Source organism: Oryzias latipes, chromosome 15, assembly GCF_053564925.1.
Source record: "Oryzias latipes strain Hd-rR chromosome 15, Olatipes_Hd-rR_3.1".
NCBI classification, from domain to species: domain Eukaryota; kingdom Metazoa; phylum Chordata; class Actinopteri; order Beloniformes; family Adrianichthyidae; genus Oryzias; species Oryzias latipes.
In genome coordinates, this window is record NC_136251.1 from 3,624,458 (window position 1) to 3,696,546 (window position 72,089).

At 43.7% G+C, this 72,089-nt stretch overlaps 3 protein-coding genes across 14 annotated transcripts in view; 2 read left to right on the forward strand and 1 right to left on the reverse strand.

The window, feature by feature from the left end:
* The first annotated feature begins 15,306 nt into the window (after positions 1–15,306).
* Positions 15,307–20,603, forward strand: LOC110016479 (retrovirus-related Pol polyprotein from transposon 297). Its single transcript, XM_078931512.1, has 2 exons — positions 15,307–17,905; positions 20,161–20,603. The coding sequence occupies exons 1-2, from the start codon at positions 15,314–15,316 to the stop codon at positions 20,233–20,235; spliced, it is 2,667 nt and encodes an 888-aa protein (XP_078787638.1). The 5' UTR covers positions 15,307–15,313; the 3' UTR covers positions 20,236–20,603.
* Positions 17,912–20,603, forward strand: LOC111948807 (uncharacterized). Its single transcript, XM_023963575.1, has 2 exons — positions 17,912–19,710; positions 19,790–20,603. The coding sequence occupies exon 1, from the start codon at positions 18,257–18,259 to the stop codon at positions 19,427–19,429; it is 1,173 nt and encodes a 390-aa protein (XP_023819343.1). The 5' UTR covers positions 17,912–18,256; the 3' UTR covers positions 19,430–19,710; positions 19,790–20,603.
* A 51,376-nt stretch (positions 20,604–71,979) lies between these two features.
* cfap46 (cilia and flagella associated protein 46) overlaps positions 71,980–72,089 on the reverse strand; it is a 128,884-nt gene continuing 128,774 nt past the window's right edge. For all 12 annotated transcript variants that reach the window (XM_078932078.1, XM_078932073.1, XM_078932079.1 and 9 more), the window contains one exon: positions 71,980–72,089. This exon is cut by the window's right edge and continues 107 nt beyond it. The gene's annotated coding sequence lies outside the window, so the exon portion shown is untranslated.

Genomic DNA, 72,089 nt, shown 5'->3' on the forward strand with positions numbered 1-72,089 from the left:
CCATTTGGCTGTGCTCTGGACGCTGCAGGGGGAGTGAAAAATCCTGGACGTTCTAGTGTTAAAGTAGTTAGAGTATAAGTACAATGTAAATACCACGTATTTAAATTTTGTTTTTTTATCAGACACTGGTTTGTTTTATAAAAACGGTACGTTTTTATAGAACTTTTATAGAATTTAAATATGCAGTATAATTTTATAGACACAATGAACCTCATTGAATCAATGTAAATACCACTTAAGTACATTGTAAGTACTGTACTGTAAAAGAAAGCGTTACCAGTAAGTTAAGTAAGTTGTGTCTGAATTCCTGCCCTAGCCCCTATATACTAAAAACTATATAGTACAGCCCTTTGTAGTGCCCTGAATCTTTTTTTTTTTTTTTTTTTTTTTTTCTCTTTTAACTTGTCCTGTCCAACAGCTAGGCAGACAGATGAGAGCTGAGGGCCTCTTGGGTTGGACATATTTTACTTTAACAAGAGGGGTTATTAATCTTCAGACAAACCAGAGGTATGTCTGAATAAACCCCTTTTGTAATTGAGGCCAAACTTTATTAATTTCAATCATGTCTGAAAATCTTTGGTGTTGGACCGGACGGAAAAGGAAAGAGGGGAAGAAGAGAGAGGGATGTTAGAGAGGGGGGGGGGTAGGAGGGTGATAATAGGAGGGGAAGGGGGATAAGACCATGAAGCAGCATAAAGCAACAAGTTTACTGGTTGTTAATCATTATGGTAAGGTTCAAATGTAGAAAACAAAAAACAAACAAAAAAAACAAAAAAAGGGGGCGGAGCCTGTCCACACACACTCAAATGTTATAAACACACCTGCTAGCTGCAAAAATGTCCACCTGTCGACATGTACACAAAACAGATAGTGTTCACACGCCTACTTATGCCTTAAAACCAACTAGTGTGAAATATTTCAGTCATTCAGTCATACAAACTGTTAGTGCAAAGGTGAGCTGTAGTGCCCTGAATCTTAAAAGCAATTCAGACGCCATGCTCACGACTTTTTTTATTTATTTTTTTATTAAACGGCGGATATGATGTCATCAATTTCACAAAGTTAAAGTATAATTAATATGAGCGATTTTTGACGATTATTTATTAGTCCACCGTCTTCTGAAGATGAAAAGGTCAATGGTTTCTTAAAAAAATACATTTAAATACATTTTAATTACAGAGGAAAACTGAAAGATCACTGCCTATTTGTGTTTATCTGGTTGAATAATTACAGAGCTTTCCTTCAACAACCATTGGATAGCTGCATTCAGGAACTCTAAAAGTGCTATCATTCTCCTAGCAGTTGGCCTGAGGGGTCACTGGGTAATTGAACTCAATAATGTTGCTAATCACTCACATCAACTTTCTTCCCCACATTTTACTTGAATGATGAACACTTTCATGAGCTTCTCACTTGACTCTACTCTATACCTCTCAATGTGGCTTTGTTTGCTAACAAATGAAAGTCAAACCTCACACAAGTCCTTTGCTGCCGGTAGGATAAAGCTTTCCCGGTGGATGACAGAGTAAAGGCCCGTACACACGCAAGTATTTACGCGCTTGTCAGAATCATACAAAGAAAACATGAATATTTCAAGCAGCAGTAGCTCCAACTGGTGCTTGGTTCGGGGATATTTTAAAATGTCCGTCATTATTTCGTCGTGGTAGTGTAGACGCTACTTGGCGTCTATCTTCTTCGCTGGTATGTGTGCTCAGCAAGGCAGTTTGATGTTTGAGGGCCCCAAGTTGTGTTTTACTGTAACTTCAGAAGCTCCAGACACGTGTGCAAAAGCGCTGTTCTCATTGGTCGTATAGTTTTCAAGGCGTTTTTTAAAAAGTGACGCTTTGACGCGTGGCGTTTTTTCGCGTCGGTGTGCACACTCACATTGGTGCCCTTTGTTTAGTAATGAGGCGTTAAACGTCGGCGAAAAGCGCGGGCGAAATTCGTCCCGGTGTGAACAGGCCTTAAGGCTGGGGTGTCAGGATAAACCTCTTCAGGGACTGCCAGAACTGTCCTGAAACTGTTGGGGCCGCCTAAAGATTCATAGTTCCTGATACAGTGACAGCCTGATATGGATCATCAATGAAGCTTTCTATAATCGAGGTTCTCAAGCCTGCAAAGACTTGGAAGGAAAATAGTCAAAGGTATGAAAGAAGAAGTCTGAGAGGCTGTGAAAGAGCCCAGAGCCTCTCTTTAGAGCAATGTTCATTCTCAGAAAATCTCCCTTTAGTTCCTAGAAAGCTGGTTCACCTCCAGGCGAGACCAAGTGTGTCATGTTGGAATGATTTAGTACAAGACGGTCACATTACTGACATGTAGAGGTGATTTCATTTCCCCCATCTGCTCTGCCCTTAACTGGTGTCTGTGTCTACAGGTGCCCCTAAATGCTGGCGGCGAGGACAAAGCAGCGCTTGAACAGATTCTTACCTCCAGGAAAATGAGACCTCTACTGAATGAAGGAACAGTTGTCAGATTCATGCAAACAAAACAATTTTTTTTATCAATCATTTTGCTTTTAGTTGATGTTATCTGCTTATTTATTCTATTAGTTTTAATACATATTGTTTTAGGTATTTAATTTGATTTTATGTACTTCATCTTATTGTTAATATTATGTTTTTACATACATCTGATGTATTTAATTTTAGTATCTTATCATGATTTTAGCCCTAGTGTTTCTTGTGGGGATCTTGTATGCCAGGGCTTACCGGCTTGGTGGGGGTTGTTGCCCTTGCTGGGGCAGCTGAGGTATAACATTGCAGCCTTGTGGCTGTGGAGTGGACCCCGTTGCTGTCCCGGTCTGGGTGGGCACTGTGGCAATGCTCCTATATGGCCGAGCTGCTCCTGGTATGAATGGATCCCTAAATAGTGGTTCCTAGCAGCAGAGCCAAGCCTTACATTTCCTTCAGTAGTTACTCTTATTAGTATTCATTGTGTGCGGGGTCATGGGTCATATGTGTTAACGGGTGGTGAAGGGTGGTTTAGGTTTGTACTGTAGTATTGTGTGTTTTTTTGTTTGTTTGTTTTGTTTTAACCCTTGTGCTATCCTAGGCACCTTAACATTGGGAGTTGGGTCATCTAGACCCACTAGACAGTGCTCTGAACCTTTTTTCTTCAATGATTTGTGATCTTCACTGGTGTCCATGGATTACATGAAATCTTTCCACCTTTATCCACCTTTGTCATGGTAGGAAGAACACGTCAATGTAAGGGGGGGTCATCTAAAATAGCACAAGGGTAAAAGCGCTTCTAGTTACTCAATGTTTGAGAGGCGCTTTTTTTTAAAATAAAAAATAAGTTTGATTTAACAAAAAAAGGTACAAAGTCAGCCCTGGCTCCCCCTAAAGGAGACGGAGGGGTTTCTTCTTTACGTGAGGGATTATTCAATCAGTAGGGGTTACAGTTTCCATGTTATAACGATGTTCAGTATGAGCATTGGTTTGTGTTAGACTAAGGTTAAAAACATGTTGTTTAGAGTCAATATCTGTCAGATTTGGTGATGCAACTTTTTAAAATTCTATTTTTGTTATTCTGCTACATTTTTCCATGATCATAAAGACTATACTGCAGGAAGCAGATCAATGCCTGCTACAGATGTTCCTGATAACCCTTTTTAGCTTTACCTAAACCTTCCGTAACCCTTGTACTATCCTAGGCATTTTAACGTTGGGAGTTGGGTCATCTAGACCCACTAGACAGTGCTTTGAAACCTTTTTTCTTCAATGATTTGTGATCTTCACTGGTGTCCATGGATTACATGAAATCTTTCCACCTTTATCCACCTTTGTCATGGTAGAGATAACAGGTCAGTGTAAGGGTGGGGTCATAGGATAGCACAAGGGTTAAAGCTGAAGTCCCATGATGTCATCTTTACCTGAAAAGTTCGATTCTCCAAAGGGAAGCAGAGCCACAACAAACAAGCACCAGTCTGTGGCTCTAACTGGCCCCAATGTCCCGTTTATTTTGTACTATGACCAAAAGGGATATTAGGGCTTTTTTTCCCCCCTCCACTATTCAACCTATCATTAACTGATAACATATCATTGTGTCAAGGCTTCAGCATTAATATTTGATCAACAGAAAAAAAGCAGCAGAGCATTTCAGATCTTGATGAAATGGACCTGAGTGAGGATCTCCTGCGTTGTTTCCTCCTCAAATGAAAGAACCTAAAAATAAATCTAAATGTCAGTGATAGATTTTAGCCAGAATATTTAACGAAGTTAAATGCTTGCTAAATTGGGCTGTAAAATAATTAGTCTGGAGAGATATTGGACTCTTTTGCCTGCTTTGACACTGACATTTTTTTAAAGCAGCAGTACTGAGGCACAGTTGGAACATACCTACAGTGTTTCAGAGATGTAACTGAATAATTTGATATAAGTGTGACACAATACAAAACAGAGCTTACGGGTTAATGTTTCTGCAACAGCTCCCTACAGTGCACACTGCTGCTGTCTTCCTGTCCATCCATCTTCTGAACCTGCTAACTGGGGTCACTGGGATGCTGGAGCCTATCCTACTGTTGGGTAATACCACACAGACACATGCAGCCACTCACAGCTGAGAGACAATTTAAAGGGTCTGTACCATGCTATTCCAAAGCCTTTTATAGTAAACCATACCCATGTGTTTGATAATATAGTACCTTTGGCACACAAAACAATATTTTTTAAACAAACAAAAGTTATTTTGCGGTTTATTTTCCTTATTTCTTATTTTTTAACTTGTCCTGTCCAACAGCTGGGCATACAGATGAGAGCTGAAGGCCTCTTGTGTTGGACATATTTTACTGTAACCCTTGTGCTATCCTAGGCACTATGACATTGGGAGTTGGGTCATCTAGACCCACTAGACAGTGCTCTGAACCTTTTTTCTTCAATGATTTGTGATCTTCACTGGTGTCCATGGATTACATGAAATCTTTCCACCTTTATCCACCTTTGTCATGGTAGGGAGAACACGTCAATGTAAGGGGGGGGGGGGTCATCTAACATAGCACAAGGGTTAACAACAGGGGTTATGAATCTTCTGACAAACCAGAGGTATGTCTGAATAAACCCCTTTTGTAATCGAGGCCAAACTTTATTCATTTTAATCATATTTTAAAATCTTTGGTGTTGGACCGGACACAAAAGGAAAGAAGGGAAGAAGACAGAGGGATATTAGCGAGGGGGGGATAGAAGGGTGATTATGGTAAGATGGGGTAAAACCATGAAGCAGCAGGAAGCAACAGGTTTTCTGGATGGTTATACTCAACACGGTGAAGTTCAGATGTAATACAGGTGTATAAGGGCACACACACACTCAATTGTTATAAACACACCTGTTGGCTCAAAAAATGTTCACATGTCAACATGTACACAAAACAAATACTGTTCAGACACGCATACTTATGCCTTCAAACCAACCAGTGTGAAATATTTCCTTCAGTCACGCAAACTAGGTGAGCTAACACCTCTGCTCTAATGAGTGTTTATGTTCTTCTAAAATGGATGATGGAATGTAAAAAGAAGGAGGGAAAGTGCCCAGCCATCCCCACACCAAGAGCCCCGCCACGGCAGCAGCGGCAGCCAGAACCCCCCCAACACCCGCACGGTAGCAGATAGAGATCAACCGCCTCCCGGGTGATCACATCCCCCACACAGGCCAGGGCCAGCAGGGCCGCCCCGAGACCCCCAGAGCCAGAGAGAAGGAAGGCACGGGGGGACAGAGAGTGCAGCTCTGGCTCAACTAGGAGAGCAGCCCCCCCCGCCGCACCGGGAGGGCCCAACGCGGGGCCCCGCCCCAGAAGAACGCCCACAGCCCGAGACGAGCACCCCATCACCACCCAGGAGTCCTGGGCATCCCCCCGCCCCAACCCCAGGTACGAGCCAAGACCCCCCAAGGGAGACCCGCCCCGAGCTTCAGGCAGCCACCCTACCAGCCCACAGTTGGTCCAGGAAGGAGCAAGGCAGGGGCCAGCCGTCCCCGTCCAGGAGGAGGACACCCAGGGTAAGAGGGGGTCTGCAGGAAGTGTTGTAAACATGGCCCGACTAGTCTCTTCCACAGTTGTAAATTTGGAAAGGCCCAGCGCTCAGGGGCAAGGACCAGAACCCACACCTCAGGGACACAGACACCCCCGGCTCAGATGTGATCGTTTCTTGACAGAAAGGGGCGCTTATCACTACACCATTGTGCAGTCCACTAGGTTTAACATTGAGATTTTTATTTAGATTTGGATTTAACAATTTAACAGTGAAAGTTCTCATTTATCCAGGTGATGTCTGGAAGACAACATTTGTATATTTAATTGGCTTTTACTGTTTAAATGTATGTTAACTTTATATTTGTCATGATAAGAACACGAAATGGACCCAGATGCTGAAACCCGGAAGGAGGAGACAGGTAAGTGGTAGGTAAGTAAGATGATTTATTTTTAATTATCCAGGCAGGACTGTGGATAAACTTGGCTGTAGATCATGGCAGGAGATCCTGGCGCAGAGCGTGGCTGGCGCTCTAGAGGAGGAGCGTGGCTGTGGGTCTTGAGAGAGGCGAGGCTGGAGTTCTTGGTGAGTGGCGTGGCTGGAGTTCTTGCGGAGCACAGAGGCTGTGGCTCTTGAAGGTGGAAGGCGTCAGCCTGAGTGAAATGAGGCTGCTGCTGCTCGAGGTGGTGTTGGACTCAGGTGACTCTCGTGGCATGAGATGAACCTGAGGCACAGAAGAAAAGACAAGACAAGATTAGCGAGGCACGAGACAAGGGGAGCCAGACGTGGATCTCAATGAGACTAGGCACCATCAGGGTTAACGAACTGGCGAAGAATGATGAAGCTGAGTCTCCTCATGTAGCAGGTGGCTTGATGAGTTGAGTAGTCACAGCTGAGATGAATGAGCAGCAGAGCAGAGCTGGGAGGGGGAGGAGTCTGACAGAGGGACCATGACAATATTTCACTTTTACATTTAGTGCTTCATACACTTATAAGCATCTGCTGAACATTCTACAACAGAACAATCCAACGGCAGTTGGATAATTTTCATATCCTTTTGTGTGTGTTTAACCCTTGTGCTATCTTAGATGACCCCCCCTTCCATTGACGTGTTCTTCCTACCATGACAAAGGTGGATAAAGGTGGGAAGATTTCATGTAATCCATGGACACCAGTGAAGATCACAAATCATTAAAGAAAAAAGGTTCAGAGCACTGTCTAGTGGGTCTAGATGACCCAACTCCCAATGTTAAAGTGCCTAGGATAGCATAAGGGTTAAATGAGAAGACTGAACACTACCAGAGCACAGCAGGACTTTCTGCACGAATGAGAATTTCAGCAGCAGCTGAGTATAAATTATTGGTAAGAGCTCAAATGAAGCAGTATCTATAAGTTCCATCAGTAAATTTATGTGGATTAACAGGACCACAGTCAATTCAACAAGGCACCGCTCATTAAAACTCAAACTTTAAATTAAAAATCTCTCTTTGACTCACTCATCCTGATGCTACAAATCCACACTAACTCACATTGCAAGTTACTGACACCCTCATATTCTAGTTCCACAGATAAATCTCCAAAGATTGGCTCAAAGATGGGCGTGGACAAGGAGTGTGTGATTTGTGGTTTATGTCATCTTGTGGTAAGATTGGAAAACCTGTGTTCATCTCTTTTAGACAGGCGCCTGCATCATCAGGATCTTCATTCATCATAACAAACCAGTTCCAATTATTACTGTCCTACTGATGGAATGGTCTGACTGAGAGATAAAGAGTTTAAAAATCAGAGATTGCACAAAATCGGGTGTTGACTGCATTTCCTGCAGTACTGACAAGGCCTTTATGCCTCAAAAGTGTAAATAAATAAATAAACTGAAGCCTCCAATCCTAGAAATGTCAAAGCATTTGATAACAAACAGCTATAAAAATCCAAGAAAAAATGGTAATGGCCTCTGATGATAAAAACTGTAAAAGCATCTGATGAGACTGAATGTCCATCCGTACATAGAACCTGCTGAATCCCCTTCATGATCACAGGGTTGGTGGACCTAACCCAGATTGTGTTGAAGGTTTCCCGTCTGTTTCGGGGTCACACACTCACATTCACACCTAGGGACAATTCAAAGTCACCAATTCACCTATGCAGCATGCTTTTTGGACGGTGGCAGTAAGCCCGAGTGCCTGAAGAAAATCCACACATGAATGGAGAGAACATGCAAACTCCACACAGAAAGAACCCAACTGGGATCTTCTCACCATGAAGTGAGAGCGCTAACCGCTGTGGCATTGTGCAGCCTGGAGATAAATGTAAAAAGAAACATAAAAGAGATAAAGAAATTTGAATAACATAATTTTTTTTAAGCAACATCATTAAAGGTATTCGAAAACATAGGAAGCAGTCAACACGTGAACATAAGACTGTGAATCTGGAAACAAATGAAATGCCTTCAGTGTGAGTTAAAAAGAAATAAGACATATTTTAGTTTTCTCTTGCACAGTCCTATTTTGTGTTTTTGTTAACCACTTCTGCCAAAGGACTTCTAGTTTGTAGATTTAAAACATACAACTGAAGAAAAGACTGACAAAAACGTTGCCACTAAATATTGAAAGAGCTGTGTGATAAATTGAACTGTTAAATTTTTAAATCTTCCACTTTCGGCTTCTCCCATCAGGGGTCGCCACAGCGAGCGAGTCGCATGGTAGATTTGGCAATGTTTTACGCCGGATGCCCTTCCTGACGCAACCTTCTCAAACTGGGCTTGGAACCGGCAGAGGTAGAGAAGGGAACAGGGAGCAGCCCGGAGTCGAACCCTGGTTTCACGGACGGAAGGCGCCGCAAACCAGCACGAGCTAAACCGGCTCGAACTGTTAAATTTTTAAATAAAGGTTGAAATAAAAACCATTAACATCTTCAATCACAAGTAATCAATTTCAAACATAAATTATGTTTTTCTCACTTTTAATGACAGAAGTTTAAATCTTTAAAACAAATCCAGTATGCGTAACATTGTGGTGTTTTAACTGAACGTACATTTTTTTTAAAGACTCACTTTGAGGAAAATAATGTTTTTGGTGTTTTTAACATGGTCTTGTAGCATTTTCTCATGATAGAGGGAAAAAAAATTAAGATGAAAATTGCATTTCTGAATATTTCTTTATTGAAATTGTTGTGAATCAGGAGCAGATGAAAAAATGCAGTTTAAGAAAATGTCAGACTATTATGTGAAAGTTATAATCGGCAAGCCACAAGCTCCTGCTCCGCTCCTTTCTGACTCATCCACTTGCAGACAAATAGATCCATGTACTGTACGTCTTTGGAATCTGGATCTGAACTGTACGGCTGGACAGCTCCCATAGTGCTCGCCAGTTTTTATTGCACTGAAATGTTTTTTTGAGGTTGTTAGGGGCTGTAAGGTAGTGGTAGAAAGTGTACACAAAGAGCTCATGGGAAATGAGTGTACCAACAGTCCCAACAACAACTCAGAGGTGAATTTCTAATAAACTCCTGCCGCTCTGCATAAACTATGTCCGAGAAAACGAAAAAAGTTTTTAGATTTTGGGGAAAAAGCCTCATCAAAAGTAGAAGACCTCTGGGAAACCTTTGAAAATAGATCAAAACATGATTGGATAGGGACCTTAAAGTTAAAGCAATGACCAGATAGGTTCCAATCCTTTCACCGATCATTACCTGTTAGGCAGACATTTGAGATTGAAGTTAATTGTTCTCCTGAGTCTTTGTCTCTAACTGAACCAATATGTGAATCCAGTGGCAAAGTCCTTCTCTTTTTAATGTCAGTGGATAGATGGACGACGGAACAGATGGATTGATTGTTCCTTGTATTCTCTGTCTTTGTGCAGTTCTTTTTTGCTAATTGCAGGCTCCTGGATGTGAGGGTTACTGTTTGAAAGAAGGCCTCCATGAGAGAGGACGTAATTTGAACTGATGTTCCGAATGTTTGGAGGGATTTTTGCTGTTTGTTGCTCAATTCTAATAACCCCCCATCAAACAAGCCCAAGTTATCTAAGCTTTGTAAGCCAGGGAAAAGGCAGAAAGGATTAGATAGCAGATTTTCCCAAAATCACTTTGGAAAAAACAATAAAGTGCATTTCATGCAGAGACCTTACTTTATTTTATTTCAGCCTCTAACATATTTAAGTAGTAAAATTGCAAGTGTGCACTTATACAAGCTTCATTCTGACATCAGGTCCAATTTATTAAAAACTGGAGCAGAAAAGCACTAATATTATGGGTGTCTGTTTTTCTGAGGCTGACAGGAAATGTGCAGCCCCACCAGCAAAGCATCAACACAACACTTCAGAAGTACAGCTGGCTGCAGTTTTCAAACAAAACATTAAAGGTTTCAGTGTCAAGGGGACTGTAAAAATAGTTTCAGTCAGACAACTCATTCAGTAAAGAAAATGTATTTCCAAATTTCTTTTAGTTGGCATAAGGCGCCGTTCAGTTACATAAAACAAAGATCTCCATAGAAAACTTTTTGGTATTAAACTACCCCTAACAGAGCTCACAGGTGGACACCGGGGAAGAGGGTGGGGTGACGAACGCAGAGCTCACGGAAATGGAAGAGAAGGAATGGACCGCACACCTGGAACTTAATTAGGAGGTGGAACAGGTGAGTTGATTAAAAAGAAGGGAGGAGTAACCAGGTGAACGCACTGCTCGAGTTGCCCACCTGAAACACTCCCATGGTCATTCATTTTATGGATCATTTTTGAGTTTTTTTAAAATCAAAGTGACAGAATGCACTAACTAAACTTTAAGTTTCTCATTTTGAACTTCAAGTCCCAGATGGGGGACCTGAACCAGAACACCAATGGGGGACCTTTCTGTGTGGAGTTTGCATATTCTCCCTGTGCATGTTGCTTATTTTAAACTTACTGTAGCAGGATGATGCTGCACAGCTGCAGGCAATCCCCCTGACTACCTGGGAGCAGTTTCATAATGGTTTGGCCCAACACTTGAGCACTTGGTGTCTGGTGCTCAAACCCCGCCCATTTCCTGGTGGCTAACCCTCTGTGCTTCCTGGTAAGTGTGGTGGTGCCGTCTCCCGGTGAATCTGCTTTGGGTTTTTTTTTAAACAAATTGTGTTCTTTAGCTGAAAAAGAAAAGAGCTCTGGCATCCGGGGCTCCCCACGACGCCCAGTGAGCTTAAGACGTGGATGAGTGTCTCCTCACTGCTCAGGGGCAGCAGAGGCACACTGCTGTTTTTGTTTGGCTTTCCTGATTTTTAATCACTCAGCAGTTGCACCTTGCTTCAGCCAGTGGGCTGCTAGGTCTAGGCCTCGGTTCTCCAGCTCCTGCCAGTGGGCTTCAGGCCGCACTCTGAGCCCGGACATTCATCTTCTTAGCCTCTGCTGCAGCCAACAGAGTGATGTCAACCCCTCTTTGCTATTTTTATTTTTATTTTTTTATTTGGTTGCCAATCTACTCCATGTGGGTCCGCCCAGCGCTCCGTTGGTAAGCCTCGGCCCTTGGAGGGTCTCCTCCCCCATTACTCCCTCCCCAGTATGATTGAGTCCATTGTTTTTAAGACATTTTAGTGTAAAAAAAATTGTGTTCAAATTGGTACCACGTCTTGGCCTCATTTTGAAAAGTAATCTTTGCGTCTGGGTTGAAGCGCCTTAAGGTTCCTCAGACCTTGTCCCGGGGTAGCGTTGTTGCATCCCTTTTGTCTGTCAAACCACTTGCACAGGTGGCGTTGTCGGCAGGATCCCTTAAAGTGTCTGGCCAAGACGTGTGTTCCAAGTTTTACTTTAGCTTTTTTTTTGTATTGTTTTAACTGTCTATTCTCTATTATTCTTTTACTTAAGCCAAACAAAGCAGGAGTGGGCTTAAGGGTTGCCCAGTCATTTTTAGTGTTGTACTTTGAAGGTCTCTGGTTGCTGTTTCACACTGTTTTTGTATTTGTATGATGGAGGAACATGTAGCCCAGGTGGTTTTACCTACTTTGTTTTGCCTTAACCGTCTGTTAGTTTCCTTTCTGCGCATTTCTCGTCACCTTCTGTTTCCCCTTCGACGTCACTCCCTCACGTGGGCTAGTTGGCCAATCACGGCCAAGCTTCTCGTGTCATCAGGACATCACGTGATACGGCGCGACCAGTCGCGTACGCTTATTAGGGTGCAGGGAATCAATGGTTTAAGACGCGGCGGGGAAGCTACATGAGCGGTACGGTATCGGTCGGAATTTACATCTCGTTAACCACCATTTTCCGCTAAGTGATTAATGTGGTAAAATGTTGTCATAGGAGCCCTCTATCCGGTCCACAGTTCCACCATACATAAAAGCGTTGGTAATATGTGATTGGCGGAATCTGGTGAGTTGTCTATTTGTTTGCTAACGTAGCTTTAGCTGCTACTGTGTATCAGATGTGGTTAACGTTAAATGTTACCTATCATATCCAAGCATAATGACTCATAGTATGACCCGAATATTGTACATTCAGTATGGGTATATGTTATGTTAATATGCTGTGTTTATGATTTTTGTGTGCACACTATATGTTATGATGTTTTATATTGTTTTTGACGTGTTAACACGCGATTTCCTGTGGCTTTGGTCCTGTTATCCAGGCCGGGTCCAGGTGGCGAGCTAGACCTTGGAATCTGAACACTAAGAAGAGCCGCGTCCTCCCTCCGGGCCGGTAGAGGGTTTTTGTTTCTTCTTGTCTTTCCCTCATAAGTCAAAGCACAGTTTTCTGCTGTTTCCCTGAACGGTTCGACAGACCTTCATTTGACTCTCCCCACCGCAACGGCTTCCTTGAGCCGCTATGGATATCCTCTGAACGGTGGGCGAGTCTTCTTTGAACATTTTCTCCCTGTGTGGTGCAGTTAAAGAGAAACTGGACTCTTCCCCTCTGACAAAGGCTATCTTAACAAGAGTATAGTAATGCTGATGTGTTTACTTCTTGAAGTGCTTTTGTATATATATGTTTGAATGGCCATTCTATGTTTCACTATTTATCACTGTAAATCATCTGTACAAGTCATTAAAGGTGCTACTAATCCATGAACAATTCCAGTCTCCTGCCCCTCCCTCCTTGAGACGATAACTAGACTTCTGATCCCTAGCCCATTAGCCATTTAGTTGCTTATTCATATCAATTGGTAGCTTCCGGCGACAAAGGTGCTACATATAATTTGGCGAGCTAGCTAGGAGGGCAGTGTGAGCAGGACTGGGTATTGTTTATGGTGAAGTAGCATTTCAATTTCCCCCCCCCTTTCATAAACATGGATGTGCTGATGAAACATGGCTTAAAGATTCCCAACTCTGTGGTTGTTAAACATAGTGTGAGTGCGGAAGCAGATGATGGGGTCATTGACTTTCTTGGCCAGTATGGGAAAATTTCTAAGGTTGAACCCATTATTGAACCTGACTCCGTTTTCTCAGACACAATTGTTGTTGAGTTTGAGTCAGGAAGTGCACTGACCGAATTGAGAAAGATTTTGCCATACACTTATACGCACAGATGTGAAGGTGAAAGGGTGACATATGACATTTGTGATCTGTCTGCGGAGTGTTCAGAATTAGAAGGGACGGTTAAGACTCATACGTATTTGAATGAATTACAACATATGGCTAAAATTACAGGACAGGACTACGCAGAGGTCCTCAGAGGGGTGATGTCTCTGCTAGGCCAGTCCATCAGGGAGCTCAGTCAACCACCACCTGGGGAGCCCCAGCCAGAAGCAAGTGATCGTGCGACATCTTCACCTCCCGCTGCTGCATCATTGCAGGTGCCCAACACCATCCCCTTCAGGCCACAAGGTGCAACAGTCGCAGAAAAGCAGGATGTAAAGAAGGAACCATCACAGAGCCGTTCTGATTATGGTATGCTGTCTGGAACTCCACCTATGCCTGATCTGAATCCCCCTACAGTTCAGCGTTATGTAGTTGAACACATAATGAAAAATGATGACAACGCTATACATCTCTCTGCTGTGAGACTTCGATCCTTCTCAGGCCGAGCTCCAAGACCACCACACGAAACGGACTATGAGACATGGCGCTCCAGTATCGATCTGCTTCTTCAGGATCCGGCAATTTCTGATCTGCAAAGATCCAGAAGACTGGTTGAAAGCCTTTTCCCACCAGCGGCAGACATGGTAAAACATCTAAAGCCAGACACCTTACCCAAAGTCTATTTGCAGATCCTGGACTCTGCCTATGGAGCTGTGCAGGATGGAGATGAGCTGTATGCCAAGTTCATGGAGCTGTTTCAGGACGCTGGTGAGAAACCATCTGCGTATTTGCAACGATTACAAATTGCACTCGTTGCAGCTTTGAAGAGGGGAGGAGTGAAAGCCACTGATGTGGATCGACACCTTCTTAACCAGTTTTGTCGTGGGTGTTGGGACAACAATCTTATTTCCGAACTGCAATTAAAACAACGCAAGTCTAGTCCACCATCTTTTTCTGACTTCTTGTTGTTGCTCCGAACTGAGGAAGACAGAGAAGCTTCCAAAGCTCAGCGTATGAAGCAGCACCTCGGTTCAAAAGCCAGGGCCGGGGCGCTTGCTCAATACGCCTACACCCACACTCCTGAAGAAGAAAAGGTTGACGCACTAACCAACATCACGCAACAGCTTGCCCAGCAACTAGCTGACATACAGAAGCAGCTACGGACTCTTACAGCCGGACGAACCAGCCGAAACCAATCTGCAACCTACCAGTCTATTCCTGCCAAAAACAGTAAGCCGATCCGCACCCCCCACAAATCATCATCCGCAGGGCCTAAGCCAGGTTACTGCTACAACTGCGGTGAAGATGGACATATAAGACCCGACTGCAACAACGATCCCAATCCAACGCTCGTGGCTATGAAAAAGAAACAGTTTTCAGAAAAGCAGAAGCGGCAGCAAAAACCCCACAGAAACTCGTCTTTAAACTAGTGCGAGTTCCTGTTGAGGGACAAACAGGAACTGCGGAGGACCAACCATGTCCCGATAAGCAGTCTAAAGTGAAATGCCGCACAGCGTCGCATTCCACTTCAACTGAAAAGACTCGTCTGCCGAGAGGGTTGATTGGATCCAGATGTACAGCCCAAGTTACCATCGCTGGTATCCCGTTCTGGTGTTTGCTAGACACTGGATCCCAAGTCACGACCATACCTGTCTCATGTTATAACCAGCATTTCTCAGCCCAGCCGGTGAAACCAATACATGAACTGCTACAGGTTGAGGGAGCTGCTGGACAAGAGGTACCATATTTAGGGTATATTGAGATAACAGTTGTTTTTCCAAAAGACTTTGTTGGTGTAGATGTTGGCGTACACACCCTTGCCTTGATCGTTCCCGATGTCAGACCAGGGGGTCACTCCCAGATCCTGATAGGGATGAACACCTTGGAGCCGCTTTACGAGCAGCATCGGAAGAGTGAGTACTCAGACTACACACCATCTCAGAGTGGTTATAAAGCACTGCTTGAGTTACTGCAGCTCCAGAGCCAGAGAACTCAAGGGGCCAGCGACAATGTGGTGACATTGGCCGGTAAGACGCCCGTCCTAATTCCAGCTGGCCACACCATGGTTGTGGAAGGTCTTATCCGTGCTTATCCTCCACCCATTGGTAAGAGCGTTTTATTGGAGCAACCAGCCACACCACTACCTGGAGGACTTTGTGTGAAGAGCTGTTTGGTAACATTACCAACTCACTCACCTTACAAGCTTCCAACTATAATTACTAATGAATCAGAGAAAGCAATTACACTCATGCCACTGTCTACCCTTGCAGAGTTCACCGTATCTCCATTGGTCCTGTCTCAGCGTGTTTCCATCAACGTAAACCAGGAACCTGATCAGCTGAAATTTGATTTCGGAGATTCTCCAATACCATCTGAGTGGAAAGACCGAGTCATCGCTAAGCTGAAGCAGATTCCTGAGGTATTCTCGCATCATGACCTTGACTTCGGTCGAACGGATAAAGTCAAACATCATATCCGCCTTCACGACGAGACTCCATTTAAACATCGGGCTAGACCGATTCATCCTCGGGACATCGAGGCTGTCCGCAACCATCTGTGTGACCTGTTGGAGGCAGGAGTCATAAGAGAATCAGAATCCCCTTTTTCGTCACCCATTGTGGTAGTCCGAAAGAAGAACGGAGATGTGAGGCTGTGTATTGATTACCGTAAGCTGAACCTCCACACTATTAAAGACGCTTACGCACTCCCAAATTTGGAAGAGTCATTTTCAGCACTCACAGGTTCCCGCTGGTTCAGTGTCCTTGACCTCAAGTCAGGATACTATCAGATCGAAATGGCGGAGGAAGATAAACCTAAGACGGCTTTTGTGACTCCACTTGGCTTCTGGGAATTCAACCGGATGCCGCAGGGTGTCACCAATGCGCCCAGCACGTTCCAACGGCTTATGGAGAGGTGTATGGGAGACCTTCACCTGAAAGAAGTCCTCGTTTTCCTGGACGATCTTATCATCTTCTCCGACACCCTCGAAGAACATGAAGACCGTCTCATGAGGGTACTTCACCGCCTGAAAGATTATGGCCTGAAGTTATCCCTTGAGAAGTGCAAGCTCTTTCAAACTTCTGTGCGCTATCTCGGTCATATTGTTTCCGAGCGGGGTGTGGAGACTGATCCAGAGAAGATAGATGCTCTCAAATCCTGGCCAATTCCGCAAACATTAAAGGAATTAAGATCGTTTCTAGGGTTTGCTGGTTATTATCGGAGATTTATCCAGGGCTATGCTGCTATTGCTAAACCCCTAAACGACTTGACTAGGGGCCATAGCTTGAAGCACCATCAGCCTAAGGAATCCGCTCCTTCGCCTAGTCACGCTAAACAACCATTCAATGAACGTTGGACATCTGAGTGCCAACACGCCTTCGAAACACTGATTGACCGACTTACAACAGCACCGGTGCTTGGATTTGCCAATCCCAAGAAAACCTACGTCCTGCACACCGACGCCAGCACCATAGGCCTTGGGGCTGCACTATATCAGGAGCAAAACGGACAGTTACGCGTTATAGCGTATGCCAGCCGGGGGCTGTCTGCAAGTGAGTCCCGATATCCAGCTCATAAACTGGAATTTCTGGCGTTGAAGTGGAGCGTCACTGAAAAATTCCATGATTATTTGTATGGCTCCAGCTTCATGGTGATCACGGACAATAATCCCCTGACATACATCTTGACGTCTGCCAGGCTCGATGCAGCCAGTCATAGATGGCTTGCTGCACTGTCTACGTATGATTTCAAGCTCCAGTATCGAGCAGGGCATAGGAATAAAGATGCTGATTTTCTCTCCCGTAAGCCCCTTCAGCAACCATCTGATGTGTATGGCCAGAGAGAGTGGGACATGGTCAAACAGTTCACCCGTGACCATGTAGGCACTGCAGTTCAGCTTGATTCAGACGCTGTGGCTGCTATTTGTCACAGTAGTCTGTTGAGAGATTCTCCATCCAACTGCGTCACCATGGTTGAGTCATTGAGCGCGTCCATCACAGCCATTCCTGACAGCTACGTGGACGAGTTTCCTCTAGGGCTACCAGTTGTGTCTTCACTGTCCCACTCTGACCTCCGGGAGAAGCAGAGGGAAGATCCCAACCTACAAGAGATAATCCACCAACTCGAGACTGGTGAGAAAGTTCCTCCTACTGTCCGAAAAGAATTGCCTGACGTTTCTCTTTTGTTAAGGGAGTGGAACCGACTCGAGCTCCAAGATGGCCTCCTGTACCGGAAACGACTGGACGGAGAACGTGCCTCGTTTCAGCTAGTGTTACCGGAGGAGTCGCGACCCATGGTCCTTACCAGCCTCCATGACGATATGGGCCATCCGGGGATCGAGAGGACCCTTGACCTAGTGCGATCACGATTCTTCTGGCCACGAATGGCAGCCGATGTGGAGCAGAAAATAAAGACCTGCAACCGCTGCATTCGACGGAAGGCACCACCAGAACGAGCCGCACCTCTGGTAAATATCAGAACCAGTCGTCCGTTAGAACTATTGTGCATGGACTTTTTGTCGCTTGAGCCGGACCTAAGTAACACCAAAGACATTCTGGTCCTAACAGATCATTTCACAAAGTATGCCATAGCTATTCCAACTGCTAATCAAAGAGCAAAGACTGTTGCTAAGTGTCTATGGGAGAACTTTATTGTGCACTACGGCGTTCCAGAGCGTCTGCACACTGATTAAGGTCCAGACTTTGAATCCCACCTTATTAAAGAACTCTGCGTCATTGCTGGCATAGAGAAATCACGGACCACGCCATACCATCCTCGTGGGAACCCTGTAGAGAGGTTCAATCGGACATTGTTGAGCATGCTTGGTACTCTGGAGCCAGAGCAGAAGAGGAGGTGGAAGGAGTATGTTAAGCCGCTGGTGCATGCCTACAACTGCACCAGAAATGAAGTCACTGGCTACACTCCTTATGAACTCATGTTTGGTCGCTCTCCACGGTTGCCCATTGACTTAGCCTTCGGCCTTCCCGTTCGCGACACGCCATCAACCTCGCACTCCCAATATGTGCAGAATCTGCGCTCTCGGCTCGAAGAGAGTTACCTGCTGGCCTCCAAATCAGCAGCAAAATCAGCTGTTAGGAACAAAGACCGCTTTGATCGACGGGTCAGACCATCTCTCCTTGAGGCGGGGGATCGAGTGCTCGTCCGAAATGTGCGCTCTCGGGGTAAACACAAGCTAAAGGACGTATGGGAGGAGTGTGTTTATGTTGTTGTGGATCAGGTTGGAGATCTTCCTGTCTACACTGTGCGACCTGAAACGGATCCTTCAGGTCGAACCAGGACCCTCCACAGAGATCTCCTACTTCCGTGTGGGTTTTTACCTGAGGAACCATGTGTGTCGCCTGTTGCTGTTGTGAGCCGACCCCGAACCCGGAGTCGGGGAAAGTTTGATGGGGTTATGGATGGGTATCGAAGCGATGAGGAAGAGGGGAGAGTTCCTTATGTGTCATCCCCCCAGCCTGAGACATTTTATGTCACTGGCACTCGTCCGATCACACCAGCAACCGGTAATGCTGCAATGCCTGACTCTGCCTTCCTACCTGAGGGGGATTTGCCAGTTAGAGGGTCACCTGAGGAGGCTGTTGCCTTTGAACCTCCTTCATTCCATGGGGGGGAGCAGGAGGATGTCTCTAATGCCTCTGGGGAGCTTGAAGAGGAATCGGGACCCAGTGAAAGCCCCACTGATTCTGTCCAGGATGGTCACCTGGCAGGGACATCACCCTTTTCGGCAGTTGCTGAGCCTGATTTAGCTATAGCTCCCGCCTCTGTTCCAGACAGTACAAGTGAGGATGCCAGGCTGGCATCCAGTGGGCCCGTTCAGCGACCCACAAGGATCAGACACCAGCCTGCCCGTTTGCAGTATTCCGCTTTGGGTCAGCCGCTTGTTTCTGTGGTGCAGACGCTTTTGCATAGTCTGGCTGATGCTTTCCATACACCTGCGCCCAGCCCCTATGGCCACGTCGACGTCATCTAGCATGCACCGGAGCGGCATGGACTTTAAGGGGGGTGGGTGTAGCCCAGGTGGTTTTACCTACTTTGTTTTGCCTTAACCGTCTGTTAGTTTCCTTTCTGCGCATTTCTCGTCACCTTCTGTTTCCCCTTCGACGTCACTCCCTCACGTGGGCTAGTTGGCCAATCACGGCCAAGCTTCTCGTGTCATCAGGACATCACGTGATACGGCGCGACCAGTCGCGTACGCTTATTAGGGTGCAGGGAATCAATGGTTTAAGACGCGGCGGGGAAGCTACATGAGCGGTACGGTATCGGTCGGAATTTACATCTCGTTAACCACCATTTTCCGCTAAGTGATTAATGTGGTAAAATGTTGTCATAGGAGCCCTCTATCCGGTCCACAGTTCCACCATACATAAAAGCGTTGGTAATATGTGGTTGGCGGAATCTGGTGAGTTGTCTATTTGTTTGCTAACGTAGCTTTAGCTGCTACTGTGTATCAGATGTGGTTAACGTTAAATGTTACCTATCATATCCAAGCATAATGACTCATAGTATGACCCGAATATTGTACATTCAGTATGGGTATATGTTATGTTAATATGTTTAATGTTTTGTCTTTGTCTTTACATGAATGTAGCACAGCTAGTGCTGTGTTTATGATTTTTGTGTGCACACTATATGTTATGATGTTTTATATTGTTTTTGACGTGTTAACACGCGATTTCCTGTGGCTTTGGTCCTGTTATCCAGGCCGGGTCCAGGTGGCGAGCTAGACCTTGGAATCTGAACACTAAGAAGAGCCGCGTCCTCCCTCCGGGCCGGTAGAGGGTTTTTGTTTCTTCTTGTCTTTCCCTCATAAGTCAAAGCACAGTTTTCTGCTGTTTCCCTGAACGGTTCGACAGACCTTCATTTGACTCTCCCCACCGCAACGGCTTCCTTGAGCCGCTATGGATATCCTCTGAACGGTGGGCGAGTCTTCTTTGAACATTTTCTCCCTGTGTGGTGCAGTTAAAGAGAAACTGGACTCTTCCCCTCTGACAAAGGCTATCTTAACAAGAGTATAGTAATGCTGATGTGTTTACTTCTTGAAGTGCTTTTGTATATATATGTTTGAATGGCCATTCTATGTTTCACTATTTATCACTGTAAATCATCTGTACAAGTCATTAAAGGTGCTACTAATCCATGAACAATTCCAGTCTCCTGCCCCTCCCTCCTTGAGACGATAACTAGACTTCTGATCCCTAGCCCATTAGCCATTTAGTTGCTTATTCATATCAATTGGTAGCTTCCGGCGACAAAGGTGCTACAAACAGCTTCAACAATTAAGGGAGTTGGTGGCCCACTTAACTGTTGAAAATGAGAGGTTGCGGCAGGAGCCAGATGTAGCTTTGCCTGGTCCTGGCAATGCATCCACCTCAACTGCGGCACCAATGACCCCCACCTCTGCCTCTGTAGTGGAGAGGTTGATATGTTCCTAGAGGAAATGCCCCATGTTTAGGGGGATAACAGGCATAAGCCTAGCAGAATGGCTCGAAGAAGTGCAGGCTTGTATGAGGGCACGATGCTTGGACTTATCTGATCACCTAGAAGGAGAAGCACGTGAGGAGATGAAGTTCCGCCCCTGCTGTGAGCGAGAGGATCCTGTTAAAATTCTAGCCGTCTGACATTAACTCTATGGCTGCACAGAGTCATACGTGGCTTTACAGGAAGCTTTCTTCTCACGACGGCATCAGGAGGGTGAAACCCTGCAGGAATTTTTCTTGGCTCTAATAAGCCAGATGGCTTCTGTTAAGGCACGCGCACCTAATGAAGTTCCAAATGCAGAAGTTTTGTTGCGTGACCAATTTATCGAACGTGCTTTGGATGGTAACTTGCGTCGGGAGCTGAAGCAGTTCGCTCAGAGATAGCCCACCACTACAATGCTGGAGGTCAGGGGGGAGGTAATCAGGTGGGAGCGTGAAGGGCTGCCAGGTGACAGAAGAAACTGAAGTCATTCTGTCCCCTCAGGGCTGTCTATCCAATATGGTGTCAGGAGTACCCAGATGGTGCCAGACCAGCCCAAGGAGTCTGCATTAAATGACATTATGGGGATGTTGAAACTGGAACAACAGCAGATCAGTCAGCTCACCCAAAACCTCTCCCTCCTGCAGAACTCCAACAACACCCACCCTTCAACCCGTAGCCAGGTAAGGTATAGGCAGTGTCAACAGCTTGGACACTACGCACGGGACTGTGATGCTGTCCGGGTGGTCAAGCCAGTCTGGAAGCCGGATAGGCCGACCCAATCTGGTCCATGGGCGGAAAACTAGTGCCCGCCGAGTTGCAGAGCCAAAACTCAGGGGGTGCAGTGGGTGGCTCAGGTGTGGCTTCAGGTGACCATGTAGAGATGCCAAAACTTATGTCGTCCTGCCCCTACCTGAATGTAATCATGGGGGTAGTTCTGTGCCTTGTTTAGTGGATACTGGTTCAATGGTGTCCACCATCACTGAAGGTCTTTTCCAGGAGCATTTTGGTTCTTGGGGGCTTGAAAGGCTCCAATCGTACAATTGGTTGCAGTTACGAGCTGCCAATGGACTCTCAATCTCCTACATTGGCTATTTAGAGCTGGAGGTTAAGCTCTGTGGCAAGTCCATGCCACAATGTGGGGTATTGGTAGTGAAGGACCTTCCTGGGGATAGTGGTTCCAGGGCTTCAGGCATTCTAGGGATGAATATCATTTGCCGGTGCTACAGTTTTCAGTCAGCATGGCCAGGCCCTGTTTGGATCACCAGAGGTTTCTGGAGCCCCAAATCCCATTGTGGTGGCATTGCTACAGTGTCATCAGGTGGATGACCCGGGCCCTCCAAAAACATTTCAATCAGACAAACTCTTGCAGTAGAATACATTTATTTTCACATACTTAATTTACATCTTAGTTGGCATTCATAAACTTTGATTGGCATAAGGCTCCGTACAATTCCATGAGATAATTTCCATAAAGCGCAGATAAATCCAATCCATTATTATTATTATAAACTTTGGGGTAAAAAACCCCGAACGGAGCCCACAGGTGGAAGCCGGATAGGGAGGAGGGTGGGGCGACGAATGCAGCGCTGCGGTAAGAAAGAGAATGAACGGCTGCACACCTGGACTTAAATAGAACACTGAACAGGTGAGTTAATTAACTACCGCCCTGGGGGGGGGACTGTAGCGTTTGGCTGCCTGAAAAGCGAACTTGTTCGCTATTTTACGGTCAGGGTGCGTTGCCAGAGGGCTCATTGGATTTTTGATGGGGCAATGAAATTAATTTGTTGCTGCCACTTGCTCTGAGCAGTGTGCAGAACCCACCATGTTACTCGAACCTCTGGATTGCTGGCCTACTGGTGTCCTCTGCGTTAATCAAGGTGGCGAGAGGAACAGCCTATGTCCCCATTATTAATGTGGGATCCACAGGGGTGCGACTTCATCCACGCACCGCAATGGGCACCTTGGTTCCAGCTAATGTGGTGAGTTTACCAAGTGGAGTCACTGAGGTGTCCGAGGTTGCCACCCAGCATGCAGAAATGGTACCCCCGGATCAGCCTGACCTATCCCCTCCATCTGCGGAGGAGCAGAGAAAGGTCACAGAGCTTCTGGGACGCTATGCGTCTGTCTTTGCAGCACATGAGGGTGATTTTGGGCTGTACAGAGCTAATCACCCACCAGATTCCCCTGCTGGATGATGTCCCGGTTAGGCAACGCTGCCGGCGCATCCCTCCTTCAGATTATGAAGGAACACATTAACCAGGTGTTGGAATCCCAGGTAATTAGGGAGAGCAGCAGCCCTCGTGTACCTCGTCTCTGGTTTGCCTCTACTAGTGCTTCTACACCTGGCTGTGGATCCTGTCTCGTGCCCCCAGCCTTCCCCCAACTTCAAGTGGATGAAGATCATTTGCTGGACTTTAAATATGTATATATATATATGTCCTGTATATATGTTAGATAAGTTAATTCTTATTAATGAGTTCTGGTAATCTCCTGTCCATCCTGGCAGAGGATCCCTCCTTCATGTGGACTCCCCTGAGGTTTCTTCTGGATTTCGTTTTTTTTTTTAGAAGTTTTTCCTTACTGAGAAGGGGGGTCTAAGGGGCAGGGATGTCCAGTTTAGTTTAGTCTGTTTAGTTAAAATTTAGTATTATCCTATTGAATTCTATGCATTTATGGTCCTTTTTGATTGTATGTTCACTTTACAATTACCGGTTCGAAGCCCATTGAGACGACTGTTGTTGTGAAATTGGGCTATAAAAAATAAAATTGAATTGAATTGATGTTTAAAAATGTGCAGATGGGCTGCACGGTGGGACAGTGGTCAGCGCTCTTGCCTCACAGCAAGAAGGCCCCAGTTCAGGTCCCGGCTGGGGGACTTGAACTGGGGCCTTTCTGTGTGGAGTAAGCATGTTCTCTCCGTGCATGCATGGGTTTTCTCCAGGGACTCTGGCTTCCTCCCACTGTCCAAAACATGCTTCATAGGTTAATTGGCAACTGTAAATTGTCCATAGGTGTGAGTGTGAACTGGTGTGTGATTGTGGCCCTGCGACAGACTGACGAACTGTCCAGGGTGTCCCCTGCCTTCTCCCACAAGTGGCTGGGATAGGCTCCAGCAGCCCCGTGACCCCGAAAGGAAAAAAAACAGCAGAAGATGAATGAATAAAAAACATGTTTGAAACATGGAGGATTCAGACTGTGTTGTCATTTCAAAGGTGGCTGAGACAGATACAGCAGGGATCAACATTCATGACAATTTTCTGTCCCAAATAAAATTCTAGGATCTAGTCAAAAGACTAGAAGCAATATTGAGGAGACAAACGGTCCAATGAACATTATTTTACCCCTAGTTAAGGACACTGTCATATTGTGATAAGCCTTTGGAGGTCTAAAGGCTATACTTTATTATGGATAATGCAAAGGCTGACACAAAGTCCTTTGGGAACATTTTTAAAATCATTTTTCATGAATCTGCTTGAACTCCATCAGAGATACTTTCCCAGAAGTCACGGGATCTATATGCTGCTTATGCTGGTTCTTGGTTTTTGGTTTCAGACAGTAAATATGTTTTGAAAAACACTGTTTGATCTATCCATTGCAAAATGTGAATGTGTCACGTGTGGAAATGACATTTGTAATTCAACCTACAAGAACGACATCATGCTGCATCGCCACACATCTGTTCTTGTTTTTACTGCACCAATGTATTTTACAACAAACACTTGTGCTCCACAAACTAAAATAAAACCCAAGTGTGAAGCGTGGAAGGGTCCGTGGAGTCTTGGGGTGAAAACTCTCAACAATCTGTTTTCTTTGAGTCAGAGAGAAGTCAGGATAGAACAAACTCTCTCACTGATTTAGGTTTATCTATCGCTGCAAGAAGAGATGAAAAAAAAACAAAAAGAAAAGAGAATAAAGGTAGACAGTTGAGCTTCAGCATCCCTCAACACCTCAAAGCCTCTCAACAACTCTGCACATTTCCCTTATTCTTAAAAAGGGGAACCGTCACAGTTCTCCTCATTCCTAAATAAATAAACCATTTCAAATCAAAAAATCAAATCAAAAATTTCTCAGACATCTTCTCACCATCTAAGATCCTGTTGAACCAGCCAGTCAAAAACTCTACTCCCTACTCTCGTAGACACTTACCTCCATAGGTACATCATCAGAACCAAGTACCTCTCCACTCTTCATCCTCGTCAATTTCACCCTCACTAATCTTTATTACTTCCTGCTCCACAAGTATCTCCCCTAGTATTTCTACCACTTTTTTCTGCTTATCTCCTACAATTTCTCAGCTATTGTAACCATTTAAATGGTAAATGGCGTATACTTATATAGCGCCTTTCTTCCTACAAGGACAAAGCGCTTTCCAGTCACAGACGCATTCACCCAGTCACACACACATTCACACCCTGGTGGCCGCTCTGCTGCCAAACACAGGCGCCCGCCTACCACCAGAGGCAAGCTGGGGTTCAGTGTCTTGCCCAAGGACACTTCGACTCATTGGCGTGCAAAGCGGGAATCAAACTTGCAATCTTACGATCATGGGTCGACTGCCCTACCGCTGCACCACGGCCTGCCCAACTATTAACTATTAGAATGTTCAGCTCTTTCAGCTTTTTCCACCTATGACTTTTGGTCCTTCAAATCCGTGAACGTTTTCAAATATTCCAGGTTTTCCAGGATATTTGCCTCCATTGAAATACAAAATACAAGTAAATTTAACAAGATATGCAATAAGAGAAGCTTTAATAAAATACAAACACCTAAGATGATGAAAAAAATCAATCAGAAGCAATTTAATGTAGGATTTAGACTTTTAGAGACCAACCATCAATAATGAATACATGAAAACCAGCAAAGACACAGTATTTACTGGATTTACTTGCATACAGCAAAACTTGTGTTCGGTCTGAATACTTCTTGTCTGCAACATCTGCGCTTTAACTATGTGCAGGAGTTGATGTGGAAGGTCAACAACATGAAATGAAAAGACAACCTCAGTCAGCCATATTAAAGTCCCTGAGACCTTGGGCCATGCATAATCCGCTGAGGTGCACACAGAGCAGGAGCTCTAAATCCTCTGCAGACCTGACGGATGAATCGCTCCTTTTCCAAGATCTCAGTCAGTCCACGGATCCCTTCTTCTGCTCTGGTTAATGCGCTGCCATGGTTGTCATCCAACTTCCTTCTGCAGCAGCTCTGATCGCACAAGAAACAAAACTGTGGAGACAAGAATCTGCGTGGTACAACAGCAGGCCCTGAATAATGGAGACATATCTGACGAGATAACCTATCAGCATTTACTTCAGTGGAACTGGCTGAGATAACAGACAAACCTTTAGAAATGGAGACAGACTAGGGGTTTATGTGTCAGATGTTTTAAAAACTATCAGGCATTGATCAGCATGGAAGCAGCTGTTTCCAGACTTTTCACCACCGTCCGTGGTTCACAAAGTGAAACTAAAGAAGAGTCCCAAAAAACCATGTAACCATAGAGATGAACAAAGAGGTGGGGAGCACAGCAGTGGAGAGAGCAGTTAAACCAAAAAACTGATCCTCGCAGTCTGGATTTGAAATAGATTATAAGATGTGGTTCATTTCACCTGAATTGTTTCTCTGAGATCTTTTCCCAGAGGAAACCGATGAATGTTTAAAAAATGAGCTCATCCTTCCTCAGCACAGACAACCCTCGTACCCAAGCAGTCATTAAAATATATTTATTAAAAAAGTCAGCGAGAGAGAAGCCCGGCCCGAATTTCGGGTCGGGTTGGGTTCTGACTCGGGCTCGGGCTTAAGATCTTACCTCTACGCTGTATCGGTCCGTTGTGATGTAGAAGAGCTGAGCCAAAAAGCAAAGCTGTCAATTTACAGGTCGATCATGAGCCCTGGGTCATGACCGAAAGCACGAGGTCCCAAATACAAGCGGCTGAAATGAGTTTCCTCTGTAGGGTGGCTGGGCGCTCCCTTAGAGATAGGGGGAGGAGCAGGTTCACCCACGGAGAGCTCGGAGTAGAGCCTCCCTGGAGAGGTGTTCCGGGCATCTCCCACTGGGCGGAGGCCCCGGGGAAGACCCGGGACACGCTGGAGAGACTATATTTGTCAGGTGGCCTGGGAACGCCTCGGGGTCCCCCCAGAGGAGCTGGAGGAAGTGGCTGGGGGGAGGGAAGTCTGGGCATCTAGACTGCTGCCACCGTCACCCGGTCCCGGATAAGCGGAGGAAGATGGATGGATGGATGGTAAGTTGCTCGCTTTATAATGTACTCTCCTATGGTGTCCTTATGCCCCAGGTGTGAGTGCTGGTCCTATACTGAATGCACAGAAATGGGAGTGGCCATGGCACACCTGTAGGATGTCCACACAAACTATGCTCTGATTGTCTAATTTCCTCATTTCTAACAGTCAGGCTGCAATGCAAAGAGCATGCGGTTCTCTCGTGTGGTGCACTCATGGCCCCCTTGCTCAGTCCGCATGATTTCACCGAGTGGTCTATGATCTGGATATTTCATGCAGGCCACCGATGTGCTCCGTAGAGGTTTGTACGGTGGCCCAGAAGGGTCACAACACAACACATTAACTTTACACACAACACATTAACTTACAACACAACAAATTAACTTTACACACAACACATTAACTCACAACACAACACATTAACTCACAACACAACACATTAACTCACAACACAACACATTAACTCACAACACAACACATTAACTCACAACACAACACATTAACTCACAACACAACACATTAACTCACAACACAACACATTAACTCACAACACAACACATTAACTCACAACACAACACATTAACTCACAACACAACACATTAACTCACAACACAATAACTCACAACACAATAACTCACAACACAACACATTAACTCACAACACAACACATTAACTCACAACGGAAGTAAAGCTGCATGGAAGTGCTTTTATTCTGAAATTTCCACTGGGCTGAGTGGCTGCCTAACAGAAAGTAATGTCACAGTGAGCTGTGGAGGGAGCATGTTTCTTCTACAAGAGAAGCTACACAATGTTAACGCACACTCCTCCGTGCTGCACTCACACCCCTCTCTGTCGCTGCACGTGCTCCGCTCCTCTCCTTTCTTCAGCCCCCTCCTCTCACACTCACTCGGTCCCCAACACCCCCCACCCACCCACACACCCTCCCAGTCCCTGCACGCGCTCCTCTCCTTTCTTCCGCTCCCTCTTCCTCTTCCTCTCACACACGCACGCGGTCCCCAACACTTGACACGACAAATGTGGAGAGATCGCACTGTCAGGCTTTTATGAACACAATTTCTAAGAGGCTGGGCGTTGCACTCCCCCAACAACAGGTCCAGAGCCCGGTCCATTAAGCTCTGCCGTACACGGAGCTTCAGTAGAACTCCAAAAGCCACACGGCCTAACGTAGGCCGCTATTATATATTCATGAGTGGGAAAGAACCCGCTGAACCGACCCTAAAACCGCCCAAATTATGCATTTTTGACCGCAAATTTACACCCAAAACCGCCCAATCTGGCAACGCTGCTGCTAGCTTCTCTTGTAGAAGAAACATGCTCCCTCCACAGCTCACTGTGACGTTACTTTCTGTTAGGCAGTTAGCCACTCAGCCCAGTGGAAATTTCAGAATAAAAGCACTTCCATTGCAGCTTTACTTCCGTTGTGAGTTAATGTGTTGTGAGTTAATGTGTTGTGTTGTGAGTTGTTGTGTTGTGAGTTAATGTGTTGTGTTGTAAGTTATTGTGTTGTGTTGTGAGTTATTGTGTTGTGTTGTGAGTTAATGTGTTGTGTTGTGAGTTAATGTGTTGTGTTGTGAGTTAATGTGTTGTGTTGTGAGTTAATGTGTTGTGTGTAAAGGTAATGTGTTGTGTGTAAAGTTAATGTGTTGTGTGTAAAGTTAATGTGTTGTGTGTAAAGTCAATGTGTTGTGTGTAAAGTTAATGTGTTGTGTGTTAAGTTAATGTGTTGTGTGTTAAGTTAATGTGTTGTGTGTTAAGTTAATGTGTTGTGTGTAAAGTTAATGTGTTGTGTGTAAAGTTAATGTGTTGTGTGTAAAGTTCATGTGTTGTGTGTAAAGTTAATGTGTTGTGTTGTGAGCCTTCTGGGCCACCGTAGGGTTTGCCATTTTCACCTGCAGACACCCTGTATCCAAGCGAAAGGACAGTTGTAACCAAAACTCAAGGTACAATGACCTAAGTGACAGAACATCTTTTAAATGAAAAGAGTGAGTATGTTAGACTCACAGCTATAAAAACAGAGAAAACAATAAAAACAGAGAAAATTATAAATAGGGATCATTTTTCATCATAAGTGGCAGTCTGCTTTGAGAGAAAAATGTTTTAAACCCTTAAACAGGCAAATGGGTTGTCTGTGTGCATTTATTGCATCCACTGTCTCAGTCTTTGCTGGAGGCTGAGGAGAGCAGGTAGCTTTCAAATTGTTTTCTGTAATCTTCACATCTTCAGACATTCCTGCAACAACTTGCTGTTGCATCAAGCAAAGCAAAAAAGGTCAGTGTTCCCTGTAAAATTATGCAGAATTAAAGAAAAAAATACATTTGTACAGCCACAGCAAAACATTTTGCTTTTTGGGATTAGAAATAAACTGTGTTTTTTCTTCTAGTTTGAGGTCAGAAAATGAATCAAACATATTTAAATTGTCAGAAGTCAGAGCTCTGTCTCTCCCTCTGGTCACCGGCGGTCTCCAGAGTACTAAAGCCCTTCATCTCCCGGCACACCCAGCGCACACCTCCTGGATGCCACACAATCACAGCATACTTAACCTCTGCACTGAGCTGACGTATTGTTTGTGCTACGCCGCCTTTGTTACCGAGCGTTATATCTGGACCTGATCTTCTGTCTTCTGACCTTGACTTTTTTTGCCTGCCGCCTGTCCTGATCCTCTTCTGGATTTTGACCGTCCCGTTTCTCCTCTGATGATCTTATGCCTGTTATCAACTCCTGCCCGCCTGACCCTGATTCAGCTTTGCAGAATTTTAGCTGAGCTAATAAACCTGCTGCATTTGGATTCAGATTTGTTCTTGTGGCACAAACCTTTTTACGAAATAAACTTTTGAACTGAGAAATGTCGCTTTGTGTTCACTATTTTTGTCTTTTCCACTTCATTATAGAACTTTTTTTTTTCTTATTTTTTCATTCAGATTCTGCCTCTTGTGTTAGATTTACTTGCTTTATTGGTAATTTTGAGTTCAATTCTTACATCTGAGCTTTTATTTCTTTGGTTTTTGGTCACATTCAAGCGTATATCTTAGACTCTTTATGTTTCTATTGTTTTGTGACCATTTTCTTGTCTTTTCAGTTTCTTTATTCCAGGTCCAGGTTTCCCAGCCTACCCCAGAAGCACCTGATTGAGGAGGGTTTAAAAGGCCCTTTTTGGCTCCTCCCTTCCCCCCCTTCTGCCATGGCTGGCAGCCACACTAGCAGGATGACTCATGCTTGACACAGCAACCTTTTCCCTTCTCAGATATTTGTTGTTAGTGTTTCCACATTAGTGGGAATAAACCTGGTTGTTTTATACCGTAAGCCCTTGGTTGTGTCTTTTATGTTGCACCCACTGAGCCTGGATGTAACATATGGGCGCTCGTCCGGGATCCTCTTGGCCCAGGTGTGAGGTTTGTGATGCCTTGTTGGTTATTGTGGGATTTGGTGTGAGATAGGCTGCCGGTTTGGTTTCTGCATCTGTTTGGGGTGTTTAGTTTGAGTTCCCTGGTTAGAATAAGGAGTGTTCCAGCAGGTTTGACTTGCCATCGGTTCACTCATTTGTTATTTTGCCTTTTTTATTTTTGAAGTTATCCTGGGTGGGGATTTTGTCACTGTCAGGGGTAAGCAAGTCAGGACCTTAGCAGTCACTGATGCTTTGCTTTTAAAGCCACCTCAAGCCCGGTACGCCTCAGAAGATAGTTTAGGCTTTAGTTTTAATCAGGCAGGTACCAGGGGCCCCTTTGTTTGTTTAGGGAGAATAAGCTGTGTGAGATCAGTAATTAGTGCTCGTGTTTTCTTGTGGCAGTTTGGGCTTTAGGTTTGCTCGTGGTTTCTAAGTAGGCCTGCTGTTTTTTTGTTTGCTAAAGCATCCTGATTGTTTGCTAATAGCAGGTAGCATGGCTTCCCTCACTGACTTCATAGAGTCGCCTTCTGAGGAGCTCCTTCAGAAGTTTACTAAAGAACAGTTGTTGAGTTTGGCCTCACATTATGGTATTGACACTGGAGGTTGGAGTAAACTACTTCAATTTCACCTGACACAGTTTAAACAGATTTGGCTCTGGAGGTGAGACTCAGGGAATTAAGTATGCAGGAAAGGGAGATACAGCTAAAAGAAAAGCAAATTCTGTTGGAACATGAACGTTTTCTATCAGGTTTACAATTTAGGAGGGCTTCGATGCACATTAGCTTGAAGCAATCAGAGTTTGACGTGGCCCGACATATTAGATTGGTTCCCCCATTTGCTGAAAAAGATGTGGAGAAGTATTTTCCACACTTTGAGCGTGTGGCTACCATGTCTAAGTGGCCCAAACAAGCATGGACACTACTTCTACAAAGTGTTTTGGTCGGGAAAGCTCAAGAAGCCTATTCCTCTCTAACAGTGGAAGAAAGTGGGGACTATGAAATTGTAAAAAAAAACCATCTTTAAAACATATGAGTTAGTTCCTGAGGCCTATCGCCAACGGTTTCGGGGGCTAATTAAACAGGGCAACCAGTCTTATGTGGAGTTTGCAAAGGAGAAGGAGACACTCTTCAATAGATGGTGCACATCCCAGAAAGTGGAGTCATTAGAGGAATTCAAACAGCTTGTTTTGCTCGAGGAATTCAAAAATTGTCTTCCTCCAACTACATGCACTTATCTGAATGAGCGACAAGTTACCACTCTGTCTAGAGCCTCAGTTTTGTCTGATGAGTTTATATTAATACATAAGTTTGACTCTCAGAGACCATCGGGAGAGTCTAGACCAGAGACTCATCAACAGAGTTCACCTCCCCGCATGAGTAGCTCTACAAGGTCATTTGAAACAACTGAACGTGTCTGTTTCTACTGCAGGAAGCCTGTTCAGTTTATTGCTGATTGCCCTGTTTTGAGTAGAAAGCAGCCTAAACCTATTGGCCTTCTCCATACAGTCCTTGGCCAAAAAGTGAGTAAGGGGACATCAACAGAAGGTGGGGTTGAATGCACTTCATCCTTTTGGATGGATGGGTATGTATCTCTTGGTCCGGACTCGAATCAAGAGGCTAGTCGTCCAATCAAAATCTGGAGAGACAGTGGCGCTTTTCAGTTTGTAATTCTCCCTTTTCTGAACAGTCTGAGTTGAAGTGCTGTGCCATTGTGCAGGGGTTTTGGGGTTTTATGACACTCCCATTGCACTCAATCAATCTCAATAGTGTTTTAGTCTCTGGGAAGGTTTCTGTGGCTGTTTGTCCAGCTATGCCCAAATGGTGTGTCTCTGATTGTAGGTAACAATTTGGCTGGGGACAGAGTGTTAGCCGCTCCTGTGGTTACTTCCACCCCTACAGAGCTGGAGTGGCCAGATAAGTTGGAGCAGGAGTACCCGGATGTTTTCCCTGTGTGTGCTGTCACTCGAGCCATGTCTAAGAAGCCCTTAGAGAAAGATATGGACTCCCATGTTGATTTGTCAGACACCTTCTCAGCTAAATGTGACACGTTTGGTTTTGGTGATTATTTTCCTTCTCATGAGGACCTTAAAGCTGCCCAGGCTACTGATACAAGTTTATCCTCTTTGTTTGATAATGTTGTCCCGGAGGGCGAAGTTGACAAACTCTCCCGTGCTTATTTCATCAGCAATGGAGTACTGATGAGGAATTGGACGCCCCCTGAGCTAACCTGTGAAGACAGCTGGGGGAGTTTCTTTCAGGTTGTGGTCCCAGTCATTTTTCGTACTGAGGTTCTTCGCCTTGCCCATGATCATGGTTTAGCAGGTCATATGGGTGTGAGGAAGACTTTAGACAGGGTGACGAGGCATTTCTATTGGACTGGTGTTAAATCTGATGTGACACGCTACTGTAAAACCTGTCATGTTTGCCAGGTTGTGGGGAAGCCTAATCAGACCATTCCTAGGGCTCCTTTACATCCCATTCCGGCTATTGGAGAGCCCTTCGAACATGTCTTGGTTGATTCTGTGGGTCCGCTTCCTTGCACCAAGTCTGGAAATCAGTACCTCCTAACTATGATGTGCACAGCAACACGTTTCCCTGAGGCTGTTCCCTCGAAGACAATAACAGCCACTGCAGTGTCTAAGGCCCTTGTCAAGTTCTTTACACTGTTTGGACTCCCACGTGTGATTCAAACAGACCAGGGGATAAACTTTATGTCCAGGGTTTTTTCTCAGGTGTTGCAGCAGTTTTCTATCAAGCACTGCACATCTTCAGCCTATCATCCCGAGTCCTGAGGGGCCTTAGAGCGTTTTCAGTAACCATTAAAGACCATGCTGAGGGTTTATTGTCAGGAGTTTGGGAAGGAATGGGATGATGGGGTCCCATTGCTACTTTTTGCAGCTAGGGAAGTAACTCAGGAGTCTCTGGGTTTCAGTCCAGCTGAGTTAGTGTTTGGACATACAGTGCGGGGCCCTTTGAAACTATTGAAAAAGAGGTGGTTGGAGGAGCCCACTTGCAAGACAGATTTAATGCAATATGTCTGTAGTTTCAGGTGCAAACTTCTGAGGGCATGTGAACTTGCCAGGACTGTGAAAGCAAGCTGACATTGTTGCTATCCTTCACAGGTATCTTGAGCTTTTCTCGGACGTGCCAACTTGCACCAGTGTTCTAGAGCATGACATAGATGTTGGTGACGCTCTCCCTGTAAAGCAACATCCATATGGAATAAACCTAGAGAAGTGTCGGATGATGCAACAGGAGGTATCGTACATGTTACAACATGGGATTGCTCGGCATAGCTCCAGTCCATGGAGCTCTCCTTGTCTCCTAGTTGAAAAGTCTGACAAGTCACCACGTTTTTGTACTAATTTTAGGAAGGTTAATTCATTCACTAAGCCAGACTGTTTTCCTTTGCCCCGCTTGGATGATTGCATTGACCGTGTGGGATCTGCCGCTCATGTCACAAAACTAGACCTACTTAAAGGCTTGTGAGATTTCAGCTTTTGCTACCCCTGATGATTTTTGTCAGTATACGGTCATGGCTTTTGGCATGAGAAACGCGCCAGCGACATTCCAACGGCTGATAAACACAGTCCTAAGGGGTGTATCAGGTTGTGAAGCTTACCTGGATGACGTTGTGGTTTGCAGCTCTTGTTGGCTTGATCACTTGTCACACCTCAGTGATGTATTTTTGAGGTTGACTAAGGCTAATCTAACACTGAATCTTGCTAAGTGTGTGTTTGGACAAGCTACGGTCACCTATTTGGGAAAAGTGGTTGGTTGTGGACGGGTCTGTCCAGTCGAAGCGAAGATTGAGGCCATTGTGAACTTCTTCGTTCCTAGCACAAGATGTGACCTCAGGCGTTTTCTCGGCATGGCCGGTTATTATAGGGGTTTCTGTAAAAACTTTGCTATTGTGGCTGCTCCGCTAACCACATTGGTCAGCCCAAAGGTTTCCTTTGAGTGGTTTGAGGCTTGTCAAGTGGCCTTTAGCAACCTGAAATCATTGATGGCGTGTGCCCCTGTTCTTGTTGCTCCTGACTTCAACCTGCCATTTAAACTTGCAGTGGATGCCAGTGAGGTTGGTGCTGGAGCTGTCCTTCTTCAAGATCGATCAGGAGTTGAGCATCCAGTTTGCTACTTCTCCCGAAACGAAAAAGAAGCCCTTGCACTGATTTTGGCTCTTGAACACTTTGAGGTCTACGTTTCCTCCACCCAAACAGTAGTGGTATACACAGACCACAATCCACTGGTTGCCCTGCAACGCATAAAAAATTCTAATCAGCGTCTGATGCGGTGGTGCCTGTTTTGGCAAGGTTTCGTTTTGGACATCCGCCATATTCGAGGACATGATAATGTCCTTGCGGATGCCCTTTCCAGGTCATGAGTAGCCGAAAACGTTGTGCATGTTGGTGACCAACATGCTTATGGGAGGGGATGTTATGTGACCATTTTCTTGTCTTTTCAGTTTCTTTATTCCAGCTCCAGGTTTCCCAGCCTGCCCCAGAAGCACCTGATTAAGGAGGGTTTAAAAGGCCCTTTTTGGCTCCTCCCTTTCTCCCCTTCTCCCATGGCTGGCAGCCACACTAGCAGGATGACTCATGCTTGACAAAGCAGCCTTTTTCCCTTCTCAAGGTTCCCACTCAACTCTGGTTATAGGCTCTTCTGAAGTTAGAAACGTGGAGCTCCCAGCGGCTACAGTCAGGTGTTATCCGGGGGCCAGAGTTGGTGACATCGAGGGGAACCTTAGGATGTTAGCTCAGAGAAAGTCCAGGTTCCGTCGAGTCGTGATTCACGCAGGCGGTAATGATGCCCAACGGAGACAGTCAGAGGTGGTTAAGTTAAACGTAGCTTCGGTGTGTAAACTGGCTAAGACGATGTCCGACACTGTAATTTTCTCTGGTCCCCTGCCGAACTTAGTCAGTGATGAAATGTACAGCCGCTTTTCATCATTTAACCGCTGGCTTTCTAGATGGTGCCCAGAAAACGGCGTTGGTTTTGTGGATAACTGGAGCGCGTTTTGGGGGAAGCCCGGTCTCATGCGGAGAGACGGCGTCCATCCCACTCGGGACGGTGCCGCTCTTCTTTCTAGAAACATTTCTGCTAGCCTTAGTCTGTTAACCTGACAATCCAGAGACGAGACCCGGGCACAGAGCAGCAGTGTAAAACGCTCCTCTGAGCCTCCCTTAGGGTTAGTGCTGGTGCAAAACCCATGCAGGGAAAGTCAAGCAGGTTCGAGCCTTAGCTTATGTGCTGAAAGACAAATGAAAGGAGCACGTCATAGAAACCTTACAGTGACAGACAGCAGTACTCACAAGCAGAATTATGATGTAATTAAATGCGGTTTATTAAACATTCGATCCATTTCCTCCAAGTCCCTCACAGTCAACGAGTTAATTACTGATAACAACCTTAGTCTTAAGCCTTAACAGAAACTTGGCTCCATCAGGATGACTATGTTAGATTGAATGAAGCAACCCCCCCACTTATGCTAACTATCAGAAATCCAGGATTTCAGGTAAAGGAGGTGGTTTGGCAGTAATATCACAGTCTAGCTTACTTCTCAGCCCTAAAGTTAAAAATGCTTATAATTCATTTGAAAACATCATATTGTCTTTAAGTCACCCAAACAGGAAAACTCGAAAACCTGTTTTACTCATAATTATTTATCACCCCCCCGGCCCATATTCAGAATTTTTAAGTGAGTTTTCCGACTTCCTATCGACTATTGTCTTAGATTCTGATCAAACTATAATATTAGGGGATTTTAATATTCATGTTGATGACCCCAGTGACTGTCTAGGAAATGCTTTTGCAGCTTTATTAGATGATGTTGGTTTCACCCAAAGTGTGAATGAACCCACTCACTGTCATAAGCACACCCTGGATCTTGTTCTAACCCATGGTATAGAGATCAGCCAGCTGAGTGTCCTTCCTCTTAACCCCATCATTTCTGATCACTTTATGATTACCTTCCAGCTTACACTGGAACATCCTTCTGCCCCAGTGAATAAGAAACAGCTTAGAAGAACCTTAACTGACCGTTCTGTGTCTGAGTTTAAACACACAGTTCAGCCAGTACTTAGTGATATTCTGAGAAAATACTCTGAGACCAGCTCCCATAGTATCAGTCCTAGTATAAATGACCACTTTGTTAATGATGCCTTACAAGCCCTCAGGAGTACACTCGATGTTGTTGCCCCCTTGAAACCTAAGTTCGTCAGACAAAACCGAGTAGCACCGTGGTTTAACGCTGAAACTCGTTCTCTTAAACAAGAAACCCGTAAGTTGGAAAGAGAATGGCGCCGCTCCGGTTAAGAGCAGTCTCTGGATATCTGGAAACATAGCCTATTAAATGATAAAAAAGCTCTGCGTAGAGCTAGAAGCCAGTACTATTCAACCTTAATATCAGAGAATGGAAACAATCCAAGATTTCTTTTTAGCACTATAGCTAAATTAACTCGCAGTCAGAGCTCAGTAGAACCACATGTTCCTGTTTCTCTCAGCTCTGATGATTTTCTTACATTCTTCGATAGTAAAATCTCAAATATTAGACATAAGTTAAATCAAGTTATTCCTACTATCAGCCCAGAACAGGCTGAAGCGGTAGAAGTGGAGGCCTCCATAGAAACCTCTGTAACATTAGACTGCTTCACTGCTGTGGATCAAGCGGAAATAACATCAATTATTACGTCCTCCAAATCCTCAACGTGTCTGTTAGACCCAATTCCCACTAGACTTTTTAAAGAAACTTTTCCCCTAATTAATGATCCCATATTAACGGTGATAAATACCTCTCTGGAAACGGGTTATGTGCCACAGTCTTTTAAATATGCAGTTGTTAAACCTCTTCTGAAAAAGCCCAGTTTGGATCCTAGCATCTTGGCCAACTATAGACCGATATCAAACCTGCCTTTTATTTCTAAAATCCTAGAAAGAGTTGTAGTTAAGCAGCTTTACTGCCACCTACAGGACAACAGCCACTTTGAAGACTTTCAGTCGGGGTTTAGACCTCACCACAGTACGGAAACTGCACTAGTTAGAGTCTCTAATGACTTGTTATTGGCCTCAGAAAAGGGACTACTTTCTATTCTGGTCCTGTTGGACCTCAGTGCAGCCTTTGACACTATCGACCACGGTATTTTACTCCATAGATTAGAGCAGGACATAGGGATCAGAGGATCTGCTCTCCAGTGGTTTAAATCCTATCTGTCCGATAGGTATCAGTTCGTTAATGTAAATGGCCATTCCTCTCAGTGCACTCGAGTCAACTATGGAGTCCCACAGGGCTCAGTCTTGGGACCGATCCTGTTTACGCTTTATATGTTACCCCTAGGAAACATAATCAGGAAACACAGCATTAATTTTCATTGTTATGCCGACGATACGCAGTTGTATTTATCCATGAAGCCTGACCAGAATGACCAGATAGAGAAACTGAACGCCTGCATCAGTGACATCAAGACCTGGATGACAATTAATTACCTCCTCTTGAACCCAGAAAAAACTGAGGTCATTATACTTGGTCCTAAAAACCTCAGAGATGCTCTGTCTGCTCAGATAGTCTCCCTGGATGGCATAAGTATAGCCCCCAATTCCACAGTTAGAAACCTTGGGGTTTTACTTGACCAGGATTTATCATTTAAGGCTCACATATCTCAGGCGTGTAGAACTGCCTTTTTTCACCTGCGGAATATTGCTAAGATCAGAAATATACTTTCTAAGAGTGATGCTGAAAAACTCATCCATGCATTTGTTACGTCAAGGCTGGATTACTGTAACTCCTTGTTAGCAGCGTGTCCTAAGAGTTCCTTAAGAAGTCTCCAGCTTGTTCAGAACGCAGCAGCTAGATTGTTAGCTGGAACCAGCAGAAGAGATCACATCACTCCTGTGTTAGTTTCGCTCCATTGGCTCCCAGTTGATTGCAGAATCAAGTTCAAGATCCTCCCGTTAACCTATAAGGCCTAACATGGAATGGCCCCGTCCTATATTAAGGACCTCATAGTCCCTTACCATCCAATGAGAACACTTCGCTCGCAAAATGCAGGACTGCTTGTGGTTCCTAGAATTAGTAAAAGTACGGTTGGAGGTAGAGCGTTTAGCCACCAAGCCCCTGTCTTATGGAATAAACTCCCAGCTCATGTAAGAGAGGCCGACTCAGTTTCTACATTCAAAGTTAGACTGAAAACATTCCTCTTTGGACAGGCTTATTGTCAGACTAGTTAGTATTCAGAGATTATTTAACTTAATGTTAATTTGTTTAAATTAAACTTAATAATAACTATTTCTTTTAAAAGGCTGCTAGAAGTTGAAGCTGGGGTAACTATGGTGCACTGGGGTTCTGTCCTCTTTCCTGTTTTTACTTCTACCCTTCCTCTCCTCTATTCTTGATCATTATTCATCATTTAGTTCTCCATGCCTCTGTTTGGTGCAGTGCGATTCATGTATTGTCCCTCTTTTCCTCTCCCCTCCTGGGGAGTGGGAGTGCTTCCAGACTCCAGTTGTTTCATCCGTGCTCCAGTTCCTGACCGTTTACCTCGCCTTTGCTCCCGCTCCTACACCTGGCTGTGGATCCTGCCTCTGGCTCATCTCTGGCTCGTCTCTGCTCTGTACCTGACCGAGTACCTCGTCTCTGCTCCTGCTCCTACACCTGGCTGTGGTTCCTGTCTCTGGCTCGTCTCTGCTCTGTACCTGACCGAGTAACTCGTCTCTGCTCCTGCTCCTACACCTGGCTGTGGTTCCTGTCTCCGGCTCGACTCGCGCCTTTGACTGTCCCCACAACCACGGCTGGATGAAGCTCGTCTGCTGGACTTTTATATATGTAGTTGTAGATTTAGATAAGTTAATTCTTCTCTAAGAGTTCTGGTAAATCGCCTGTCCGTCCTGGGGGAGGATCCCTCCTTCATGTGGGCACCCCTGAGGTTTCTTCGTTTTTTCCGGAATCCGGTTTTTTGGGAGTTTTTCCTTACCGCGAAGGGGGGTCTAAGGGCAGGGATGCCAGTATAGCTAAGTCAGTTTGTTAGTTCATTTTAGTATTTTTCTATTGAACTCTTTGTATTCGTGATCCTTTTCAGTTCATGTTTTACTTCGAAGCCCATCGAGACGACTGTTGTTGTGATTTTGGGCTATACAAATAAAATTGAATTGAATTGAATTGAATTCTCAGATATTTGTTGTTAGTGTTTCCACATTAGTGGGAATAAACCTGGTTGTTTTGTACCGTAAGCCCTTGGTTGTGTCTTTTATGTTGCACTCACTGAGCCTGGATGTAACGCTATCAACAAGTCAACAACAGCACCAGATGATAAAAACAATAGATACAAAAACAGTAAAATGAGCCATGACCAGGGACAAAAGGTGACAAGAAGACGTGGAAACAAAATGAGAAACAGTCTCATGATAACACATGTAATCAAACATCTGGGGAACAGCTGTGGCAACTAACTAGACGGAATGAAATCACCACAAACCTCACAAATAAAACCTTTGGTGACAGGGGGCTAAAGAGCAGCATGAAAAAGAGATACATTTACTGAAAGTATAGTAGACTTGGTTGAATAAATTTTTGTTTTATTGCTTCTCTAAATCAGTGGTCCTCAACCTTTTTGTCACCGCGGACCGGTACAACGCAAGACACGTTTACCGCGGACCGGTTGGGGGGGGGGGTTGAGGTGCAACGCAAGGCACGTTTACCGTGGACCGGTGTGTGTGTTTAATTATAGCGGGGTGTATTACGTGATGTTTGGTGTCGCGACTTTGACGTGCGTTGAGTGTGACGGATGTAACAGAGAGAATCCGGTCACTTTTCAAAATAAAACGTTTTTTTCGTAAAAAAAAACAAACAGTAAAATGGGAATTATTTTTTCTTTCTGTGCGTCCTGGTGCCAAAATTTCCAGGCGGCCTGGGGGTTGGGGACCACTGCTCTAAATGACATTACTTGTTATGACGTGTCATTTTTCAGTCATTTGCTCCTTCAGAAGACTCTGTCCTTCATAAATCTAAACAATTGTGAAATACAGTTAAGTGTATTAGGTACAATGCAAAAAGACAACAGTGGCAGATCTGTTTTAGTATTACCCCCCAAAGAGGCGGGTCACAGAGCCAAAAAGGTTGAAGGCTTTCAAAGATGCTTTAACCCACCAGAATGCACATTCCATGGAGCATTTGTACTCCGACTGTCAAACCTCCCTGCTTCTTCATAGAAATATGTCCAAAAACAAGGACAGGTGACAGAGAATGTGGTTTTTGGTGGTTCTCACGGCAGACCTGGGCAGCGATTACATGCAGCTGGAGTTTTTTGTCCATTCGTCACTCACAGAGAGGCAGGAGGAGGGCCGGTGACTAGAGCTCGTGGAAAGACAGTGGCTTGCTTGGCTGCACCTGGAGTTGAAAGCCCCAGAGGCAAGCCACAAGTGCAGCTCTTTGCCTGAGGGCTTGTCCTCCATCCACACGGTGTCAACCACAATTACACGCTGTTCCTCCTCCACCATGACTGACACGATGCTGGATAATCAGTGAGACTAATGCAGGCCGACAGTCAGCACTGCCCCAGGGCCTCATCACCAGGCAGATGCTACGAGATGGTCTCGTCTCTGCAGCGATAAGTCGCCATGTGTAGAAATGCCACAGGAGCATGCTTGCTTTCTCCTGATAGCTTCTGTAATGAATGCTATATGCTGATAAGTAGAATTTCCAGGGAAGCAGATCTCTTTCTGAGAAAGCGGAGCCTGAGTTTAAGTTATTTTCAGGAGAATTTGATGGCGCATTTCTTATCTATCAGTTATGGCTACGTTTTGCAGGATGTTCTAAATATCATGCATGTTGGGATTCATGGGAAAATAGAGCTGAGAAAGGAAAGGTTTTAAATCTAACATTTTTTTCTAGATCTTTTCTAAACTTGATCCAGTGTGTCTTCAGTCTATACTATATGTTTACTTTTCTTCAATTTAAAATTTACTTTGACTCTTTGCAGATGTTTGTCTTTAACGGTGAAAGGCTGATTTAATCTGACAGATCCATCCAAGGCTAGAAAAAATGCCTTTATCTTATAATTAATTCCATTACAGGGAAACACAACCTCTATCTATCCCTCTCGTCTTCATCTTCCTCACTCACACTAAACTTCCTCATATTCTCCTTCTCTACATTCAAGAACCTTCTCTTTGGTCTTTCTGTAGTCCTCTTTCCTGGTAGCTCCAACCCTTAGCCTATTCTATGACCCCTCCCTTCCATTGACGTGTTCTCCCTACCATGACAAAGGTGGAAAAAGGTGAAAAGATTTCATGTAATCCATGAACACCAGTGAAGATCACAAATCATTGAAGAAAAAAGGTTCAGAGCACTGTCTAGTGGGTCTAGATGACCCAACTCCCAATGTTAGTGCCGAGGATAGCACAAGGGTTACGTGTATTAAAATGTTCATTCCTCCCAAAAAGAAACGCCAAAGTGGTATTTTGATCCGTTCATGCATTTCTGAGTATTTCTCTAAAAACCTCTAATAACCAGCCCCTCCCATTCCACATAAATGAGCAGGTCCTCGGATTGTGGCGTAGACCAGGGAGAACAACCCCAACCAGTAAGGGTCTGCATGCCAGCCCCGCCCCCAGGCTAACACACACCCACTTTCTCCACTAAGCTAGAGGTGATCAGCTAAACACTTTCATTTTACAAGCATATTATGCACATCCATCTATTACAAAAGTTTGGATGTTGTTTGTTTTTGTGGGAGAAACGCAGACACACTGCCGAGGCCGACTCTAGGATGATGTCATGAAATGGGCGGCACCCACAAGGAGAGAAAGGCGGAGCCTGAGAGATCGAGCCGTCTTGGAAAATGAACTGTGAAAATAACTGATATTTCATTTAAAAATTGTTCTTTTGTGTGACAAAGGTAATATCTTTTTCAAATGAATGGGAAGGTGTGTCCAAACCTTTGGTCTGTACTGTATATGGATATAGTTTACTCTGAAAGGCTTAGAAAAGTAGGATATATTAAAATGTTCCTAAAATATGACAGCATTCATTTTGCCTGGATCGGCCTGGCCAGGACTGACTTGGATTAAGAATAGCTGTTAAATCTCTGTAAACCAAAAGAAAATGTTCTTCCATGCTCCAAAATAACAAAAAAAAAAAATCTAATCTCCCTCCAGAACTCTGTTGACATTCATCTGTTAAATGTATAAAAGTTAAAAGATTTGCTCAAAGCCGGTTAGGAAAAGGATGTGTGATAGTTTTTTTTTTTGCCCATCCTGTTAAACTTTCTAATAAATGCTTAGTCATCCTGTCTTCATCTGATGTGAGTCACACCCTTTTTGCAAATCATAATTATATTTCAATGCTGCCAGTTTGGCCAACTGAAATGTCAAAGCTGATAAAGAAAGAGATGAGTGAATTATCATTTATGGAGCAGACATGCTCTCTAAATTCCTCCTCCCAGAGATGTCTGTTCATGTGATGGCACGGAGGCTGTAGACACGGCAAGCTTGATCTTATATTGATTTTACCTTTCTCATCTGTGATGAATCTTCAGTTTTTCATTATTAATGTGAATGCGGTAAAAGCTATTCCAGCAACAGCTTTTTGGCATTAATAAGAGATTGTTACTTGGTGCTTCATCCTGCATTTGTCCAGTTTTTCAGTGCTGGATCTGCAGTTTAAAATGTCCTATAAGCATACAGGGTCTTTCACATGCATTCACATGTATAGAAAAATAATTTTCTGGCCACAGGATATGACATTCCCATGCAACACTGCCTTCTGGCATTTTATACCAATAGCTAAGTTTTAAACCTTTTAGCCAATAACAATCATGACATTAAATTTATATCTGTTTATCTCTCTGTAGTCCCGTTTTTACAGCCCTCCTCCACCCTGTTCTCCACCTGGAACAACGCTTTGTCGTGCTCTGGCTTTAACCAACATTGTCATCAAGGCTCTGGGGTTTGTACGTCTATGGTCAGCCCATTGTGTAGCCACCAAAGACTATGGACTTCTTATGGACGTCCCTACCATGAACGTCTTTCTCTATCACAAAAAAAGAAAAATCCTTACTCAAATTCCAGAGATCTCTCCCTTTTGAAAGGAGGCCCGGTTCTTTGCACATGAGGTTCCATGCATGCGGAGATTCAGCGCAAAGCATGTCTGAGGAATTTTCTGATGCGCCTGTCCACAGCACCAAGCATGACGGAGATGGCTGACGTCCTGGTTCACCAGGTTTTTAGACACCACGGTATTCCCAAGGACATTGTATCCGACCGGGGACCACAATCCGTGTCCCAGGTCTGGAGGGCATTCTGCTCTGCCCTGGGCGCGGATTGACTGGAAGTGTATTTCCTGATTTTCCTTTAAGCTAGCTAGGCTGCATTAACATCGGTTGCTAGCTAAAACAATCATTTGAAATTTAAAGAAGTAACTTGATACATTGTTTATCCATTTGGGACCATTGTTGAAGTTCAATTTGAAGGCCGAGTGGCACAAACAATACTTCACACTGAGCTCAGCTCAGTGCAGAGCTCAGTGCAGAGCTTCAGTAAGCTGCGGTTGATTGACTGAATGAGATTCAGATGAGCAGCATTCAGGGAGGGTGGCTGGAACTCTGGAGATGGTGACCAGAGGGGGAGACAGAGTTCTGACTTCTGACATGAGTAACAGGAATTGGAAAAAAGTAACAGTATCCATAAATGTTTCTATTCATTCACAGCCCAAGAGAAGTTTGAGATCCCTCTTGAGACAAACATATTTGTTGTGGATGGAACTGGGACAGAGATTAACAAGATCGTGTTTAGTGATCTTCTGGGGGAGGATTCCGGCATTGTCTGGAACCTTGTTGATGCCTATACTGTTCAAGGCAAAAGTAAAACAGCACAATAGAGTTTATTTTATTTAATCCATCCAGTCTAAAACAGTATATGAAGATAAACAAATGCATCCTTCCTCAATGATTTTTATTAACCTTTGTGCTATCTTAGATGACCCCCCCCCTTACATTGACGTGTTCACCCTACCATGACAAAGGTGGATAAAGGTGGAAAGATTTCATGTAATCCATCGACACCAGTGAAGATCACAAATCATTGGCGGTAAAACACTGAACACTCTGTAGTTCGGTACCTGAACACAACACGAGCACATTTATTTATTTTTTTCTACAAAAAACCTATTAAAATAGAGATCAGTGATTTAAAAAAATAAAGCTTAAAGCTGCATTCACAACTCAATGCTTCCATGAAGCAATCATGCTTAAAACTTTTGGCGGTAGCTCCTCCCACACAACTGTTAGGGGCATCGAGTCCATGAAGACATTGTTGGGCAAAAGTCCAGCAGCAAACTTTAGCCACAAACAGAAGGCTCCAATGCTAATTTCACACACGGATCAGGTTTAGTGTGATTGCAGCATTTGAGATCATTTATACGTCTGAAAACTCATCACTGTCGTAACTTACGGGCAGAAATGCATTTTTGGGTTTGAACAGCCCACCAATACATCTGCTATGACGAACTAATGTACATTTGTCACATTAAGCTCTAAAACGATGGTAACACATATGTTTAAACAATAGTAAACCACGTTTACGTTGATAAAAAAAAGAGCATTTTTAAAGCATTTCATTCAAAATAAAATGTGAACGATACTTATCAAAATTAATCGGGGCTGAAGACAAGACGTCACTTCCGGTAGCAGCAGACAGAGATGGATGCATGAAGTGAGAGCTGCTTAAAACAGGTGGTCAAAACCCTCCTAAACTCAACAATCATTGTCCAGTTTTTGCTTAAAAAATCGAATGATGAGTGGAGGTACTATATCAAAGAACAAACGGGTGATTGAAAAACATACACAGATGTCAACTTTTGCGAAATACACTATGGATGCTAACGCTAATGCTACCGAAGAAGAGCGGGGATGTGAATTAACAGACTCAAACCAGCACAGTTTGAGAGAAATAAGTATACAAATTAGTGGCTTAAAATCGGATTTAACTGCCAAGTGGACTACATTCAAAGAAGATTTTCGAACGGAGCTGAAAGAGGAGCTGATGCAGTTCAAGCTTCAACTGGAACAGCAGTTAGCCAACACGTCGCTAATGCTAGAGGAGCATGGCCAGAAGCTAAAAGAGGCAGAAGTCCGGCTTGATGAACAGGAATCCTGGTCTGCGGCGGCAAATGAAGTGTTTCAACATATGCTGAAGGAACAACAGAGACTGCAAGAAAAACTTAATGATATGGAGTCAAGATCCAGGAGAACAAACGTGAGAATTTATGGAGTGCCAGAAGGATCGGATGGGGGCTCGGTGATTCAGTTCGTGGAAACGTTGATTATGAGTGAAGGACTGATTCAGGAGGGAACGGATCTGCAAATTCAGCGAGCACACCACTCTCTCGCCCCAAAACCGGGCCCCGGAGTGCCACGGAGATCTATAATCATCACTTTCCTTCAGTACAGAGTGAAAGAAACGATTATTAGGAACGCATGGATGAAGAAAATCCAGCTGGGAGACAAGATATTGTCGTTTGACCACGATTATATATCAGAAGTGGCCCAGAAACGCAAGGAGTATAAAGACGTTAAAACTGTGCTGAAATAAACAGGAATCCGCTTTCAGACCCCGTTTACCCGCATGCGCGTTCACTGGGAGAACGGAGCGCAGATGTATAACAGCGCGGAGGAGGTCGAGAATGATCTGCGCCGGAGAGGGCTGCTGGACCAGCCAGAGGTGGACCAACCCGCCGAACCCAATCCTCAATCGCAACCTCAACTTCAGCAGACATCACCATGGCAACGCGTCCTGCAGCGTCGTCAGAGAGATGCAGCAGCACGAGCACGGGGGCGCTTCCAGGAATTCCAGCGCAAGCTTAAACCATGAGGAAGATGCTGGATTTAAAAAAAAAAAAAAAAAAGCAATAACAAAAAAAAAAGAGGACGGTGTAAAGTGTTTAAAATTTCCAATCGTGAGTAATGTTGACTTTTCTCAACTCCATAAACAATGAGCACCCATCTTTAATTAATAATGCCTGTTTTAGGAACTTGCCTTGGGTAGAATTGGTGGTAACTGATGGGAAATACCACTGATTCTGGTTGGGGGCCAATTTCTCTCTCAGAGAGGCTCTCCAAAACCTGAAGAAGGGTTTAAGATAGGGGACTTAAAATACCCACCCTTGGGAGTCGATTTAATTTGTTTTTTGTCTTTATTTTTCTTTTTGGTGTTCTTAAATGTGATTCATTCACACTTGTTTTTGTTTTCTATTCAGAGTTTAATTTATTGTTTGTTTATGATAACCAGCAACCAACCAATAAAGAAGCTTTTCCAAATTACATGTATGGCCAAATGTTAAAAGTAATGTCCCTTAATGTTAATGGCCTAGAGAATCCTGTCAAGAGCAAGAGTCATGAAGAAGCTGAAAAAAGACAATGTTGATGTTATTTTACTACAGGAAACGCATCTAATTGCCAAAGAGCATGAGAAACTTTCAAAATTTGGTTACAGGAATATATTCCATAGCTCATTCACACAGAGCCATAGAAGGGGAGTTGCTATTCTTATATCTAAATCAATCAAATTCGAGAAAAACTCAGAAGTGAATGACAAAGAAGGACGATATTTTATTGTTAAGGGAAGTATTGAAAACACTATGGTGACTTTGGCCAATGTTTATGTACCTCCTGAAAGTGACATGACTTTTTATAAATCAACATTTGACACAATAACAAAAGAGGCTGACGGAATCTGTATATGTGGTGCTGATTTCAATGCAATTCTTGATTTAAAACTCGATAAATAGAAGCAATAAAAAAGGGACTAAAAGGCTTAATGCCACACTCAGGGAGATCGGGATGGTAGACGTTTGGAGGTGGCATCACCAGACAGATAGAGACAACACATACTATGCAGCAGCTCACTCTGTACATTCCAGAATAGATTATTTTTTAATTGGGGAAGAAAATTATCATAGAGTGAATGATTGTAAAATTGGAATGTCAGATGTGTCAGATCACAGCGCAATTTATTTAACTATAAATCTCGGAAGGAAATTGAAAAGCTCTGTTTGGAGACTAAATGTGGGTCTTCTTAATAATCAGTCAATAGTTGACCAAGTTAAACAAGAAATTAAGACATTTAAGGATGATAATAATAATGGTCTCGTAAATCCATCAATATTGTGGGACTCATTGAAAGCAGGGATGAGAGGGAACCTGATCGCCAAGGCAACATATCTAAAGAAGAAAATATTGGAAATATACAATAAATTAATGTATGATCTAAAATCCAAAGAAAATAAATTTAAATTAAATAAAAACAACGAATCCCAAAAGGAACTCAAGAAATTGAAAATACAAATTGAAAGATATTTAGATCATGAAATTGAAAAACAAGCTCCATACATGAAGCAGACATATTATGAACTTGGGCCAAAATATTCTAGATTGTTGGCTAGAAAGCTACGTAAACAGCAAGTAGATTCGGTAATTTCAAAGGTTAAAGACCCAGTCTCCCAAGAAATCCATTCGGACCCACAAAGAATAAAAAACACTTTTTACTGTTATTATAGCAATTTGTACTCACAAGAGGGCGCCACTGACAGGGGAGCAATTAAAAGCTTCTTAGACAAATTAGATCTTCCTTGTATAGGAGAAATCCAAAATAAAATAATAACAAAGGAAATAACACAATAAGAAGTTGAAAAGGCCATGGGTAGATTTAAAACCAATAAAGCTCCAGGTAGTGATGGTTTCCCTATAGAGTGGTACAGAAAATTTAAACTGGAACTAGTGCCACTTCTACTAAGAGCTCTTAATTATATCCACAAAGAAGGTAGGACCCCACCATCATGGAAGGAAGCAATAATTACTTTAATTCCCAAGGAAAATAAGGATATACAGAATTGTGCCAATTATAGGCCAATATCGATGTTAAACGTGGACTACAAAATCTATACATCAATTTTAACTGAAAGATTTGAAACATTCATTTGTGAGCTAATTGATGAAGATCAAACTGGTTTTGTGAGAGGCAGACAAACCCAGGATAACATTAGAAGAAGCCTGCATATAATTCACACAATAACTAGAAACAAACTAAAAGCAGCTCTAATCAGCCTTGATGCAGAAAAGGCTTTTGATAGGGTGAACTGGGATTTCCTCTACCAAACCTTAGAGAAATTTGGATTCACACATAACTCAATAAACTGTATAAAAGCCATCTATGACAAACCTACTGCAAGAATAAAAATAAATGGCTCCTTAACAGACCGATTCGAGTTAAAACGAGGAACAAGACAGGGTTGCAGCATCAGTCCTCCTCTTTTCGCCCTTTACATTGAGCCACTGGCCCAGGCTATTCAGCAGTGTGAGGAATTTGAAGGAATCAAAATTCATTGCAGGGAACAAAAGATTGGACTATTTGCAGATGATGTATTGTTGTTTTTAAAAGATATCAACACGTCCATGCCTAAACTAATGACACTCCTGAATGAATTTAACTCCCTTGCTGGATACAAACTAAACATTTCTAAAACTCAAATCCTGCTTTTCAATCACTCCCCATCAAAAGAAACCACATCTAGCTACAACATTAAGTGGGACAGTAAAAAATTAAGTACCTCGGAGTCTTTTTACCAAAAAATCCCTCACTTCTGTAAGAGGGAAACTATAATGGAATTAATTTAAACATAAACCTGGATATTAAGAGGTGGTTAACATACCCTCTTGATTTAATAAATAGGATAAATGTGGTTAAAATGAATATCCTACCAAGGCTTTTTCTTGTTCCAGTCACTTCCAATAGAAATACCACCTAAGCAGTTCATAGAATGGGATCGGATGATATCTAGATTTATATGGGAAGGGAAAAAACCCAGGATCAGATATGCAACATTACAATTGCCCTAAGAGAAAGGGGGTATGTCCCTCCCCAATTTAATTTTTTTTTTTTTTTGGCAGCACAGATGCGCTATGTTTGTTGTTGGTGTGATTCTAATTATTATGCAAGATGGAAAGAGATTGAGACATGTACAACAAGATATCAAATTCAGACTCTCCTAGGAGAGGACCATTTACCAAAGGACATTACCCTACTATTAAATCCAGTAACAATATTTACTTTAGAAATGTGGCAAAAGTAGCACGGCAATTAAAGCTGAAAAAAGAAAGGAAAATACTAAAACGGATTCATCTTGATAAGGATTTCAAACCAGCAAAAGAAGATTCCACATTTAAGCAGTGGAGTCACAAGGGGGTTACAGCCTTTGCCACAATTATAAAAAAGAACAAGATGAGGGGCTTTCAGGACTTAAAGGTGGAATTTGGTCTCACCAATCAGGATTTTTTTCGATACCTCCAGCTGAGGGAATATTTTAACAAAGAAGTTAGATCAGAAGAAGGGAGTGAACAAAATTCAGTCTTGGAGGTAATGGTTGGAGCATACCAACAGAAAACATCTAAAATTATTTCAAAACTGTACGCTACCCTCATTTCATGTCAGAAGAATACAACTTTATATGTTAAAGAAAAGTGGGAAAGGGAAATGTCTATCACTGTTTCAAAAGAAGAATGGTATTCAATGTGTGCAATAACTCAGTCTTCTACCACATCACTGAAATGGAAGGAATTTAACTGGAAAAATCTTATGCGCTTCTTTATTACACCTTCAATTAAAAGCAAACAATCAGCAGATCCACAGACGTGTTGGAGACAATGTGACACATTAAATGCAAATCATTCCCATATTTTCTGGAGCTGTTTACAAATAAGGCCATTTTGGCATTCCATCCATCTTGCTTTAACAAATATTCTGCACTATACAATTCCCTTCAACCAGCTAGTACTACACCTGGGTAACATTTCCGAAACGGTCATAGTCAAAGATCGGTTTCTGGTGAAAATATTGCTAGTTGCAGCAAGAAAGGCAATAACCAGAACCACCATTGATTACAGACTGGACGGAAAAAGTGGAGGAGATCTACATCATGGAAAAGATTACCTTTGCCTTAAGACTGAGAGAAGGAAAATTCAAGGAAAAATGGGACAGATGGACTGCATATAAAAACTTTTTGGTCATTGCATAATCTTTTTGTTTATACTTCTGGAACAGCTGCTGGTATGTCCTTGTCCTTGTCCTGTTTCATGTACATTTGTGTTATACCTTATTAAAAAAATAAAATAAAATTTAAGTAAATAAAAAAAAAAAAGACGCCACTGAGGAAAACAACAGCGATGAGGCTGATGGGGAAAAAAAAAAGGTTCGGGTGTCTTGAAGCGGGGCAAAATTGCAATGGATTGCAGAAAAATAAAATGCTCAACTTTCAATTTCAAACGTCGCTGTTACGGGGGGAAAGGGGAGTACCCAGGCACAGAGAGGAGAGGAGGCAGGAGGACGGGGTTTAATAATAACAAAACTACAAAAACAAAAACCACTGCATACGGTAGGCTAGAAAACTCGAAATACATTACACTCGAAACTGGGGAACAATACAATATGGACCAGCACAGGAGGAAGGGAAAGACAGGACATAAATACATACAAGGCAACAAGACACAGGTGGAAACACTCAGGACTGATGGGGCAAGGTCAAACTCGAAACAACGGAACAGGAAATACTACAAAATAAAACAGGAAGTGAAACTCAAAACATCACAGAACAAATGGAAACAAACCACAAGGGCAAAGAAACAGAAACCGTAACATCACCCCCCCCCTCAAGGAACCGCACCGCGGTTCCTCAACGAAGCCCACGAGGAGGGGGTCCAGAGAACACACTGCCACATGCAGCAGAGTCCGGGGGGCGGCCGGGAGGCCGTTCAGTCCAGCGAGGCGGGTCCGGGGGGCGGCCGGGAGGCCGTGCAGTCCGGCGAGGCGGGTCCGGGGGGCGGCCGGGAGACCGTTCACTCCGGCGAGGCGGGTCCGGGGGGCGGCTGGGAGACCATTCAGTCCGGCGAGGCGGGTCCGGGGGGCGGCCGGGAGACCATTCAGTCCGGCGAGGCGGGTCCGGCCAGCAAACGGCTGGTGACTCGGGTTCACAGTCAGGAACTGGCGGCTCGGACTCAGCGGCGGGGGGCTCTGGGTCCGGGGCAGGCGGCCCGGGTTCGGGGTCCGCGGCAGGCGGCCCGGGTTCGGGGTCCGCGGCAGGCGGCCCGGGCTCGGGGTCCGCGGCAGGCGGCCCGGGCTCGGGGTCCGCGGCAGGCGGCTCGGGCTCGGGGTCCGCGGCAGGCGGCTCGGGTTCGGGGTCCGCGGCAGGCGGCTCGGGCTCAGGCCAGACGTCCGGTGCAGGGGGCTCGGGCCAGACGTCCGGTGCAGGGGGCTCGGGCCAGACGTCCGGTGCAGGGGGCTCGGGCCAGACGTCCGGTGCAGGGGGCTCGGGCCAGACGTCCGGTGCAGGGGGCTCGGGCCAGACGTCCGGTGCAGGACGGGGTTGAGGTGTCTCCGGTTCCCTCCGGTCTGCCTTCCCCCTGTCCAGGACCCTCCTGGAAGCAGGAACAGGACGTGTGGCGTCCGGCAACCTCCTCGGAGCCGGAACGGGTCGTGGTGGGTCCGGCACAGTCCTCGGAGCCGGAACGGGTTGGGGTGGGTCCGGCACCGTCCTCGGAGCCGGAACGGGTTGGGGTGGGTCCGGCACCGTCCTCGGAGCCGGAACGGGTTGGGGTGCATCAGGTGCCCTCCTGGACGCAGGACCGGGTTGGGGTGCCTCCAGGTCCATCTCCGGAACCAGGACGGGTCGTCGAGTAGGACGGCGGCGATGACGGCGGCGGCCCCCTCTTCCAGCCAGACGACTCCCGTTGAAGTAGGAGGTGGGGAGCTGACCCTCCAAAGTCCACTGGGACTCTACCCCCTCCTCCTCCAGGTAAGGGTCCTCCCACAGCCACAGGTCCTGGTCCAGAGGGTCCAGGAAGGACTGATGCCGGAGAACCTCTTGCTCCAACCAGGAAACAGGGGAGGACTTAGAATGGGGGCGGTGGTGATGTGGTCGACCCCCCCTTACGGCCAGGCGACTCCCCTTGAAGTCCCTGTAGATCTGGGAAGAGCCAGGGGTCCACCAGAGACAGGTCCCCTCTGCTGGGTACTGGTAAGGCTGGTCCATAATGTTACGGGGGGAAAGGGGAGTACCCAGGCGCAGAGAGGAGAGGAGGCAGGAGGTTGCAGGAGGACGGGGTTTAATAATAACAAAACTACAAAAACAAAAACCACTGCATACGGTAGGCTAGAAAACTCGAAATACATTACACTCGAAACTGGGGAACAATACAATATGGACCAGCACAGGAGGAAGGGAAAGACAGGACATAAATACATACAAGGCAACAAGACACAGGTGGAAACACTCAGGACTGATGGGGCAAGGTCAAACTCAAAACAACGGAACAGGAAATACTACAAAATAAAACAGGAAGTGAAACTCAAAACATCACAGAACAAAAGGAAACAAACCACAAGGGCAAAGAAACAGAAACCGTAACAGTCGCATACTCGCATTCGGCAAGTCCAACATGGCCACCTGAGCTAACGTTGAGAAAATGAAAGACCCTCCCACCAGAATGTGCTGATGTCATGACGCTACTTCAAGGCTCCTAAAATTTTTGAGTGAAAGAAACAAATAAGCTTTAAAATGTTGAGCACTGTTCTGTTAAATTTGAATAAATGTTAATAGAGCTTAATACTTTATAGTTGAATCAACTACAAAATGACATTTAAGTTGTGTAACCTTAACAGTTATGAGCCAATACAACTGTTTAAGTTTACAGTGTGGTGTACCCCAGGGCTCAGTTTTATGCCCACTATTATTCTCGCTTTACCTGCTGCCACTGGGTTCCATTTTTAGGAAGCATAATGGGTCGTTCCATTGCTACGCTGATGACATTCAGATCTATCTTTGCTTAAAATCTGGAGGAGCTGGGTGTCTCGAAAATTTGCAGAAGTGCTTAGCAGACATCAAATCTTGGATGGAGCTTAACTTCCTCTGTCTGAATGTAAACAAGATAGAGGTGTTTGTTTTTGGAAAGACTGACCTGCTGACAGGTTGCTGTAGTGCTGTTGGCCCCCTGGACCCTTCAGATGCTCCTTTGTTCAGGAATCTTGGGGTAAACCTTGACAGGCATTTTAAATTTGACAGGCAGGTCATGCTGTAGTCCAGTCTAGTTTTAACTTGAGGCTAATCAGCAAAGTCAAGCCATATCTTCCTCCTCAAGCTCTGGAACAAGTGATCCATGCTTTGATATTGTCCGGACTGGACTACTGTAACTCTCTCTACAGTGGCATTAACCAGCCATTGCTCCGCCGTCTCCTGCTGGTTCAACATTCAGCGGCCTGTTAACGGGGACCAGACGTGAGCATATTACTCCACTTTTACGCTCTCTTCACTGGCTGCCTATGTCTTTTAGGATCATTTTTAGGGTTATACTTCTGGTTTTTACATGTTTGAATGGTCTGGCACCACTGTATCTCTCTGAGCTGTTACAGGTGTATTGTCCACGTCGAAGCCTAAGATCTGAAGATCAAATGCTTTCAATGGTTCCCAGGACTCGGCTGGTGACTCGGGGAGACAGAACCTTTTCAGTAGCAGCTCCCAAACTGGATTGCTCTCCCCTCTTTTGTGAGGTCTGCTAGAACCGTCAGTGATTTTAAGACACTTTTTCAAAACTCATCTTTTTGCTCAGGCTTTTAACTCCAGTGAACAGATTTAGTGGGTCAGCTTGTTGATTTTATTATTTTATTGTTTTTATTGCTTTTATTGTTTTATTTTATCTTTATTGTGTCTTATTGTTTCTGATTTTATTTGATATTATGTGAAGCACTTTGGTTGCCTCTGTTTTTATTAGTGCTATACAAATAATAAATTGACTGATTGATTAACAACTGACACCATGTTAAGGCTATCCTTGATAACCAACATAGAAAATGATTAAAAGAACAAACTTGTTTTTTGTCTTTTCTCACCTTTTAAGTTTGTTGAAAAACTATTGGAAGCCAAGTCAGGCAGAGAGAAAAATCTGAAAGAATACAGACAAACAAGGGAGGTTACAGATGCATTACGCCGGAAACTAGTCAACAAAATTGTGACAGCTATGACTGAGCATCATGACTTAGTAACTTTTTTTTAATTATGGACAAAGTAAAAATTATTGTTACAGTGACACACAAAAATATTCCCATCAAAGATGACTAATTTTCACACCTTTCCGTCTTTGGACGGCTCCCCCCAATGGATATAAGGACACGCTTTTCTTTAGGGATTGTCACCCTATTTCCTTGCCTGAAAGATCCATACTCAGAGAAAGGATATGTTAGTATTTGTTTCTGTTCTCTATAAATTTTAGAGGAGTATGAGCTACAGTTTCTGTTTCCATAAGAGCACTTTTTTGTCAGGAGTAATGAAGGCTACATCGCGTGGAAACTTAAACACATGCAGCGTGAACTCAGTAGTGGCAGCAGGAGCAGCAGCAGCTCTGGCAGGGATTCATCACGCAATAGAGGACCACGGTTGGAGAAACCTGTGACCGCAGAGCATCAGTGGGATGGGGATCTCTGCATAGAGGCCTTATCCTTTTTGATAAGAAGGGCAGGTCTTCATGAAAATAAAAAAAACTAACTTTGCAGTACAGACACACTGTGAGTCAGCTTTGAGTGTTGTGATGTTGTGGAATGGTTGGTTATAGTGTGATAGAGTGAGTTATTCCTAATTCCTCTTCAAGATAACAACAGACGTGAAAACAATGAATAAACTTAGGATAATCTTTCCTTTGTCACAGCGTCTTTGATACACAATTTGTTGAAGTTCTGCTGAAGTAAAGATTTATTGTCTATATTTTTATGATTCATTTCAGCTGTTACAGGATATCCAAATGATGTTTGGCGAGGAAACCGCTTCAAAACTCATGGAGAAATGGGAACTTCATTGAAGCTGAAAGTAATCAAAGAATCAGACACAGTCTGCTGAGGAGAACCCTGATGAAAATGAAAAATCATCAGGTAAGCCCTAGCTTAGGTCATTTTGTTCCCTCTTTTGTTGTGGTTTGATTCGTGCCATCCATAAATGTGCAGAAGTGAAAACGCCCTATAATTTTAACACCATTTTCCACAAAGTTGCTATTTATCAAAACTTAACTAGTTGAATATATGACAAAAAGGACCAGCTTTGTTTCAAGCAATCCATTTATATTTATATTGCTCCAGCTTGAGACAATGACATGGTAGAACTGTTACGTACTGTAAGGGTTAATGGCCGATGAAGTGGGGATTATCATTATCATGATGTGGAACGCTAAACTGCGTCAGACTGTTGCTTCCACCAAGTGCATTAATCCTTATAATGCACACTTTGAAGGCCATTAACCTGCTTATACCATGGTCACTTACAAAAGAAAGAAATATTCAAACAGTTTTTAGTCCTCAATTCTTCTTTTTTTTTTCAGTTTGGATCGATTTGTTGTGCGGTTCACATCTTACCATGACAACGCGCTCCAATCTCGACTGCAGCGGCAAAGGAAAGCGATATATATATGCTAGTCATCCCGATGGGTTGAATAAAGCATCAGTTCAAAGAGAAAGTTCACCTCTAACCGCTTGTTCTTGTCCAGATGAAAGTTTGTTTTAAAGTAGCCAGCGCAGGGATACAGAACATTTCAGCTAGGTGACCGGAACTTATTTTTTAAGAAATATCACTGTGTGTTATCACTTTTTAATGCACACCCGGCAGCCAATCAGACTCGAGTATTCACCCAGACCATGGTATAATGTTGGTTTGTCTCCTTCTTGCTTCACCTGGTGGGAAGAAGAAACCTGAAAAGATCACTGTTCAAGAAGCTTTAAATCGTGTTGTCTATTTTCACAGAGTAAGTGGCTCCTACTGAGATTTTAGTGATTCAAAGTGAAGTTGTTCAAATTTAAAAGAAAATCTTCATTATCCATTTAAATTTTTGTTTTAGTCATGTCACAGTCTCCATGAGGTAACAGACTCAGTCCAGGACAGGCAGCCCTACATTCTGGCTGTTGGAACATCATGTGGCAGCATCAATGACTTCTACACTGTGGTGGACAGTCAACTTATCCTCTACAAGGCGAAGTCTTCACTTTCTGCCTTGGATTTACTTTTTAAAGCACACTATGTGTTTGGCATCTCCTACAACCATGCCATGCAGAACATGTATACATTTGTGCAGACCTGGGGCCTCATTTATAAACGTTGCGTACGCACAAAAGAAGGCGTACGCCACTCTCTACGCAATAGTTGAGATTTATAAAAAGCAAACTTGACGGGAAAATGTGCGGTCCTTCAGGCGTACGCACAAAAACGGATGAAATGAGAAACGGCGACACCGTCAGCAGATGGAAGAAACACGTAAAAGTGAAAATGACAATACTGCCTCTCAGAAATAACATGAAGACTTCACAAAGCAAGTCTTACAATTAACAGCTACACCAACACCCGTTTGATCGATCAGCAGTGAAACAAACAAAAAAAAAATCAAACGAAAATTACAACAGAAATTCAAATGAACACATATTTGCAAAAAGAAAAGTGAAATATGTTCTGCAATATTGGCATGTTGTGCAATTCATCCTCATAAATAATATAGTTAACAGAACGAAATAATGTACAAAACTGATATTCCCGTCAATGTGTCCGTCTGGCGGAGCAGATAGAGGTGCAATCAGACAGACAGATGGATAGATCGAGAGAGATGCATTAATTGTCCACTAGGGAAAGTTGTTTTCATAGTAAAACATTTCTTCATAAGCTACAGAATTATGTTATTCATGCATATGCCTTTAGTTTGTTTTATTTTTGATGAAACAATGTATGGCGTATGTCTCGACCATTCAGAAAGCAACAAGAAATTACATTTGCGCTGATCAATTTCCCATTTCCACGTCGATTATTCCCGACATCTGTAGCTTGTCAGATGTAATTAAATGGAAGGAAATAAAATGCCCCATCACAATGCGTAATGACGCACAATGGCTGATCTTGCGCTCTTAGAAGATGTGGCAAATGGAAGAATTCGGAGTGAACGCATCTTTAGACAGCAAGAAGACTTGCTGGCAAACGAGGACGAGTGGCTTATGAGCCGGTTCCGACTTCCTCTGCGGGCTTTTGGGGGGGTGTCACCCGGTGCATCTGGCTCGTCGGTGTCCCCCTGCGCCTCAGTCACCACTCCACTGAGGGATTCCCCAATTATTGCCGCCAGTCTCTCATCAGGAGGGGTCAGCTCCGGTGTCCCCCCCCCCACACCCATGGCAGACACGGGTGTGTGTGTGTGTGTGTGGAGGTGGGGGGTGGGGGGGGGGGTCAGCGCTAGACGTTTTTTTGCCTCGACTTTGATGTCCGACCAGTCCTTCTTTATTTCGGCCACGGTCCGAGGTTGTGAGGCTACAGCATTTACGGCGTCTGCCACCGTTTGCCACTCACGTGCCTTTTTGGCATTAGTAATGCCCACACTGTGCCCTCCAAACAACAGTATTCTCCTCTTTTCCACCTCGCCAACAATAACTTCTACTTCACATTGAGTGAAGTGACGTTTTTTTGATTTTCTCTCCGTGTTTGGTATGGTTTCGCAATCAATGAATATTCATTTGTGGGCGTTTCAAGGACTATTTATGGGCAACTATAGGCGTGTCACGAGGCCGCAAAAGCTGCGCAGCATTTAGAATTGGTTGTGATTTATTAAGGGAAAGATGCGTAGGATGTGCGTGCGCACGGTTTTATAACTCCGAATATTTCTGTGCGTACGCACATCCTATGTTTCATCCGTACGCCACTTCTGACGCAAATCCTACGCAAAGTTTTATAAATGAGGCCCCTGGTAAAGAAATTCAGCTTTTATGTGACATAGATGGATGTTCTCAGAGATTTTGCACATTTTCAGGTTTTCGAAAACATCTTCGAAGCAAACAAAGAGCTAGTATTGGAGATCAAAGTGAGAAAACACCCCCTAACTCTTTTCCAGTAGTTGAACATTTAGTTGAGCCTTGTTCAAAAGAACAACCACAGAGTTCAACGAGCAGTGTAAGACATTGGCAACACACTCAAGAGATGTGTGCATCCTTGATTGGAAAACTCCTAGGATATGGTGCAGCAACTAATGTGAAAAAGTCAGTTGTGGAAAACGTGCAAGAGCTAGTAGATGAAATTCAAACATATATCAAAGAAGATGTTCTAAATGTTTGTCCTCACAATAAGAATTTGAAAGTTCAATTGGAAGATTATTTTAAAAGCCATGAAAATCCTTTCAGTAATATCTATGCAGAGAGAAAATGAAACAAACATTTTACAGAGAAATGGGCGTCAGTAGAACCTGTTGAGATTGCTCTAGGTATACGGTATGAGACTCGAAGAAATTGAACCTCTCGTACATACGACCAGGATCCAGTAACAAAAAAATGTGTACATTCCCATATTGCAAACTTTGAAATGTATTTTTACCAACAAAGACGTATTTGTTCAGCCCTCAGATCAGGATGGTTTCTACAAAGACTTCTGTGATGGCAATTATTTTAATAGTCATCCCCTCTTCTCAAAGAACAAAAATGTTTTTCAAATTCAGATTTTCTTTGATGAGTTTGAAACTGCAAGTCCCCTTGGGTCTAAGCATGGAATCCATAAAATTGGAGGCATTTGCTTTGTTCTTAGAAACAGGGCTATGAAATTGATGAATGAATTCTGCTCTGATGAATATCTATCTTGTTTTACTTTTTCACCGTCACGATACTAAAAAAATAGGCCATAAACATGATCTTGAAATCCCTGGTACATGATCTCAAAATCCTTGAGTCCTTGGGAATTGAGCTCCTGTTTTCCGAAGGCCCAGTTTACGGAACAGTGGCATAAGTCACTGAAGACAATTTAGGTTTGCACACATTACTTTGATATGTTGAATCCTTCGGTGCCGCCTATTTTTGCCATTTTTGTCTGGCAGACAAAGAAACCTGTCACATACTTTTTACTGATTATGAACCAGACTTAGCACTGCGCAAGAAAGGACTCCATGCTCCAGATTGCAATGATGTCCAAGCCCTAACTGTGTCCTTTTCATACGGTGTGAAGCGAATGTGTTTGCATCATGACCTGCAGTACTTGAATGTCTCTGACAATTACGCTGTCGACATCATGCACGACGTATTAGAGGGTGTGGGCAGGTGGATTTAAAGTTACTATTTGGCTTTGGGACAATCTTTAGAACGGCTCCAGGTTGTCCAGAACCCTGCAAGGCTTTTAACTAAATCATCTAAGTTTTTACACATTGTTGTTAATCCAGCTGCACTGGCTCCCCATCCGTTACCGAGTGCATTTTCAAATCCTGGTTTTAACATACACAGCTCTCAATAGTACTACATAAAAGACCTTTTGCAGCTGTACACCCCAAGCAAGTCCCTGAGATCATGTGACCAGGGTCTGCTGGGCGTTAAGAGAACCCGGTGAAAGACTAAAGGTGACAGAGCCTTTGCAGCAGTGGCTCCATCCCTCTGGAACTCCCTTCCTCTCAGCCTCAGATCTGCAGACTCTTTTAAAAAACAGCTAAAAACCTATCTTTTTAAAATAGTTTTTTCTTAATTTTCTCTGTATTCTGTGTTTTACCGTGTTTTACTGTGAAGCAATTTGTGATTTTTATCTTGAAAGGTGCTATACAAATAAAGTTTATTATTATTATTATTTAAAAAATTCATATCCCAAAATGAGGCAAATGAAAGAATATACTCATTCAACTGCAGGTATCTTGAATGGAAGAATTTTGCCAACAGAATGAACCTGGACCAAACATGCAATACTATTGGTCTAAATGCTATTCAAACATTTTGTGTCATGGTGCCTCTGGAAGCCTCTCCTCCCCCTCCCCTCTCTGCTCTGCTTCCTGATTTGGACCAGCTGTGGACACTCACCTCATCAACCACCAGCCCTTCATAAGGAGATCCAGTTCCAGCATTCATCACCAGTTTGTTGCCCCTGATGGAGCTTAGCCTAGTCACTAGAGTTTACTTCTTTTGCTCCTTTTGCTCCTTGCTAATCTTGTCTTATGCCTCGCCTACAAGACTTCAAACCACGAGTGTTCACCTGAGTCACACTTTTCTAATCCTCCCTGAAAATTCTGAGAACTCCAAGCCACGACAAGACCTCCAGCCACGACTCCAAGCCACGCCAATTACCGCATTCAGGAGAAAATAAACTCTATTACTTACCTTATCACTCACCTGTGTTTACCTTCCGGGTTCCAGCGCCTGGGTATGTCTCGCCTAGCAAGTCATGACATTTTGTTTGGTAAGGAATGTCCCACTGATATTTAGAGATGTTGTGCCACAAGGCAATGCACATTGGAGACTATTGGTACTGCTTCTGCAAATTATCAATATTGTATTTTCACCATTCGCCCATTAATGGCCGAGATGGGGTCCCCCGAAAGGGTCAAAACGGGTTTAGAAGATGAATGTGTTTTCACCAGTAATTACAAATGGTATGACCATTTGTCTGAAGCATATCAGACAAATGGTCTTCACTGGTGTCCAGTTTTGTTTTAACACTGGGAATCCGGACCTGGGCCTTGTAGGTAGAAAAGTATATGCCATTTACGCCATCATATTGTTCAGCTTGAGCCAAGGATCCGTGTTTTACATTTTCACAATATTCCAGTAGAAAATGTGGAAACAACAGGGAAATTGCCACGCTAAAGCCAGTAAAAAACTACAACTTCCTATTCCACCAGTTTCTCCCCAAGTAGCTTCCCAATGATGCTCAAAGAGTTAGATCAAAATCCCTAGGAGGAATCTAAATTTGTTGGTGGGCCTTAAAGTCCCCTTATTTTTTTATTTTTTTATGAATAAAGTTGTCAGTAGTGTTTTAATTATGGTTATGAAGTTTTTAACCAAAATCCGACAGCCTTAATGCCTTAAAAAGTTATATTCATTTTTATCTGAAAACTCTGTTGCTACATTGGCGTGGCTGTTGGTTCTGTGCTGAGTAGACCCCCCCCCCCCTTCTGGATTTAAAAATCCATTCAATCATAGTCAGTGATCACGCTCCCGTTACATTTCAGTGGAACCCGTTAAATACACAAAGTCACCGCGTCAGATGGCGATTCAATACATCGCTCTTTAAAGAATCATTGAATGCAAATAATCCAACAGAAGAAACACAAAAGGAATCAAGAAAATATTGAGTTCAATTAAACACTATAATAAACAAAAGGACAAAATTTTTAATTCAAAGATTAAGACAAGAAAAATTTCACCATGAAAACAAATCAGGTAGATACATTTGGCTAAACAAACGAAATAAAGAAAGAACAATGATGTCTACTTTAAGGAACTCAACTGGGAAGCTGACAACCTCACCTCAAGAAATTAATGAAATATTCAGAGAAAATTATATAAACGTATACGCCTCTACTAATTACACTGGACAAGAAGCCATCAACTCATTTCTAAATAGTATTGAGCTGCCTCAACTCACTAAAGAACAAGCGGACAAATTAGACGAATCTTTAACAGATAATGAACTGGTAGCTGCACTTGATGGCATGGAAAATAATAAATCTCCAGGACCGGATGGCTTCCCTGCTGAATTCTATAAGCATTTTGGAATATTATATCTCCATTGTTCATCAGAGCAATTACAGAAATAAAGCAAACCTCGATACTTCCGAAACACATGAATACAGCAGTCATCTCTCTGCTCCCAAAGCCTAATAAAGACCCAACCCGCCCATCAAATTATCGCCCAATCTCTCTTATTAATGTAGACTTAAAAATCATCAGCAGAGCTTTAGCTTACAGGATTGAAAAAGTAACCCCCATATAATTCACCCAGATCAAACTGGCTTTATTAAAGGAAGACTTTCCTCTAGCAACACACGCAGACTGTTTAATTTAATACATCTTTCTACTTTACAGCAAGAAAACACCATCGTAGCTACCTTAGATGCAGAAAAGGCCTTTGATAAGTCAATTGGACATTTCTCTTTAGTGTCATGGAAAAATTCGGTTTTGGGGAGTCATTCATTAACCAGATTAAGACTCTCTACAACGCACCTCAGCCACAATAACCACCAATGGTATTACATCACAGAGCTTTACGCTGCACAGAGGAACTTGACAAGGATGCCCACTCTCTCCTTCCTTATTTATTATCTTTTTTGAACCATTAGCAGCAGCTATACGACAGAACTTCAACATAATCAAAATCCAGACGTCTTTAGCCCACCATAAAATGAGTTTATATGCTGATGATGTTTTATTGTTTCTACAAAATCTTCCATCATCATTACAAGAAGTTATACAATTAATTAATCAATTCTCAAAAATTGCAGATGACTCGGTTAACTGCAACAAATCAGCTATCCTTCCGCTGAATAAAACTAAATGGGAAAATACAGCCCATACTTCAGCTATTCCAGTATACATAAACCACATCACCTATTTAGGTATTAAAATCTCTTCAGAGGCCTCAGAGCTGGTTAGCCTCAACTTTACAACTCTGTTGAAAACAGTAAGGGATGACCTGCAACGCTGGGTAAATCTACCTATCTCCATCATGGGCAGAATAGCAGTAATTAAAATGACAATCCTTCCTAAAATAAATTATTTGTTTTCAATTATTCCAGTGCAGCCCCCTCACAGCTGGTTTAAATCTTTAGACTCAATCTGTTATAGTGCCTCTGTCAGACTCCTCCCCCTCCTCTCTCTGCTTGACTCTTAATTCATCTCAGCTGCAACCACTTACCTCATCTCACCGCCTGCCTTCTTAAGGAGCTCCAGGACCAGTATTCAACGCCAAGTCGTTGCCCCTGATGGTGCATATTTGGTCGTTACGGTTCGCTCTAGTTTGCGCTTTTACCTCAAGCCTGAACCTAACTTTTTGCTACCTGTCTCCAGGAAATTCATAGCCACGAGTGGTCGCCTGAGCCTGGATCTTTCTGGAAAGCTCACTCGGTCTGCTCCACCTGGTCACACTCCAAGCCTCTGCCGATCATCCTCATTTCACGAGCCTCCACCAACTCCGCCGCTCCACGGATCCTAAGGACGCATCCACCAGTGACGCCACAGGAACCATCCTATCTCGCCGTGGACACCTCGGAGCCTGCAGCCCTTCCTACTTACCTGATCATTAAATCCTTTCGTTATTTTCGCCCGTTCTGTCCTGTGTCTTCTTCCGGGTTTCAGCATCTGGGTCTTTATTGTTCTGTAGCCATGAGACAATCACAAAATTCTATTGGAAAAATAAAACGCCACGAATAAAATGAGCCACCTTACAAAAACCCAAATCTCAGGGAGGCTTAGACGCTCCCAACATTTACTATTACTCACTAGCTAACCAGCTGCAATATATTTATAAGTGGTTTCATCCGAGTCAGTCAGACATCATCTGGTTAGACGGTGAAAAAGAATTGTGCAAAGAATTCCAAATCTCAGACATCCCATTTCTAACTCAATCTATCAAGAGTCATCCATGTTATAAAGTAACAACAGCCTCTACACTAACTTACAACTAATGCAATACAAAACCCTCCATAGAATTCACTACACAAGAGAGAAAATGTCAAGAATGGAATTTGATTCAGAGATCGACACATTTATTCATTCAACTTGGGACTGCTGTACCCGTTAAAGAATTTTGGGAAGAAATTACCCAAACCTTATCTAACTTCTTGCCTTGCCCCATCCCTTTATCACCCTCACTGTGCCTATTAGGAGACCTATCAGAATGAACACATTTGAATATTGACCCGTCTAAGATAAGATTCATTCTTGTAGCAATGACAGTTGCTAAAAAAAAAAACAATCTTAACGAGCTGGAAATCAAAGAACACCATAAACCTGTCTTTATGGAAAAATTAATTTCTTGAATACATTTCTTTAGCCAGCTTATTACCTTCTCCCTCCGAAACGACCAAACCACTACCTGTACGGTCAGCTTTCATTGAGTTCCTAAACGAACATGAAGTTTCATCTGAGAATCAAATATGTGACTGTCTTGGCCTCCATGGGGTGTTGTGTCCCCGCCTTTTTCTCTCTATAATGCCCTATTCACTTCATTTGCAGGCGTCTGATGGTTTTGGGTAATTACTCTCAAGTTTGTTTGTTTGTTTTATGTATTTATTTATTTTCGAAACTATTTATAGTGTGGGTTTCAGGATAGATACCGCTATTGATTTTTCCAGTGTCAAGAATATAATATATGCATAGTTATATATGTCACAAGCCTTTCCTGTCTATCTATATGATTCTCTAATGATGTATCCCTAAATATGTATAGTTAACAGAATGTATGACGGTTAGTTCAAGCTTGTGGATGGAATTCTCTCTCGTTGTCCTTACAACACACACACACACACACAAACACATACACACACACACACCTTTCCTTTTTATTTTTTGATCTCCAGCCTTTATGTGTTAGTATTGGTAGTTGTCTGTGTTTGTCAGATGTTTTTTTCCAGTGTTTGTTGGTGTTTATTTTAGTTTTTCTTTTGTCTTACTTAAATAAAAATGATTTAAAAAAAACAAATAAATAAAGAAATGAGAGGGGGGGGCACAACAACGACAGACAGTCTCTATTCTCTAAAGTTTCTCTTTTGTTATGGTGCCTGTCAGTCTCCTCCCCCTCCCTCTCCTGCTCTGCTCCTGACTCCACCAGCTGGGACCAATTCACCTCATCATCAGCTTCTGCTCTTAAGGAGATCCAGACCCATTAGCCAATGTCATTTCGTTGCCCTTTATGGTGACTAAAACTGGTCTCAAGTCTAGTTCATGTTTCCATGTTCAAGTCTGGCCTCGTGTTTAACTTGCCTCTCCCTGTCTCAGGATTCCAGCCTCCAAGTGTCCCCAGTGTGGATGTCAGTCCGAGTCCTCCAGCAGTCCGGTGGAAACCTCAAGCTTTGCCAAGCCGCGCTATTACCTCCAGCCACGCCACAAGCCGCTGTCCTCTCCAGCTGCCCTCCAAGCCACACCAACTTTCCTGGAAGGAAAATAAAACTCATTACTTACCTTTCTCCAATCCTTGTCGTCATTCTGGGTTTCAGCGTCTGGGTCTGTCAATCCTTCAAGTTATGACATCTTTAGCGATAAAGAAACTGTGAAAAGTGACATATTATTTTTGAACAAAAACAAATGTGTTCCAGACCCTGCTGTTTGATAAAATAACACACGAAAAGAACTTTGATGACATTAGAACTGAGGCTACATTGGAGCAGCACTGCTGTGGCTCAGAACTGATGTGATGCTAACACATGCAGATTGTTGAATTCCCTCTCAGCAAATCAAACGAATACCAGAAAGTTAATATCACACGTAATTCTCCAAATACGTGCGGCCAGTGCTGAAGATTTTTTTTGGGCCGCACGGACCCAGAGGAAGGGTTAAGTTTAGGATTACGGGTTACAGTTACACAATTCACGCGGCAGTCGCGGCCAATGTCAAGTCAATGCAACAGAATGGATTTGAGGTCCAGCGGGGCGGGTACGGCGGGAAGGTCTAGCAGCAGTGCGATTTCAGTTCAATCTGGTACCCGTACATCCTGAATAGTCTGTCACAGGGTTCATGGAGCTGGAGCGATCCTGATCACCACGCCGGCTGGCGCCCAGACAGAGACCCGCTGTAGGATGAGGAGGCAGCCTGAACTTTATGATCGTTTTCTTAGTCATGGAGGCAATAATAAAAAAGGTCCCCTGATTTTATTTTTTCCTCTCTGGTTAACAGCAAGCCTTCAAACTCGGTCAGAGAAACACAGATGTGGAGAACACATTTGGGACTTTAACGTTACGTTTAATTTGAAATATGTGTGTGGCCAACAATCAAATCCAGCATTGGATGTATGTAAATACATGCGAGCTGTGCAGCAATGTGCCATCTTCTCTTCTGCTGGCCTTGAACTGATAGCAGGGAGCTTGTGCAACGCACATTGTGACATCACAACGGCTCATTGATTCACACCGAGCGTCTTTGCAACAATTGGATTGAAAGGAGAAATACTCAGAAATGCAAAAATGAAATGATTTTTCTTACATTTGTTCACTTTCATAAGACAAATGCCTCACGTACATGTCCAAAACTCCAAAATCATGCTTTCATCTGAGGTCAAACTGTCTGTAACCATCTGAATAACCTGCAGATTCTTTCCAATGACCAGGTTTATAAAGAGAAGGGAAGCTGCAGAAGGAGCCTGTTCATCACGGCGTTGTCTCAGCACAGGTCTGCGGTTGGTGGACCTTGAATAAAGAAGCAGACCTTCTGTGGATACTTATGGAGCTACAGTACATCAATCAACCTTGCTTCTGTCAGACTTCCAGCTCTACTTTCATTTAGCATAGCCTTGCTGAGGGGTGGGGGGTCTGTCGGAACCTGCACCTTTAAACACTAAAGACCTTTCAAAACAGCTTTGAGTAGGTTTCAAAGTTTCAGTGCTCAGATCTACAATCTGTTCCTTCAACGACACAATTGTAGAAAAAAAGGAATAAACCTAATATTTTCAACAAGAAGAATCTGGAGCATTTTCTTCACATGTCTGCCTTTCTCCCAGGAAAAATGGAGGTTTTAACCAACAATTCAACAACTTCCAACAATAAATGCATACTTTTCACTGTCTTCTTCCTGTGCATTTAAATCTTTGTCAGAACTCCAAAATGCTATGAAACTATGTTCTGCAGTAAAGTTTCATGAGAGGCCTGAAAACCCTGAATTCTGTTTGCTTGTCTGCAGCCTCCACAGAATGATGAATCTGCAGCGCAGTGAGGAGCTCCCTGACCTACTTGCAAACATACAGTGACTAAAGGTCATCCAAGAAGCAGAGAACATCGTCCCCTGGCAGTTAGATATTATACAAATGTTAAAAAATAAATACATAGATAAAACAACATAAAGGTGTTGCCAGAACAGGAGAGTTAGACTTCAGTGCTTTTAACCCTTGTGCTATCCTATGGTGTCAAGATGACCATTGAGGTGTTCTCCCTACCATGACAAAGGTGGATAAAGGTGGAAAGATTTCATGTAATCCATGGAAACCAGTGAAGATCACAAATCATTGATGAAAAAAGGTTCAGCACACTGACCTGTAGGGTCTAGATGACCCAACTCCCAATGTTAAAGTGCCTAGGATAGCACAAGGGTTAAACAGACAAAAGGGACCTTTTAGCAGCAAATTAATTCTATTTAAATAATATAATTTCTTTTTCACTATAATAAGCAATCAGTCAAGAAAAAAAGCTTCCATGTAAAGATCTTTCATTAACAGCAAGCAAAATGTTAGAATAAGCTGTTTCTCTGTCATGCTAGTTCACTAAAACATTGTTGTTATGGCTAAATTAAATATAATAAGTAAACCAGAAACTGAAAAGACACAGACTTACTCTGTGAGCTTAAATGCCATGTCACACAGTCACTACGTACACATTTTCCATGTATTTAATTTCAGTCTGTCAGTTTACTTTAGTTTTTGTTCTGAGTCCTTTGCTTTTTGTGCAGGTTGGCTGTGGCACCTGGAGGGCTCCGCCCCTTCACCTGTCTGTACCTGCAGCTGCGCACAGCTGCCTACAGTTTAGTTCATTTGTTGTGTTCTGTTTAAGCTCCCCTGTTTCGGTGCTCTGTGTCGCAGTGTGGTTTTCTGTTGGGTTCTTTTGACTGTCTTGTCTGTGCTAAGGGGCCTGTGTTTTCTTCCCACTTGGAGTGGTGCCTTTTGTGAAAATACATTATTCTCCTCACTCCACTTCGCCTCTTTGTTCCTGCATTTGGGGCGTCCTGATTCCCCGTAACACTTTTTTGATTCAAGGCTGCACGGTGGTTAGCGCTCTTGCCTCACAGCAAGAAGGCCCCTGGTTCAAGTCCCGGCTGGGGGACTTGAACCAGAACTCCAAAGAGGGCCTTTCTGTGTGGAGTTAGCATGTTCTCCCCGTGCATGCGTGGGTTTTCTCCGGCTTCCTCCCACTGTCCGAAAAACTTGCTTCATAGGTTCATTGGTTACTCTAAATTTCCCCTAGGTGTGAATGTGAGTGTGCATGGGTGTGTGAATGTGGCCCTGTAACAGACTGGCGACCTGTCCAGGGTGTCCCCTGCCTTCGTCCACAAGTGGTCGGGATAGACTCCAGCAGCCCCGTGACCCAGAAAGGGACAGAAAGTTTAGAAAAAAAAAGTTTTTTGATTCATGCGTGACATACGTAAGTGTCTTTGCGTTCGTCCTTCGTTAATGTGTGCAGATGTCCGTCAAGGGTTTTGGCCGATGAGTCTTTACATAAATACCATCCATCCATCTTCCTCCGCTTATCCGGGACCGGTCTATCCTCATCTTATCCGGGACCAGTCTAAGCCAAGATGCCCAGACTTCCCTCCACCCAGCCACTTCCTGCAGCTCCTCTGGGGGGAACCCGAGGCGTTCCCAGGTCAGCCGACAGACATAGTCTCTCCAACGTCTCCTCGGTCTCCGCCCCATGGGACATGCCTGGAACACCTTTCCAGGGAGGCGTCCAGGAGGCATCCGGACTAGATGCCCGAGCCACCTCAACTGGCTCCTTTGGATGTGGAGGAGAAGCGGTTCTACTTCTAGCTCTCCGCGGGTGACCGAGCTCCTCCCCATATCTCTAAGGAGCACCCAGCCACCCTACGGAGGAAGCTTATCTTGTATTCGGGACCTCGAGGTTGTAGAGCTGGTCCACTGTTCCACGACCAGGACAGAAACCACACTGTTGTTCCTGTATCTGAGGTTCGACTGCCGGACGGACTCTCCTCTCCAGTACCCTGGCATACGGTTTAGAGCTGTTAGAATTTTTGGTCAGTTGAGAATTGTTTATATTTTGCATATTTTTCGTAGTTCACACTTGTGCGTGATTTTTGCAAGCAGATTTATAGCTTTCCACAACTGTGCCACGTATGTCTAACTTTCACGCATGTCACGTTTAAATTATGTAATTGATGCAAAAATCACTAATGAGTTACATGTAAACAGCACAATACTCGAGCACGGTTCATGTTCTGCAGTGGTTTATGTGCTTTTTGCCTAGTTTGTTTGGACCTATTCTGTGGTTTTAATATGGTTCATTCAGATTTAACGTAAAGACCACAACCTTTTTCACTTTTTCTACATATTTACATATGATTAATTTTCATCCATGCAATATGCACAAAATGTACGTAGTGGCTGTGGGACACGACCTTTACAGTTCAATGGGTTGTCGTCCAGCAAGGACTAAACCATTTCACTTTGTGTTGTATTAGTACAAAAGGGGAGGGGCATGTTTTTCACAATTCATAGCAGCTTGTTGATGTCAGCCTAAATATTTTACATGATTCTGCCATGCTAAAGTGGGCTAAGTTCAATTGAAAGTTGGTGTCTGTCCCTGAGCAGTTGGCAGGAGTCAGAGGGTTCCAGCCCAAAGACTCTCGTAAAACATGGATTGACAGCTCCTCACAATTCCTCAGGTGCTTTTATGGTTAATATTTACACAGCATCAGCTTTTGTCACTGTTCTGTCACAATGACATCCTTACATGTTTGACTACATGTGTCACATGTGAACCCCCACCACCACAATACTGACAGCCTGAGAAGAGGACGTCACCACTTGGGGGGTAGGGGTCTGACATACTTTCACTATTCTGTCTGTTTCCTGCAAGGACTGAACTCACCTGCTGTCTAACATTTACTCAGGTTTTAAAAACACCCTAAAACAGCTCCTGGTCTAAAAAGCTCTCAGAAAATCACTCATTAGAAACAATGACTAAAACTTGTAACTGAACAAAATGGAAAATGGAACAGAAAAAACATCAACAATAATGAAAAGCAGCATTCTGAACAAGCTGCACAATAGAAGCAGAAACCTGGCGACAAATTCATCGGCTTTGCAGTTCAACTAAATGTAGCCATGCGTACAGTTAAGAGGCCTAAAGAAATGAAGGGCTGCGGGCCGCTCCACCATCATTTCTGTTTTCAGTAGAGATCAAAAGGGTCAAATCCATAGTATCATATTTGATTTAAAAAATGATTCTCTTTTTTAAGAGTACTTGTATGTGAGGACAGATTCCATGCTTTTTCTGCATGGAACCCAAAGGGAGCTAAAGAGGGAGGAGCCAAGTCCTTAAGACTGAGTCCAGTAAACCTCTATGATGGAGGCTGAAGAGGACTCAAAGCCACCAAGCCTTTTGTTCTGTGTTTGAAGCACATTGATGCAGTTCTATACACAGATCTGTCTGAAATGTCAAATGAAGAAGTTCCGGTACACATTTCTCTAAATAGTCCAAAAAGATTGAAATAAGTTCCTTTACATGTTTTTTACTTACATGTAAAAAGCCAATCTTTTTTTTTTTTTTACTTAGAGCCGGTTTAGCTCGTGCTGGTTTGCAGCGCCTTCCGCCCGTGAAACCAGGGTTCGACTCCGGGCTGCTCCCTGTTCCCTTCTCTACCTCTGTGCCGGTCCCAAGCCCGGTTTGAGAAGGTTGCGTCAGGAAGGGCATCCGGCGTAAAACATTGCCAAATTTACCATGCGACTTAGATTCTCCAAAGCAATCATGTCACAATACAGACATGTGTTCTTTTATATTTCTACACTGAAAAACAGACAAAACCATCAAGTCATCCCAGAATTTTTCAGAAATGTCTTTTAAGTTCCAAATCAAGTCAACTTCATCTCTTCAGAGACCAGTTTTCTTTCTGCTGTGGATCATCCAACATGAGAACAACTCCAAGAGAAATGAAGGGATCTTCTGTGCGGATGGGGCTCTATAGTTTGGTATGCTAAGATAAGACGTTATTGATCCCCAGAGGGAAATTGAGCATTCTGAGTGGTTTTCACTTGTTGTCTTGGTTTTTGTTTGAGTTTTTGTGTTTGCGTCCCTGTCAGTAACATCACGTTCAAGTAGCAAATTATTTACCTCAGTGTTGTCTGATTTGTGGTTTTCACTGTCATGTCATCAGTTTCATCACCCATTTGTTGATGCCTTTGTTCATGTTTATTTACTTAAATGTTGAATTTTCAGCCACCAAGTCTGGTCTCTTGCATATTAGGTCCTTCATCATGGAATTCTGACAGGAAGTCACCTGACCTCGTGCTGCTGAGTCAGCAGAACATGGGCAAGTCATCCATAAACAGAAAACATGAAGTAAAACATGTTTTCTGATAATATCACGTGACTCTCGTGACTAAATGGGGCTTTTCATCTGATACACATTGACAAAGAATATTAATACTACTTAATGCCAATTACTTCTAAAGATGCAAATAATTCTCTAGGAGGTGTTTGACTTCACAAAGCCATGTTTAAGAACAAATGGATAAGTTACTTCCTACTTAAATTTGAGCGTATTTTCTTTTCCCCCCCATTTTATTTAAACTTAGATTTTTTTAGACTCCACCCCCTCCTGTTACCTGCTGGTAGCTTCGGACTTCTTTTATGGTAAATAAAAGTGCTTTCTTTTTCTCTGCGCTTCATCTGGATTGCTCTTGTGATCAAACAAAAGACACACAAACCGAGATCAACGTTTTCATCTTTACTAAGCAGCAAAGACAACATAGGGGCCCTCATCTTTCAGGAGCTCAGGTGTTCAGGTAAAACTTCAGCAGTAAGAAAAGTCCTGGGAATTTT

Coding starts and splice junctions, on each gene's coding strand:
- LOC110016479 (XM_078931512.1), top strand. CDS start 15,314: ATGAACACCTTGGAGCCGCTTTACGAGCAGCATCGGAAGAGTGAGTAC. Junction 17,906..20,160: donor CAGAACGAGCCGCACCTCTG/GTAAATATCAGA, acceptor CCTGTTATCCAG/GCCGGGTCCAGGTGGCGAGC.
- LOC111948807 (XM_023963575.1), top strand. CDS start 18,257: ATGCTTGGTACTCTGGAGCCAGAGCAGAAGAGGAGGTGGAAGGAGTAT.